This window comes from Rhododendron vialii, chromosome 9a (genome assembly GCF_030253575.1).
Source record: "Rhododendron vialii isolate Sample 1 chromosome 9a, ASM3025357v1".
In the NCBI taxonomy this organism is placed as follows: domain Eukaryota; kingdom Viridiplantae; phylum Streptophyta; class Magnoliopsida; order Ericales; family Ericaceae; genus Rhododendron; species Rhododendron vialii.
Window position 1 is genome coordinate 2,387,853 of NC_080565.1, and position 53,628 is coordinate 2,441,480.

Genomic DNA, 53,628 nt, shown 5'->3' on the forward strand with positions numbered 1-53,628 from the left:
CAAATTATATATAACAGTAACAAATGAAACGGGGGGGGGGGGGGGGGGGGGTGTGGTTGTGGGGAAAGGATTCATATAGGAATTTGGAAATCACTTCAGGGCTGTAGGGCGGCCGATCCAGCCGTCCATTTTGATGCTGATAGTTCGGATTTAAATCCAAGCTTTTATTGATCAGAGCCGTCCATGGCCGAAATGGACCGCAGGATTGCCCGACAGCCGTGTAGGATAGCCCGGCCTACAGGATCCCTAATTCCAGTTAAAATTGCCACTACCCGGATACCACGGCTAAAGTTCGTTCAAAATTGATGTGTTACATAAGCAAGAAAATTTTCAACATTTTTGTGAAGCTAGTAAATTGGGTAACTAAAAGAAAACTGTGAATACTTATTTTGCGTATCCAATATGTTTGGAAAGAGTATCTGCATCTATCTTTATGGCTCGATGTATATTTCTGTGAATGAATTTCTTGCCTTTTGGCATAAGAAACAGAACAAAACCAACAAAACAAATAAATGATCACAACTAGACCCTCACATTAGCACCCTTACATTAATTCCTTTATTTATTTATTTATTATCTGCAACAAGATTTTATTAAAACTCGACAAAGGGTACATCGAGGGCATGGGGCTCTGACTAACTTGGTTCACTTTCTCTGGAACTGTGGTTAGGTTGAGAGTGGTTCCTAGTCTTGACCAATCCTGCACAAAGAAGCATGGCTAAAGAACCACACCGAAGGAGCTCCGGGATGGCCCTCCGGCGTGAGGATGAGAAATCTGTAGAGCAAGAAGGTAAGTACTAGGGTTTGAAGGTAGGAGAAGCATGTCCCTCTTTAAGGCTGCTATCAATGGGTATTTAAAGTGTCTTTCCTTGCTTGCTCTCCAAGTATGCAAATACGCCCTACACGTGTCTGTGACATCACTGAAAGGCCTAATAACCGTTTTTGGGGTGAGCTAGCAAGCCCATGTGCGCTAATCATTATCTACATCGGCAGCACGGATCACTCCATCATAGCCTCAGGCCGTCTCGAGGAGACACGCGGTCTGAGCCATATAGTTCAGCCCACTATAGAGGGTAAGATCAAATACTAACCACAAAGATTGAAGCATAGCAAGTGGAGAGAAAAAAGAAGAAGAAAATGCATCCAGCGAAAAATAGCATTGGTCCAAAAGAGACAACAAAGTAAAGGCACAACCATTCAGAGCCAAGAGGCACTAATGGCTAATGGAAGACCAAATCAGCAATGTGAATCCGAAGCAGAACACTAGCAAGCCCCAATTGCACTTTAAGAAATCCATTGCATTTGTAATGATCCTTTGCTCCTCCTCCTCCTTCTTATCCTTCACCTCCTCCTTCTCCTTCTCCTTCAATTCTATCATTGCAGCACTAGAAGAATCAGGAATTCCTTCATTAAGCAAAACAAGGCTCTCAGTGTAATTAATCACATCAGGCAGTCCATCCGCTTCTTGATCAATCTCCTTAATTTCTTGCCTTTTGAGGTCAAACGAGTACAATTTCTTATCTCTCAACCCACCAAAAAGAATTTCACCCTTCTTTAGAGGCTGCAGAGGGTATAAGAATCTCCCAATAGCATGTAGTCTTATGGTATGCAACTTAGTCCAAAACTCTGCAACACCATAGTCCTCCAACACCCACAAGTCCCATGATACACGGCCCTCTAATACGTGCTTGACAAAATAAGCAAGTTTTTCGCTTACAACGAAAAGCACTCCACACGGGTAGCTGATGGGATGAGGAAGGTCATATCTAGGGCTCGGTATCACTCTGAAAACCTCATACTCCATATTGAATGCAATTATCAAGCTTGAACAAATTGGACTTCTACATTTATTGAGTGCTATCCAATGGACAGCTCCGTTAATGAACACAGGGCGGCAACGATTTGTCACGACACATCCAATGCCATCACCAATCCAGGTCCTCCAAGAGTTTGTGCTCAGAGTGTAAATCTCAACTTTTGGAGAGCCTTCAATTTTGTTGTGAATAAGTCGCACAACCTTGTAATCGTTAGCACGAGGGATGAACGCAAACCCGTGAGCTAGTTCATCAGAGGAACCAGCCTGGAATTTAGGCCTCGGGAGGATCTTGAATTTCTTGATTGAAGGATTCCATAAGAGAAGAACACGAGAATATCCCGACCTCATTTGGTTTCTCATAAGGAGGCAGAGTAGGCCATTACAAGAAGCAATGATCATGTATCGCCATCCCTCGATGGTATTGGGAACTTTGAGTTGCTTCTGCTCGGCAAATGTTTTGCAACAACGTAAAGAATAACCAAATTTGTCACCAAAACCTTTATTGGACTGGAGGAGAAAACAACAATTGTCATTATCGGTAAAACAACCTTGCTGGTTGATAAGATGTCTGTTGATGAAGAAAGGGTCGGCAATTAGGGAGTGCCATGATTTGCAGACGCACATGCATTGCATCAGTGATTCGAAGGGGAGCCTTATGAAGATATCGGTCACAGTTTCGATAGGCAAGCTCTCGAACTCTGACATGTTTTGGTTTAGGTTTTCAAATAGTGGCCGATGTGGTACGTATTGGCTGGCTCCCGGTAAGTATCACTTTATATCCAATTTTTTCCCTGATGACCACTACAATTGCTTCTAGTGCTTCCGCGCCCAAGATGATCTTAGGAACACCCGATTCCCGCTACGTAATATTGGATATTTCCACCACCATCATAAGGGCCGCGGTATCGAAATTTAAAACTTTGAGATACGTACCCTTTGCATAGCTTAACGGATCTTCCAAGAGGGTCTCTCTGTGTGTGTGTGTTGACATAGATACATATACGAGAAGGTTCTGGTGGAGAGTGTTGTGTGCAAGATGCCTTTCCTTCTTGCCACACAATCCCGAGGATGGTGGCTTTATTTTGGTCCACATTTTTTTTCCTTTGGTTGAAAAGGTCTGCCTCACAATGCGTAAGGAAGCTTGTGTCCACCGTCCACGAAGTAAAGAAAGACAAAGTCAGTGCCCACCCCTCAACATTCACCGCTCCCGCCACCGCTCTCAATCTCACCGTCCAAAAGTGTTTTGGATAGTCTGGATTTTAAAATTTTTAAAATCCGGGCTATTGATTGTCGAGACAGACGATGAGATGTTGAACGGTTAAGCGGTGAAACAGAGCGGTGGGCGTAGCACCACTTGTAAAGAAATGTACATAATTTCAGTGTAAAAACATACAAGGTAATTTGTCCACATCAAACGGTACATTCTTAGCCAAATGGTGTGCTACCCAGTTATCGATTTTTTGCACTTGATTGGATTCATACTTGTTGAACCAAGAAGCAATAGCATAGGTACATCCTGAGGCCTAAAATTGTCTCAAAAGGAGTGAAGAACTCGACTTGCAACACTCTCTCCAACATTTCTTCCGCCTGATACAAACTCCGCAATTCAACGTAAACTACTGATCCCTTAGCCTTAAGATTTTCCAGATGCAGGAACCGACTCTGCTTCTTGGTTATTAGAGATAAATCATGCAAATGATGGACTACAATTGCATGTTTCATATCATATGCTTTCATCCAGATCCTACTCATTTCCAACATAACCATTTCGTAGAATGCAACTTGAAAATTTCAGTTCGTATATTCTTCTTTGTGCATGGTCAAACGTGTATTAACCGAGTTTACCAGACGCGTTGGACATAACCAAGAGGGTTCGGTAAGCATTTTACCTGTCTAAATTCCTCACCGTCTTATTTTACATAGCTATGTAGTTTAACTAGTTCTATTTACATTGTTATATACCTATCGTATCCTAAAGCGGTAAATTGGGTTACTAAAGAAAACTGTAGATACTTATTTTGTGTCTCCAATATGTTTTGAAATAGTATCAGTATCTTTGCTTCATAGCTCATTGTACATTTCTGTAAATGAAGTTCTTGCCATTATGCATAAAAAAACAGAACGAAAAACAAATAAATGATCACAAACTAGTCAAATTAGCCTTAACATTATCAAAACGAAACCCTTACATTATGTCCATTTCTGTAAATGAAGTACTTCTTGCCTTTATGCATCAAAAAAAGGGAAAAAATCAACCAAAAAAACAAATGAATGATCGCAAGATTCGTAACCTAATCAAATAAGCCTTAACATTATCAAAACTAGACCCCTACATTAATTCCATTTCTGTAAATGAAGTACTTCTTGCCTTTATGCATCTTTTATGATCCTTATTGCTTTTCGTATATGATACCCAACTTCTCCTTCTCTTTCTTATCCTTCACCTTCACCTCTGCCTTCTCCTTCTCCTTCTCCTCAAAATCTAACATTGCATCACTAGAATCAGGAATTCCTTCATTAAGCAAAACAAGGCTCTCAGTGTAATTAATCACATCAGGCAGTCCATCCACTTCTTGATCAATCTCCTTAATTTCTTGCGTTTTGAGGTCAAACAAGTACAATTTCTTATCTTCCAACCCACCAAAAAGAATTTCACCCTTCTTCAGAGACTGCATTAGAGACTGCAGAGGGTATAAGAAACTCTCAATAGCATGTAGTCTTATGGTATGCAACTTAGTCCAAAACTCTGCAACACCATAGTCCTCCAACACCCACAAGTCCCATGATACAATGCCCTCTATTATACCAGTATCGTGGCTGACAAAATAAGCAAGTTTTCCACTTACAACGGAAAGCCTTACAAACAGGTAGCTGATGGGAGGAGGAAGGTCATAGCCAGGGATCGGTATCTCTCTGAAAACCTCATTGTCTATCTGGAATGCAGTTATCAAATTTGGATCAACTGGATTGCCACATTTTTTGTGTGCTGCCCAATGGACAGCTCGTTGACGAATGCAGTGTGGCAACGATTTGTCATGGCACATCAAACATCATCACCTATCCACGTCCTCCAAGAATTCGTGCTCAGAGTGCAGATCTCAACTTTGGAAGAGCCTTCAACCCTGTCATGAATTAGTCGAACGACCTTATAATAGTTAGCTCAGGGGACGAACGCGAACCCGTGAGCCAGTTTATTTGGTGAACGAGATTGGAAGCGAGGATTCGGGAGGATCTTGAATTTCTTGATTGAAGGATTCCATAAGAGAAGGACACGAGAATATCCGAATCTCACTAGGGAAAGCATAAAGAGGCAGAGTAGGCCATTACAAGAAGCAATGATCATGTAGGGCCATCCCTCGATGACATTGGGAACTTCGAGTTGCTTCTGCTCGGAAAATGTTTTGCAACAACGTTAAGAATAACAAACCTTGTCGCCAGAAACTTTGCGGGAATTGAGGAGAAAACAAGGATTGTCGATACCGGTAGAACAACCTCTTGCTGGTTGACAAGAAGTTGTTTGTTGATGAAGAAAGGGTTGGCAATCAGAGAGCGCCATGATTTGCAGACGCTGATGCAGTGCCCCAGTGATTCGACGGGGAGTCTTATGAGGATATCGGTCACGGTTTCCACCGGCAAGCTCTTGAACTCTGACACGTCTTGGTTGAGGTATTAACTAGTGGCCAATATGCTATGTATTGGCCGGTTCCCAATACGTACTATGGATCACTTACTAAAACAGCGACAAACTCCTGCGATGGATTAATATGACGAGAATTGAATATTACCCTCAATTCCAAGGTGCAAAAGCTCGAATTATTCTTTAATGGTAGAGAGAGAAGTAAAGAGAGAACTAGAGAGAGAGAAGTAAAGAGAGAACTAGAGATAGAGAGAGAGAGTTTCCTAGAACTCTTTTTGATCTTTTTGTATTTCTCTGGTGTGTATACTTGAAGTCCTCTAACCCTAAGAGATGATGATGATTACTTCAACCTCTTGTATCCTATCTTGGGTCACCATGTCATGTCCATATAGATGACCCGATATGGTCCCTTATCCGGCTCCAAATTCCAACACAGGCATTCCTTATTCTCACACAATTCTTATGATGGCTTCGGAATCAGCCCGAATTTGGACTTTTCATGTTCGCACTTCCAGCGGATCAAAAAAAGAATTTTCACATTTTTACCTGGTAGATGTGTTGCATTCTTGGGTTGAACTGGTCAACAATTTTAGATTCTTTGGGAGTTTTTTTTTTCTTTCCCTTTTTATTTTTTAGTGTTGGAGAGTCGTTAATTGACAATGTTTTTTTTGTTTTTAACATTTTTGTTTTTTTCCTTTTGTTTTTATTTTTTATATATGTTTCCATCCTGAAATTGCATTGTTTCCCATTGTAATCACAGTAATCTACCTAATAAAACAGGACGGTGTGAGCCTCCATACAAATACAAACACATCCAACGGCTGAAATTCATTTGATTCAAAAGTTGTGATGCATCCTCCTATATTCCCGGTTAATTGCCCATGATTTTAGCCTAAATTACACAACTGCCATCCCACTTCCTTTTACGTTTCAAATTTTAGATAAAAAAAAAAACCCTCTCTTAGACAGACGCCTATGTCTCTCTCTCACTACCGTTTCCCCTTCCTACCTCCGACGACCCACCACCATCGCCTCTTTCCTCTTCTCTCTCTCTCCCCTTAGCCCCCAAACGCCTCCTCTCTTCTTCTCCTCCTCTCCCCTCCCTCACTCTCTCGATTGTCCCTCTCTTACTCCCACATTGACCCCTAGCCACTCCGACACACCACCACCACCGCACTTATGTGCGTACGAAGTGTTTGATGAAATGCTTACGTTTTCAGCAATTGCAAACATTCCTCTGTTGGTGGCAGATTTGTGAGAGTAGTTATAGCTTTCGGTTACTGCAGCCGCGATGCTGTCCCCATCGATTGAAATCAAACTGTTATAGCTTACGTTTTCGGCAATTGCAAACATTCCTCTTTTGGTGGCAGATTTGTGAGAGCAGTTATAGCTTTCGGGTGCCGCAGCCGCGATGTTGTCCTCATCGATTGAAATCAAACAGTTATGAAGAGTGTACCATTAATTAGTTTAAGATAACATTAATTAGGATTGAGAATGTGGAAAAAAGTCCATTAATTAGGATTGAGAACGTGGAAAAAAGTAAAGACAAATGTGAGAGTTATGAGAGGTATTTTTAATTTGTACCTGTTAAACTTCTTGGCCACCATGTATTTGTTAAAAGGCATGTGTAGAGTCTGTTAGGGTACAGGGGGCTTTTTTTTGTCCCAAAATTGGTTGATTAGGTTGTTAGGGTATATCTATAGCTTCTTCCCTGTGGCGTAGTTTGGCCATTTGTCTGCCTTTTTCATGACGGACCAAAATTGGTTGATTTTCTGTAGTTTGGCCATTTTAACGTTCGTTTGAAAATTGATCATAAGTTTCAAAGCTAAACACACAGTTAAATTTACAAAGAGCTGGGAGGGTCTGATCATGTCACGTGGGAAGAATAAAGAACCAGCAAAATACGTAGGCATTTGTTTCTTTCTTTGTTATACGGGGGTTTTGAACGGACCAATTCGCATCGACAGTAGGATTAATCTCTCTCCCATAAAGTAGTCGAGGTGTGCATCGTTGGTCCGGTGATATTCACCAAAAAATTTGCTTGCACCACACCTAAGAATGAATTTGTGAAAAACCACGCATTCACTTGATGCGTAGTTTGGCCTGCACTTTGATTCACCAGTCATAACATAGTTTGGCCTGCACTTGAAGTGCCACGTGAAGTGGGAAAAAAAATGTGACTGCTTTGTTGGTTTCGGTTGTCAAAACGTAGGCTCTGTTTGAAACTTAGGGTATGTTTGGTTGGATGGAATCAAGGTTGGAATGGAATAGTTATTCCAATGACTTACTTATTCCAATGTTTGGTTCACTATTCACCTTAGTAAAAGAATTGTCATTCCATCCAAAAAACTAAGGAATTGTTATTCCATTTCTTTGTCACACCAAAATTACTAGTGCCACTCCAACATTCACTATTGCCACACCAAAAATTACGATTGCCACTCCAAAAAATGCTATTGCCACTTCAAAAATTACTATTGTCACTCCAAAAATTACTATTGCCACACTATTCCATTGGAGATGAGAATGACCATTCCTAAGTACAATCAAACATGAGAATGGGAATGATTATTCTATTCTCAATTTCTCTAATTCTATTTCATTCTTAATTTCATTCCTATTTACATTCCATTCCATCAAACCAAACGCACCCTTAAGGAAAAGAAAAGAAATTAAGGAAAGGAAAAGAGAGGACACGGGATACTATGATGCACGGACACGGAAATGGACACGAATACGGACACAGACACCTACGTTAATGGGATACTATGATGCACGGACACCGATACGAACACGGACATGGACACGGGGACACGGGAATACTAATCTAAAAAAATAGGGACACAGAAACAGAGAGTTTTCTTCTTCTTCTTTTTTATAGTGTTGAGTGGGGACACAAAAGTAGAGACACTAAAGTGAAATGGCACACGCCACGGTCTTCTATATAGATTTCAATCCTTTCATATACCTCTTTTGTTGTAGGCAACGAGGTGCACAAAAGTGAAATGGAAGAAAAGCGAAGGTCGCATTGGAAGGAAAGAGTATGTCGAATCGCGATGCTTCAGATTCGTAAGTATTTCCTTATTATATATGCAGAGCACTGGCTAGTGAGCTTATATCTGTTCTTCTGTAGTTAAATGCAGAGCACTGGCTGGTGTACTTATATCTGCTCTTATGTTGTTAAATGCAGAGCACTGGCTGGTGTGCTTAGATTTTTTCTGATTTCGTTGATACAGAGCACTAACTGATGTGCTGCTTGGTTTTAACTTTTTTCCTGGTATTTATTTACTGGAATTCCATAAGCAAATTGATAGTTCTTTGTAGCTAGCTTAAATGTATAGCTGGGGGAGTGCCATAAGCACGGGTAATTCTCTTTTGTGCCATTAAGAAAAGGATCACATACTACACGCTAATGTTTGAGCCACTAACTAGCAAGTGCCATAAGCACGGACAATTCCAACCGAGGTTGCGTAGTGCCGTAAGCACGGGCAAGCACTAGTTTATCTATATTATTAAACAGAGCAGACTTTTGTCTACTCATACAAACATGAGCACCCCTCCAACCGTTGGATCGCAAATTCAATAGGTTACGATCGTTGGATTGAAAAACCGATTACGATCATTGTATTTTTCTCCATCGTGCTTCCTCTCTCCACCGTGTTTTCTGTCTTCCTCCAAAGTTACTCTCCCGCTCTCTCCCTCCCTCCCTCTCCCCTTCCTCTCTCTCTCTCCCACTCCTCTCTCCTGTTCGCTCCTGTTGCCACACCACCACCCAACCCAGCGACCACCCTCCAGCCGTTGTCAACGCCATTTCCGAAAACCCCGGCGACCACAAGGACGCTGCCCACGATTGAAACAGGTAAACCATTCATTCTCGCCCTAATAATCTTCCTTATTTTTTGACGTTACTTTGATCCTAATAAAAATCTGTTTACCCTCTTTACTGCATTTAACAAATATCTGTTTACCCTCTTTGCTTTCCAACTGTAATTGGAAAAATTGGCTTAAAAAACATAATGCTTCAGTGGCTTCCACGTGTTCGATGGAATGCTTCAATTAGGTTCTTATTCTTCCCTCAATTGCTTTCCAAGTATTTGATAAAATCTCCAACTGTAATTGAAAAATTTGCCTTAAAAAATATAATGCTTCAGTGGCTTACACGTGTTCCATGGAATGCTTCAATTAGGATCCCAGTATAGTTTAACAGAAGGGATTGAGTTTAACATACTGGCCGTACCTTTATAAGACTGTAATTGTCTGGAATGCCACGAAGATAAATATAGTTAACGATTTTCCTCAGTAGATAAGATGTTGTCATTACTTTTCTACAAAACTGACCATTAGATTGTGAGAGACACTCGACTGCCCCTGGCAGATGGGAAAAGTGTAAAATCCCTTTGTTAATTTTGGTTCTAGCTTCAGAGAGAGAAATGAAGAAACCACAAATGCTGAAACTTAATTCTGACCTCCCCTTTTTTTTTTTTATCTCCATACAATAGCAGAAAGTACCATAAAAATAAAGCACCAGCTACCATAAAAATAAAGCACCAGCCATCAAGGAGCAGAAAGTGAGAACAATCTTGGGTAAGAAGATAAAGTGAAAACAATCTAAGATTGTGTCATGTGAACTGAAACTTAGCAACACAAAAAAATTCACATTGATATTTTTTTGAAATATTCTGGAAGCCCAAGTCGAGCCCAAGAAATAAGCTCAAATATAAATGATATTTTTGGAGGAGTCTTAATATCGAGCTTCTAGATACTAGAAGTTCTTTGTCAAAATATCTAAATTTGTTAGAGCACATGTATAAATCTAAAATTTTCTGTGTAGAAATATTTTGTAAGAAATATCTTCAGACTAGAATCAAATAGAGGTCAGTTTAGTCATTTTTGTACCAAGTCAAAAACATTTGAATTCTATTGTAACACAAGTACCCCTCCCTCCATCATTGTCTTAAACATTTCTTCATCTTCCAAATACTAAAAACCTCCTCTTCTTCCAACACAACAAAAGTACCCCTCCCTCCATCGGTCTTAAACATTTCTTCATCTTCCAAATAGTAAAAACTAGCGTTTAATCCGTTCTATGCACTAGCAAAACTAACCCATTCTAGCGTTGTGCCCGTTCGATACACGGGACAATTAATAAAAGTAGGTTTGAACGGGCACAATGCTATAACGTGTTAGTTTTACCCGTGTATAGAGCTGGTTAAACGCTAGTATATGAAAAAAGATAGTTGCTTCAAGAACTATAGAGTGAGAGGTTGATCTTCAGTACACACACATATATTTTTTATTTTTTTAAATATCTCATGGTCCGGTTCGGTTAATTCATGGTTTTTGAAATGAAAATCCAATCATAATCCGTATCTTAATTTTCGAATCCGTATCCGGACCATTAATCCACGGTTAAAATCCAAAAGGCACGGATCGGTTCGGTCCGGACCGATTTCACGGTTCTCGATTTTTCTTGGACAGCCCTAGAGAAAATAGAACCATTCTAAACAGCAGTTCAACCCAACAGCACTTCTTACCCCTAGTTCAACCCAACAACACTTCTTACCCCTATTTCTGTCTCTCTTTTTTAACGTACAGTTACGGTTTTGCCGTTTTTGGGTCAATATCTTAACTAATCTTCGGACCAGTCTTTCCGTTCACTAGATGGGCTTCCCATTAAAACCTCGATCGTGTACGAAATTTAGAAGAGAGCAAACTCTAAGTCTGCTTGAGTGGTGCAAATAGTGCTTGCTAATTAATTTGGAGAGAGTTCTCTGTTAGTGATAACGTACTCCTAGTATATAAAGAAGGCAATAATTTTATGCGCCATGTGCAGGGTAACAATATCCTGTAGTCCACTGAGTCGGTAAAAATAAATTTCTTGTTCGCGGGAAATGCCTTCAAAGTGTTCGGTGAAATGCCTCACTGAAATACTAGCAGATGAAACAGTGAAGCATGGATGCACAAGGAAAGTCTGAATAGAAGCCCCCCACTCCATGAAGTTACAAGCATCGTACCCCGTCATTGGTTCGTGAAGTGCGTCAAAAGCTATCAAATTCATCGGCATCCTTAGGTACTACATATTCAATTACGATCGAATGCCACACCAAAGTACAAGTTTCTAAAAAGTGAAATACGAATACCGCATTTGGGTTTCGATGTTTCAGTGTCAGTTTCTGGGAAAGTAATGGCATTAAGGAATTTGCAAAATCTCATTCATTGCACAAAATATGTTAGAAGACGAAACATGGCTGTGCGAAAAAACTTGGTGCTTTATCATTGCTCCGAAGAATCCCGTGAAGGGAACTTACCTTCTGAATGGTACGAGCAGACATTTCCAAAGCTAATAGAATTAACCCACTTGCTGAAAAATGTGGATTCAGTTGATGGAAGGCTCATAAACATCGACGACCATTCGATAGTAATTGAGGACTCTCTCCAACAAAGCATGCATACTTTCAAGTCACTAGCCAGGGCGTTTCTTGGCTCTCCAACAGTGCAACAAGCGTTAACAACCCAAACCGCTATACCTCGTCTTTGTTTCACTAAACCATATGAAAGAGGCCCCATGACTATAAGTTCCCTCACCAAAGTGTGCAACTTCTTGAATATATCAGCTCAGCAGAGGAAGTTAATCCGTTTGGCGATATGCCCACAAGTGACCCAGCACCAGATATGGACCGGCACCCTCGAAGAAATACTCACAGGGTTGAAATCGGAAATCAAACTTTTGGGTCATCATACTCCAAACAAAGGGATATATATGGGACAACAAATTGTTCATAGCTGTCTAAAGTTCTTAGATGCTGCTGTTACCTATGACCCCAACTCTACTTCTTGGATGCGCCTTTCACCTTCAAAAGTCAGTGGTTCACCAGTTTCCCATAAATGGGAAAATATTCTTGAGATGTTCAATGACCTAATGAATTGCTTGAGGAAAGAAAAGGAAAAGCTTTTTCATTTCCCAAAGCTCGAGGTGATGAAAGAAGGGCTTCTGCAGATTAAAGATGTGGTAGTAGATAAGAATATCAGATACAGGGAGACTCGACATCAAGAGAGTTTGGTTCAGAAGAAGCTAACAAAGACATTGGGTCACTCATCGCGATGCTTGTTCACGCTTCTAATGTTCTATCTCTACGGCAGCGTTGTAGATGTTGAAGTCGATATATGTGGGGGGATATATGAGAATGGTGGGAAGGATAGGTTTTGCTTGTGTATGGGGAAATTTTTGACGTCGGGTGAAGAGAAAACGGTTCAAAGTGGGGTGAAACAATTGGATAGGGCTCTAGGGCTATTCAAGTATGTGTGGGAAACTGCCGGTATGAAAGGAGATTTGGAGCTTCAAGGCCATTTGTGGTGTGTTGGAGCCGAGGAGACATCAGTTGCGTACAGAGGAAATAGGTTCTTCATTCATGGGATCAGATTCTGACTTAAAGGGGTTATCAGTGGTGAGTTCACCAGTTGTCGCATGAAAGTCCAAATCAAGGCATGTTTGTTGAACTATTTTTACTTGGTGTTTTTAGACTTCACGCAGAATGCAACAGTTGTTGTGTCTTTCCTCTCATTTATGCAAATGTTGCATCTATGTTCATTGGACTTAGGCACAGATTTTGGATGCGTATACGTTTTTAAGTATTGGGTTCATCTAGTTAACATATATATAAGAAATTTTTTTTTACAGAGTCTTTGCATAGAAAAGTGTTTGCGGAGGTGATCTCGCACGTTCAGAATTTTTTGGACGGTTCGGATTTTAAAAGAACTTTTTCAGGGCTCAATATTCACTAAACTTGATTTTTATCATGCTTGAAGAACACGACGAGCTCTACACAATGAACGGTTTCGATTATTCATGTAACCCGAAATAGGCCCAAAAAAATGGAAACAGAACCTGACTGGAGTGACCTGTGTCCTGCTTTCATATTTACCAAATCACTAATATACTACGGTGCGGGTATGCATATGGGTATATGAAGCATTATAAATTGGAAAACATACATAAATCCATTTTTGAGACGCACAAAAATAATAAAAGTGTCTTCTAAATTGCGACGACGAATACAATTTTATTAATTAAAAATAAATTTATGCACCCGGTGATTCATCCCTTTGGCTAAAAAGAGCCACATTATCAAATTCTTTTAATGAAATGGAATAGATATCACCACCGGAGATTTCCTAGTATCTGATGCTCTCTTTTCTTTTTTATCGGAAACAAAATCTTAACATCTGATACTTGGTGCATGTATTGATCAAGTATAAACTCCAAATTGCCTACAGTGATGCATCGATCTTATATTGTTTTGGGATTCGAATGACTGGAAATAATAAATTTTTTTTTTCTTGGTATACGGATGTCCGGGCGAACTCACATGCACCTTGACTAATACGGGCACCATGAGGTTAGCGACCAGGTAAACCCTCCAGTAGTTCCAAAGTTTGAAATATTTGACCTCTTTGGGATTCGAATATGCGATCTTAGGGAGGACAAAGACTTGTTGTTTTCTCATGCTCACTCGGCCAAATAGCTTGGGATTACTGTTACCGGAAAGAATAGTTGTGTGAGGGGCGGCATATGAAATGCTCCAAAGAAGGACAAAAAAACATGAACAACATCCTCAGTTAGTTCTTTTTTTGCCCCTGATGAAATCAGTAGTTTATTACTCCTGAAGCAAATATTATCGTGCTACTGCTACTCAGATCTGTCTTGATGATGTGCTATGCTATACCTGGTGCTAACTGTCCCCCTTCAATTGAAGATGATGGTGGCTGAATGGAAGGTTTTAATCTATAGAGATTTCTTGAAATCTAATCTGTCTATTGAAGCTGCTGGTTTTACTATGTTTGGCTCCTGAACTTTGCTACTGGTTCATAAGTTCTGCTATTTGCTGCTGTTTTTGTTGTGATGTGATGCTGTTGTGAACCTTGCTGCTACGTTGCAACAATACTTTGAAACAGCATCAAGAACTCGACCTGCAACACTCCTTCCAAAATCGATCACTTCTGCCTGATACAAACTCCATGAACAACCTCCCTCGCTGCCAGTGATTCATCATCATAAAACATTTCAGATTGCATTGCTTGTTGAATGACTGCCTAAGATTTTCAAGCTGCAGGAAAGGACTCTGCTTCTTGTTTATTAGGGACAAATCATGCAAATTAATGATGGACAAGAATTGCATATTTCATATGCATTCATCCAGATCCTACTCATCCCCAATAGAACCATTTCGTAGAATGCAACTTGAAAATTTCAGTTTATATATTCTTGTTTGTGCATGGTCAAACGCGGATTAACTAAGTTTACGAGACACGTTGGACTTAACCAAGAGGGTCTGGTAAGCATTTTACCTGTGTGAATTCCTCCACAGGGTCTTATTTACCCAGCTATGTAATTTAACTAGTTTCTATTTACATTGTTATATACCTATCGTATCCAAAAGCGGAAAATTGGGTAACTAAAAGAAGACTGTAGATACTTATTTTGCGTACGTATCCAATATGTTTTGAAAGAGTATCTGTATCTTTGCTTCATAGACATTTCTGTAAATGAAGTTCTTGCCTTTATGCATAAAAACAACATAACAAAAGAACCAAAAAAACAAATAAATGATCACAAAACTAGTCAAATTAGCCTTAACATTATCAAAACTAGACCCTTACATCGATTCCCTTACACTTGAACAAATCCATTGCATATTTTAGGATCCATTTTGCTTTTTAACATAATACCCAACTTCACCTTCACCTTCACCTCCTCTTCCATAGCCTTCTCCAAATCTGAGATTGCATCACTAGAATCATGGATTCCTTCATTAAGCAAAACAAGGCTCTCAGTGTAATTTATCACTTCAAACGGCACTCTGTTTGTCTATTTTTCACTCGTAGTCGATATTTGTGGTGGTGGAGTTTGGTTCCTTGCCGTATTTCAGGACTTTTGTGGAAGCAAACTTAATGAAGTGAATGGAAATGGAAGAAGAATAACAAAATGGACTTTATTACTCCTCAAAGTAGAAGTCAATCGACTATGAAAACACAGTCGAGGAGACGGTTAAGTTACAAGCTACTCCTAGTGCGAGAAATGTAAAGTATAGATAAAAAGTAGAAGCCTTTGGGCGATTGTGTGGGGTTGAAATTGTCTTCTCTTCTTATATTTATAGGCCTCACTTCGACTTGAATTTCAAATCTAGCAGAGTTCCCTCCAATAATTTGAATCAAGCGGTTATCTCTTCTTTCTTCTCCACGTTCTTGACCAGGCGGTTTCTTCATAGTTTGGATGCACGATCCATTACGATCACTTTCCTTAACTGCTTTTGTTAACTGCTCCGTCCATGATCTGCTTGTAACTTGTCTTCAAAACACGTGACTTAATCGTTTCTTCAACCGTCGATTAGTCCATTTGACCCTTTGTTATGTGTCACACGTCTTTCTAACTGGTTCAAATAATGACAACACGTGTCGTCATTTGAGCTAGTCGATCAATATAGACCGAATTATGGTGTAAACACACTCCATCAACTTCAATCTGCTTAATTTCTTGCCTTTCCAGGTCAAACGAGTACAATTCCTTCCTGTTCAACCCGCCAAAAAGAATTTCGCCATTCTTTAGAGACTGCAGATGGTAAAAAAAAAAAAAAACTCTCAGTAGTATGTAGTCTTATGGTATGCAAATTAGTCCAAAACTCTGCACCGCCATAGTCCTCCAACACCCACAAGTCCCATGATGGTCCACCGTCTATTATATACCAGTATACAATATAAGCAAGTTTTTCGCCTACAACGGAAAGATTTCCACACAGGTAGTAGCTGAAGGGCGGTATCTCTTTGAAAACCTCATCGTCCATATGGAATGCAATTATCAAAAATTTGAGTGAATCGGATTGCCACATTTTTTTTTTTGTGCTTTCCAATGGACAGCTCCATTAACAAACGCAGGGTGACAACAATTTGTCCTTGCACATCCAACGCCATCACCTATCCACGTCCTCCAAGAATTTGTGCTCAGAGTGTAGATCTCAACTTTGGTAGAGCCTTCGACACTGTCGTGGATAAGTCGAACGACCTTATAATCGTTAGCTCGGGGGATGAACGCAAACCCATGAGTTAGTTCGTAAGCGAAACGGGATTGTAAGCGAGGCTTCGGGAGGATCTTGAATTTCTTGATTGAAGGATTCCATAAGAGAAGGACACGAGAATATCCCATAAAGAGGCAGATTAGGCCATTACAAGAAGCAATGATCGTGTAGGGCCATCCCTCGATGACATTGGGAAGTTTTAGTTGCTTCTGTTCCGTGAATGTATTGCAATAACGCAAAGAATGACAAACGTTGTCGCCAAAAACTTTACGGGACCTGAGGAGAAAACAACGATTGTCGATGGCGGTAGAAAAACGTTGCTGGTTGATAACAAGTTGGTTGTTGATGAAGAAAGGGTCAGCAATTAGGGAGCGCCATGATTTGCAGACGCACATGCAGTGACTCAGTGATTCGACGGGGGGAGTCTAATGAGTCTATCGGCCACGGTTTCCATGGGCAGGCTCCTGAACTCCGACATGTCTTGGTTGAGGTTTTAACTAGTGGCCGATATGCTACGTATTGGCTGGTTCCTGATACGTATGGATTACGTACTAAAACAACAACAAACTCCTCCGATAAAGTGATTCTATGAGGAGATAAGGATTACTTTAACCTTTTCTATCTTGTCTCCAAGATAAGATTCCTCTCTCTAATATATGGATTACTGTGTCATGCCACATGGGCGACCCGATTTGGTCCCTCCCCGGCCCCAAATTTCAACACACCCACATGTAAAATGCCATACACAAATCCTAGCTTGGATGGCTTTGGAATCCGTGTGAATTTGGTCTTTTCATGTTCGCAATTTTCGCCGATTACAAAAAAATGTTCACATTTTTAGCTTATGTTACCTGGTAGATGTGTGGCATACTTGGGTTGAACTGGTCAACAATTTTAGATTCTTTAGGAGTCGTCTTTTTTTCCTTTTCTTTTTAATCTTTAGGACTATGTTTTTTTTTTTGTTTTTAACATGAAGAAATTAAAAAGACATCTTGTTTGGAGTGCTTACTTATGCCTCCGTCCATGATGTCATCACTACTTATGTTCCTACTCTGAAACTACATTGTTTCACAAATTTTGACACCAATTTCGGCACAAATTTTTTGTAGGATTCATTTTGGAGTCTCACACAAATGATCGGAACTGTTCAATTTGTTTAAAACTTATTTTTAAGGGTTCCTGTAAAGAAGTAAATCATTCGGATATCTGTAAGTGTTTAATTCAGTTGGTTTCTGTCAAATTTTACATGATAAAATTGAATGAATTGATCAAGCCCATACCGAATAGGAACATAAGTAGTGAATACAAATTCTCGTTTGCTCATTTATTTTTGCATATTCGATCTTATAAGTTAAAAGGATCAGGGTTTAGTGTTGTCACCACACCTTGCAACGAGTGGAAAAAATTATTGAGCAGCCGCATCGAATTGCACTTGGCCAAGTGCAATTCGTAGCGGCCAAGTGCAATTCGTAGTGGCTAGGAGTAATTCTATGTGGCCAAGTGTAATTCTTTGTGGCCAAGTGAAATTTTATGCAGCCAGGAGCAATTCTATACGGCCAAGTGTAATGTTTTGCGGCCAAGTGTAATTCTTTGCGGCCAGACTCCTTTATCACTGTACATATATATGACGGGGTCTAAGACAAAGTATATGAAACCCACTATAATGTGCGAAAGAAAATGAGCCCGAGTCGCTGAATAATCACTCCTGTGAGTGGACAATGAGTCACAATATTGCTTCTCTTTTTCGTTTTGAGTGGTTGATCTTTCCCTGTCTTTTTCTTTCAATCTTTTGACAAGAATAAAAGCTTATATTTGAAAAATGGGACCTTCCAAAATGATACTTCTACTATAATATGGCCAGCTTTTGACAATAAGAAAAGGAATTGGATCTTCTCTGATTTTTTATTTAGACCGAAGGGGACAGTTTTTAAACTTGGATCATCCATTACTGCAATAATGGTTTAGATGTGCTTGGAGACTATTACCGGTAGGAGTCTACACAAATCCAAATCATTAATTATGCCAATGTATGGTCGAGATTTGGACCGTCCTATCAAGTCACAAAACTTTAACCGGAGAGGATCTGAGATCCCGTAAGAAAAGGTTTTGAAGTTGTGCTACTATTTGTATAACATTGCGCAGAGAACTTTCAAACACCCACCAAATTTGACCCTCGATCGCCTGGTCCCAGACTGCTGCTGCGGGCAACCCCAATTGCTGGTTTGTACAGACCCCCGCCGTGAATCGCCTCGTCGTTTGTAAGTGAAATGTTTTGCCTCATGTGCAAATTGCTTTCAGTTTCTGTAGTGCTTTATGAAGCCTTAATTCCCAACACACGTTGGATGAGAAACTACATGTATCAAAAGAGATTTTTCGGAACAAAATCCAAATTGGTATTGGTTTCATATCTGGGGGTTTAAATTTTGTCCACTATTTTTTTCACTTCCAAGCAAAAGAAAGCATGATATGTAAGTAGTTCATCTTTCGATAACTGAGGTTCGTCGAAGCAGTAAATTAGTCCTTCACGCGTTTAACATCCGGAAGTATGTTCTTTGAAGGTGTGTATCGAGACTCGTTGGATATCTTCTATTTCTGTTACTAACGAACAACCAATGATTTGTTAGAGATTCTCAAAATAAAAGAGTCGTCGTTTTAGTTTTGTAAAATTTCCTTGTTTCCTTAAAATGCTTGTTTTTCCTCTTTGTGAGCTTTGTCCCACATTGGATAGTAGAGAGATGTTGGAGTGGTATATATTAGGGAACTTTCCTAATATGAATTATTAATAATCCAGTGTGGTGCAGCCCTTTGGTGCTTCGCAACTCTGGGACTTACCCACACGCGCGCGCGGCGTGGGCTGTGGTGCATTGTGGCGCTTTAGCAGCACACTTTGCACTTAGCATGCTACTTGACAAAATCTGGATATACACGCATACAAAAGTTGAATTTCACCCACATCTCCCCTTATATCTGGATATACACACATACAAAAGTCGAATTTCACCCACATCTCCCCCTATATTTTCCAGCATTATGTTTTGCTGCAGAATTCAGTAGTTTTAGGTTCTTATATTCAATCAGTAGGTATTCTGTCCATTTCGTTAGTGCAAACGCAAACGGTAGAACTTCAAGTTCGGGCTTCGATTTATCTTGAAGGCAGATTTGCTGTAACCCTTTGCATACCCACTGGTGGGGGCAAATATTGTCTTTAGGAAAGCGACATAGTCGTGACTCGAAGTGTTATTTCAGCATTTGTGGAGGTTTCGTCAACTGATCCGCATTTGCAGCAGCCGGTTTTTCTCCAACATGATTTACCCAACAAACAAACAAACACCTAGTTGCTGGAAAAAGAAACACAGTTTTAATCCTCTGTCCAAAGAGAAAGCATATCTTAGTCCTGTTTTCGTTTTCCAGTTGTTGACAGCAGTGGGCGGTAAATGTTTTCGATCTGTTTTTTTCTTGGAATTTAAACACATCAGTTTCACTTGTTTCCAGGAAACGAAAAATCGAAAACTGAAAACTACCAAACAGACATAGTGATTTATAGTTTGTAAGTTATCTAATAATACGTTCCACCGTAATCTTCCATGTGCTTGATTTTTTCCGGTGATTCAGGGCTATAGAAGTGCAGGCAAGATTTTCGCGAGTCATTTCCAAGAGCCAATGCCAAACAAAGAACTCAGCCAGTATCTTACCTTGATCGATCTGTTCTCCCCACTCAATCCCACTCCTTCAATTTCTCCAGTAAGGATACTGTACTTCAGGAAGTCCATCAAAAGGTAAACTTATTTCGTAGTATGTATAGTTTTGCTCCAGCAAGATTTTCCCGCGTAATGCATTCATTTTGGTTGTTTTATCCTTCTCAATTAGTGTGGGAGAAGCAAGGAACATAATCACAAAGGATGGTTGATGTTGTTGTCTCCTTTGTAGTGGAAAGACTCGGTGACCTTCTCATCGAACAAGTTGTTCTTTTACGAGGAGTGAGAGATGATGTTAAATGGCTGCAAGAAAAATTGAAGTGGATGTTGTCTTTCCTGAAAGATGCAGAAGAAAAACAAGTTGTTGACCATCGGATGCGCCAATGGATATCCGACATTAGAGATGTTGCTTATGATGCCGAGGATATTATTGACAACTTCATACTCAAAGTCGAAGAAGAGGGAGGGGCTACTCCAAAGAAGAAGATGGGGTTAAAAGATTGCTTCGAGAAGTATTTCTGCATTTGCAGCAAAAAAGCTAGCCTCATTAAACAGGCAAATCTTTATGGTATAGGAAAGGAAATAAACACATTGAAGGACAAGCTCAATGAGATCCAAAGAAATAGGGAAATTTTCAATACTGGAAGTATTGGTGATGCAAGACTAGGATCAGATCGCATGAATGAGACAACAAATTGGCTACGAAGAGAACGCCCATATGAAGATAATGATCACGTTGTAGGCTTCAAGGAGGATGCTGACAAACTGATGTTTGAACTTATCAGGGAAGTGAAAGATCGATATGTGATATCAATCGTGGGCACCGGAGGCTTGGGTAAGACAACTATAGCTCGGAAGCTTTACAACACTCTTAGTTTGACAAATAAATTTGACTGCTATGCTTGGGTTTCTGTGTCCAATGATTACAGCATCCAAGATCTTCTTCGAGCAACAATAAAATCTTTCAAAAAGGAAATCACCACAGAGGAATTCAATCTTGTAGAGAGAAGATGAATAAAGATGATTTGGAGTCTTACGCATGTGATTACTTGAAAGGACGCCGATACTTAGTGGTGCTTGATGATGTATGGGACGTAAATTCTTGGGAAAGCTTGAGGAGAGCCTTTCCCAATGAGAATAACGGAGATAGAGTAATCATGACAACCCGAAACAAAGTTGTTGCTGAGCATTGCGATGAGAGGACATATGTTCATGAGCTCCCATTTTTTAAGGACGAAGAAAGTTGGGAGTTGTTTTGCAGTAAAGCATTTCCTAACTACGACAACGAGATTGGAAACAAAAAAAGTAGTTGCCTTCCAAGCTTGGAGAGTTCGGCAAGAGAGATGCTCAGTAACTGTCGTGGCTTACCCCTGGCAATAGTTGTATTAGGTGGGCTATTGCGAAGAAAAGATCCTGACGAGTGGCCAAAGTTGAAAGAGCACATTTGGTGCCATGTAAGGGATGACTCAATTCATGTTGAACATATAATGGCTTTAAGTTTCAACGATTTGCCATATTTCTTGAAATCGTGCTTTCTTTACTTGGGTTTGTTTCCTGAAGACTTTGGAATTGATGCAGAGAGACTCTGTCGGTTGTGGGTGGCAGAGGGTTTCATTAAACGAGACGAAGAACCTTTTGAAGAGAAAGCAGAGGCATACCTGAAAGAGCTAATCGATAGAAGTTTGATTCAAGTGGTAGAAAGAAACTGGAAGAGAATCACAACATGTCGAGTGCATGATTTACTCCGCGATTTTGCAATCGAAAAGTCAAAGGAGCTAAATTTCCTTCATATCTATGAGGGATCACTCGCTCCCAGCAGTCGAAGACTAGCCTCTCATTGTGGATTTCAAAGGTTCGTTTCGTTGGATCATTCTGATTCCCGACTGCGAACTCTCTTGTTTTTCAATTTAGAAGGTGAATCCATGGAAATAGCACAGTTACAGTCCTTATGCAGGAAATTGAGATTATTGAGAGTGCTAGATCTTAAGGGCCTTCCATTCAATCCTCCTCAAGAGACAGAGAAGACAAGACTCCCTGATGAAATAGGAAAATTAATTCACTTAAGGTACCTGTCGTTACATAGCACCAAACTAAATGAGCTCTCACCATTCATAGGTAACTTGCATGCCTTACAAACCCTGGAACTAAGTCATGGCAGAGATCCCACTCAGTTACCTGATGAGATATGCAAAGCAAAGTAGTTGAGATATTTAGTTGGAAATTTCAAGTGGACAATTCGAGTGGACAATTTGACAAATCTTTGAACTCTCAAAGAGCTTTCGGTTGAGGGGCAGATGGAATTCAACTCAATGGATCTGATCAATCTTCACAAGCTTCATGTATGTTTTCAGGGAGATGGCAGTAGGTTCACACTAGACACTATTGGTGGTTTAAGAAGCCTCCAATGCTTGGATCTACAAGTTTTGCGAGGAGACTCTGATTGGCCGTTTCCCACATTGATATTGCACCCGCTTTCTCAGTGCCAACATCTCGTCCAACTGAGGTTACAAATCTTCAGGCAATGGAAGTTGCCAACAGAGGTGCACGAGTTCCCACCGAATCTCAAGTACCTCTACTTAGATGCAAGCTATCTCAGCGATGATCCTATGCCGATGTTGGAGAGACTTCCGAAATTGAAAATTCTCATTTTTCTGGGTTATTACGGAAAGAATATATTGGCTTGCACTGCTAGAGGATTCCCTCAACTCGAGATCCTACAACTTATGCATGGTAAATCGGCAGAGTTTCGAGTGGAAGAAGGGGGAATGCCTGTGCTTATGGGTTTCTTGTTATTAAAATTCCGCGTAAATTCGATCGCAGATAGACTACGTCCCTAAACCGCACCCCCCTTTGGATATTTTTAAGTGGGCTTACTAAAGTAACACTACATTGTTAGGCCATCCCCAGTGGTATAACCAAAAGACAATTGTTGTTAAAGTTAACAATATTTGTGCAAAAAATGGCTCACAATGGTATAATCAAACTTAGCAACATCCTTAGAAATAATCAAATTTTGGGCTTTGGATAACCAAAACTAACAACCTTTTTCAATAATCAAAATTTGTAAACCCCACACTACATAAGTTAACTAGTTCCAAAATTTATATATACACTTATTTCAACTACTATTTTATTCTTCTCTTCTTCACTTCAACCACAAATTGTTTCTCTTTCTTTTCCTCCAAAAGTAAAGCTCATATTTCTCGATCATCTATAATTTAACTCATCGTTGCTAGATTAAGATATTTTACTCTTCTTTTACGTTTCTATTTTTGGCTGCATTCTTATAAATTTAACTTAAACTTAACTTAAATCTGAAAATTGTCTTTATTTGAATTTTTTTCGCATTTTTTAGTTTTGCATCAAACTTTTATAGGTTATTGATTCGTTTCAACGAGAGGAATCGGGAAAAGTAATTTTTTTTTTACTTTTACCCAAGTATTTTGATAAATAATCACTTTTTAGCAAAAAAAATTGATTTTTTTGACTAAAAAGTTGTTATTCATTTTTTTGTTCCTCTCCCTATGGTTGAGTAAACAAAGAACCTTGCAAAAAAAAAAAAAGAGAAAGAACCTTGTATTTTTTTCCAAATTTAATAACACATCTGAATTTTTTTTTTTGAAAGATTAAGAGAGTGGTGGATTTGTGATATAGGTTATAGGAATAGGAAGAAAAAAAAATCGTTGTTGTTTTGATAGATAACTCTAGGAAGAACACCATATATTCGATATATTTTTGCCCAAAAAAAAACGTAATGGAGGGAAGTGAATGGCGGGAAACAAAAGGGGAGAGAGAGATTGTGTGAAATTGTAGTGGACCCCTTATTTTGGTTATGGACTAAAAGTGACCATTGTGAACCTCAACATTGTTAAGCTTAGCAATCTCTTAAGTGAATAATCAAAAGCTGATGTGTCAACTTTTGATTATCTATTTTTGATTATACCACTGTGGATGGCCTTACATGGGGGTAATAGCAGGTGTTATTCAGGGGTGATTGCAAGTTTGGGCTTTTTTTTTCCGTTTCGCAAAGTATCGTTTGTGTAAACTTGTGAGGTTAATTTTTGTTGGTATCATTTGATAAGCTGGTGAAGCTTATGTATGTCTAATTAAGTTCGTTTTTTTTTTTTATATTGGGTTCAAGTGATATGGTGGACTCTCACGAGTAATTCCCGAAAGCATTAGGCCTTGTGCACGCACGGGCTGATCAATGAATTGTATAAACTTTCAATATTTTTCATCAAAAAAAAATAATAAAACGCAATTTTCTTCTCCAACTAATTGAGTTTCGAAGTTTCAACATGCATATCCTTGCAGAATTGTTAGTTTCCTGTTGTGATGCCTACTGGTCGTGGTCTTTTTAATCGTTGTAATCTTTTTTCAATGATTAATAAAATTCTCTTTTGCCGATTAAAAAACGAAATTTTACTTTAAGGTTTAGTCTGCACACTTGGAAACTCTGCAATTCATAAACTGGGGGAAGTCACAACAACTCATGCAGGATCATCAGTCCAGATAAAATAGAAAAAGATCATATCAAAAATAGTTCAAATTTGTTAAGTTCTACAATAGAAAGAGAAAACTACCGGGAAAGATAAATGGTTCGACGCAATCAACACACAGAGATAGAGAGCGCACGTCTGATTTTTGAGGTGATCCAATTTTTTCGACGAATCAGTGGTAAGTTTGGCAATGATCTCCACCAAATTTAGCAAAAAAATTTAGTAATCTCAACAGAACCCCTCCTTTTTCGGCACATTTTAGCGTATAAATGTCAAATTCTAAGATGGAAATAGTATACAGAGAAATCTGTATGCTCTGTTTGGTTGAAATAAAAATCGAAAAAACGATATTTTCAATGGCTTCTCGAGTCGCCTTCTTTGTCATAGGACTTTCGTTAATTTTTTTCCATGCGGATGCCGATGCCTCAAGCAGTACGATATCGCTCTCTCGCACGCACATTCATACCTGAATATTTCTGTAAATAATTGATCGATCTTGTCGAATTGTACGTTATATTTTTTCGTTGTCCGCAGAGGCTAAGTTTAGCTACTCGGACGAAACCGGCCCTGCGTTGTGGGGAGGCATGAGCGGCGACTACGATACGTGCAAGACCGGGAAATCGCAGTCTCCGATAGACATTGTGACGGACAAGGCTGTTCTTAATAAGAAGCTGAAACCGCTGAAGAGAGAGTATACTCCTACAAACGCTACTTTGATCAACCACGGCTACAGTCTTGAGGTACACAAGCATGCTTTTGCCCTAGATAGCTTCCATTTGGTTTAGAAAAAATTACCCGGCAACCAAGTTGCTTGGTAACGCTGAGTAACGGCTAAAAAGTTGTTGGGTAATGGCTGAAAAGTTGACGAGAAACGCTGAGAACGTTTGTAAAGATTTCTTGTTTTGTTCTGTTTTCAAAGAAACAAGAAGATATTAAAATCCAAAAGTACGAACGCACAGAAACTTGTCCACATATCCGGATTCGCCCGATGCTCGTGGATCCTTCGTTGTTTTATGAGATACACGTGCATTTGATGGTTGAATCTCGATCTATGTACATAAGATTATGTATTTCGACATGTGCAAATAAATCTATCAAAATCGTTGGGTGGTTTTGTAAGTTTTTAAGACAATGATTTAAAAAAAAAAAGGGGTAACTGCGTAACTTTAAGGGCAAAAATCAAGTCCAGTAAATTTTCTTTGTTTATTTCTAATGACATTTTAGAAGGCCAAAATTACATATTTTGTTCTCCAGTTACGTATATGCATTCCATCTATCAATTTGTGGGTTTACATTGACAACGTTTTAGCCTTGTAGCTAAATGAGGAATTCTTATTTTGCAGATGAAATTTACAAATGCTGGACCATTGATCCTGGATGGTAAAAACTACACCTTGTCTCAAATGCACTGGCATGCTCCCTCAGAACACACAATCAACGGTGCCTCGTATACTCTCTCTCTCTCTCTCTCTCTCTCTCTCTCTCTCTCTCGTGTGCGCAAGTGCGTACAGTACGTCTAACCGGGAGCGGATTTAGAAAATCAAGTCAAAGTGGCAGATAGTAATTTTAACTTTGAACACCTATGTTAACAATTAGGCATAATATTATGAATAGTCAGTCTATGATAAATAAATTCGTTAGATGAGATTGTTTTTTGGGATGAAAAGCTCTATCAGACTATCACCATATAAATTATTTTGAGAGGCTAAAAAAGTAATAAATTAACGTCATTGGTTAAGGGGATTATCTCTTTACTTCCAAGATATATAATGCTTACATATGGATTTTTATTGTTTCCGATGAGCTTTCCTTCTTTTTATCACACAGAGGAAAAAAAAAAAAAAAAACGAAAACAAGAGGTATTTTAGAATACATCATCTATGAGGAGAGAGAGAAAGGGAGGTACCATGACTCGAACTCCTGACCCGGGGAGCACCACTAAGGCGCCACCATCACGGAACTCAGAGCATTTGGTGCTTTGCAGAGCTTCGGTTTTTTATTTTATAGTCTTAACTTTCAGGTCAACTTCAGTGAACAACATAACAATAACAGCTGTCAGCTCCTCTCTCTCTCTCTCTCTCTCTCTCTCTCAGATGAGAATAGATTATGCGGTTTCAAAGGTGACTTAGCGTGTGAGATACACCTCACTTGATTCGGACGGAATGTGGTGCATCTGCATATTTTCACAAATAACAAGGTCGTTATGTGCCCATTTTTGACTCATAGGGGATGTATCTACACATGACCCGAACCACAAGGGATCAAAGTGGACTTTGCCCTAGATTTTACTCCATCCGTCCCCATTTTTTAGTGCATCGTTCCATCCTAACCGGATTTTAAATTTGTTATATTTGTCAATTGATAATACTTTTTATATACAATATAAATCTTGTTTGATAGTTTTCGATTTGTAATATTAAACATTTTTTTAAAAATCACCTAAACATTCTAGATTATATGATATAATTAATTGAAAATTGGCACGGACTCTAGAAAAAGACTAAAAAAATTAGGATGGAGGGAGTATAACTAAGTAGTGTTTAGAAGACTATCGTCAAAATAGATTGTGAATTGGTTTTTAACTTTTACCATGTTGCCCTTAGTTATTTATTGAGGTAATTATAATGTATATGAATAAAAAGATGAGGTGTAATCCGTTCTTTACGTCCATATACAGGGGGAAATGATAATGAAAAAACTCAAATTCTCAAATTGTCTCTTCGTTGTGTAATTTTAAGAATGCATTCCCACCCATACTCCCAAACAAGGTCACAATCCCAAAATGCAAAATTTAGAACTCAAAAAACAGGCTCCCAAACGGGCTCATAGACGTCTATAAGGATGTCATCATTCCGTGTTTCTTCTTTCAGTCTTTGCAATAATTTTAAAGATCAATAAAAAATAATTGCCGTTCAAAAGAAAAATTTATGTGCAGGTACGATGCAGAGCTTCATCTTGTCCATCAGGCTAGCGATGGCAGCCTCGCAGTTATAGCCATCCTCTACAAAACTGGTGGTGCTGATCCAATTCTTGCCAAGGTCATCTCCTTAATTTGATCTACTAGGCTCTGTTTGTTTGGACATAAAATATTTTATCCTTTTTCTTTGTTTGACTAGAAAAGGAGGAAAATATTTTCAAGGTAAAACATTTTGCACCAGCGGGGTGTGAAATTATTTTCCTCTAATTTTGGCCGTAAGTCATTTTTGCACATTTCAACCCCAATGGTCCGACATTTTCCGAAACCACGTGTTCTCTTCCTTTCTTCTCCCAAATCATATTAGATCCAAAAGGAGGGAGAGAGAGAGAGAGAGAGAGAGAGAGAGAGAGAGAGAGAGAGAGAGAGAGAGAGAGAGAGAGAGAGAGAGAGAGAGAGAGAGGGCTTACTTGATTAAAATATTTCTAAACCAATAATCTGCCATTGTATTGGAAAGTATATTAATTTTTCATGTGCCAACCAAATAATAGAAAATAAAAGTTTAAAATTTTATTTTTTAAAAAATATTTTACATGAGAAACATCTTACATTGTAAAATATTTTACTATATATTTGAAACAAACTGATTCCTAATTTCACTATATATTGATTAATCGTCCCTTTTTTAACAATGGAGTTATTTTGCGCTTCGTATATTTCAGGTACAAAGCAAATTAGATGAGCTAGCCAAGGAGAAATGTGGCGATGATGAAGAATCTCAGATCGCCGTCGGGACCTTTGATGCGTGGAAGCTGAGGCGAAACACGCGCAAGTATTACCGATACGTCGGTTCTCTCACCACGCCTCCGTGCTCCGAGAATGTCATCTTTCACGTCTTCCCTAAGGTACATACGTCGCGCACAAGGACACATTTTTGTAAACGATACGTACATGCAAAGAGCTTGATTATGGGTTAATTATAAAATGCAGGCGAGGTCGATATCGAAGGCGCAAGTTGAGGCTTTGAAAGCTCCCCTGCAGTCGACATCCAAGAGCAACAACAGGCCAGTGCAACCCTTGAACGGGCGAACGGTTGAGCTGTTCGACGAGCTCGGCTAGAAAGCAATGCGATTTATACGTCTTCGAGCGAAGTCGTGACCGTAAAAATGAGCTATACAAGCAGAAATTAACATAATTGTTCAATTTATTTTCGTTGTATGTAATGTGGTGATCAATTTATCATTCTGGAAATACTCTGAAATTCCTCTCCTTTACTATACAAAAATGTAAAAGAGAATGAGGTGATATTGCAAACGATTTCATCAAAGTTAAGAGTGATGATTGAACTATAATTATTTACTTGTGGCCGCAAATAATTACAAGGGTTAAAGGCAAATATTCTAGTCCAATTGAGAAATGGTGTCAAAATTATTTTATTTTTTCCTGACCACATCAAAATAACGGTTGAATTAATTTTCCTTACTATGAGATTAAATTCTTTCCGCTGGCAATGAAAAGGTGGATTTTCCACCACCGGCCATTGTGGACTCCACATTGCGTTTATTGTTATAATCCAAACTGTTCATCTCGTAGTAAGGTGCTCACACTTTTTGCACATATTACACAATTGTTGTGTGGGTTTATTAACTCCTAACAATTGAACATTAATGTTTTTGTGATTTTTCAGAAGAAAAAAAAAAAGGAGAGAGAAGAATACCAAGAATATATATAGGAGAGCGTTTCGCGAACACAAAAAAAGACACTCCATCTCAACCATTGAAGCCAATGGTTGAGATTAGAAGTACACAAAATTACTCCTGACCGCGAAGAATTACTCTTGGCCGCCAATAATTATTCTTGGACGCGCATAATTATTCTTGGCCGTGCAGAATTGCGAGACAATGAGTCATTCTTTGCGGCCAAGAGTAATTCTATGCGGCCAAAGGTAATTCTGCGCGACCAGAAGTACTTCTTTGTGGTCAAGAGTAATTCTTTGCGGCCACAAATGTTCTTACACATTTGACTAATAAAGCAGTTGGGTTGAGCACGTAACTTAAGCATGGGCATTCCTATTACGTTCCAAAGTGCGTTTAGGCACAGGCATCCGCTAGTCTTTCGATAAAACTTTGAGAACCATTACTATATATTAGCACGACAAGGCGACACTCTACTTTTATTATAGTTCTCCTCGTTGCGACCACAATGTTCAACAAGGTCATTGCGAGTGTATAATGGACTGCAAAAAGATCAAATCATTTGGTGGCGAGCAAGAAATTAACTCATGATCAGGAAAATATACTCTTAAGAATGAGTGACAGTTTTGTAGACAAAGGTAACAATCGGCATCACAAGATCAGAACTGACAGAAGACTAAATATTGCAAGTAGAATAGTATGCCCACGATACCCAAAAAAGCAATCGGAGCCGCTATTTTGATAATCCAAGTAAAATACTTTGTTTACGGTCATTTCCAAAAAATAAGCTCAATCAGGTATCGGTAAAGGCGTTTACAAAACATCCAACTTTGCTTTAAAATTAAAGCCCTGAATTATGGGACAAAGTTTGACGTTTCGTAGACACCGTACCCGATACCGGATTGAGCTTATTTTTTTCAGGTACTGTAAATAAAGTATTTTAAACAAAATGAGTGGCACCGGTCATTTTTTGGGGACCCAAAATGGGCCAACAAAGGGTTTGAAGGCGCTGGTACAGACATATAATCTGTACCAATAGCTGCACTTTGTGTAAAAGATCATACGAAGTTATGAGACCTCTACTTTACTAGAACTCAATAGCATAATAATGTGTAACCGATTAATAAAAAAGGCAAACCCAGTACACAAGACTCCCGTCATTGCGGGGTTTGGGGAAGGGTTGATGTGTTACTGATTAATGAAGCCATAGAAAAAGAAGAACAAAAACTGGAAGTCCAAATACTGCTGGCTGCTGTTTAAGTTCCTAAAGGATCAGCTCCTCTGTCCTTCATCTCAGTAGTCTTTGCAGCCAACAGTAATTGAACTTAAGGATCAGCTCCTCTGTCTGTACCAGAGCGTTCAAACCCAGGATTTTAGCTCCTTGACAATACGTTTGCAAGTGGACGTTTTGATTTTCAAGTTTCTAAGAGCAGCCATGTTAATTAACCCTGTGAAGAGTGAAAGGAGGCAATCAACCCCATTTTATTACACTCCCCTTTTCACAACTAAATCCCTTTTTTTTATCCTCTCTTGTGATGTGAATTTACAAAATTAACATTTCATTTGTCTACCATTTCCACACTTTAAAGGACAACATAGTATAGTCGCATCACAATCACAAAAATACTAAAAGGGAGTGCGGTTATATAAAAAAGAAAAAGAAAAAGGGTACGGTGTGAAAAACACTACCCGATAACAAAACCTGATTAATTATGGACATAAGAACCAAAATTCAGTGTTGAGAACAGAAGAAACCGATACAGACTAGCAAACACATTAAGGTGGTTGGGTGACAACACTAGTATTGATCAGAGAAACAGCAAATTGGTGATCCCGTGCAGAGGTGCGAATGTAACGAAAAGCCTTTCGTCCACCCATACCAGTTTCAATCTTAAATAGATACATAGGTAGAGCTAAACTATCACTAATTTAGCTGCAGGAGGTAGCTGCTTCGCACTTTCTCTAGCCGCTTCCACTTTTTCTGGAAACATAAAATCAACAGGACAATGATGGAGGTGAGGATCAATGGTTATGCTTTTGAGGCTCAAGGCAGCATTCTCTAGCAAGTATATCGCAAGCTCAAGCTCAGCCGGATGCCCAGAAAAACCAAAGAGTTCCACCATCTCAAGGCACATGTACCAACAACTCTGTTTGCCGCGGTTGTGTCTTGAATGCAGAGGAAAGTTCGGATCAGCAGCTTTAAAATACTTCATATCTGCCTTACTTGGCTTTCTTCCCGAAACCCTTTTCCACCTATCACACATATATTCGGGGCAGTCATACCATCCTCTTTCAGCGTACTGCAACGCATGGTTAGTCACCGCGAGCCTAAATAAATTATTCATCGTTCCTCTATCCTCTAATTCCTATGTAATACTTTACAGATTTCATACAATGCTACTACCTACACAGATTTGTGCATAGATTCTGGGCACAGATTATGGTATATGTCCCACCACGGGTCCATATTGTATTTTTTCTAGTGCCGCTGTTTTTTTTTTATTATTATTTCTCCTATGATACATAAGTTTTAGTATATTCATTTGGAATATGGCTCTCTAGAAATTAAAAGATTTAATTTTGATACACTGACGCCACTTCCCCTGTTCATAATTCCACAACTATTCTACGGAAGTCATAGACGCTTTTAAATTGCACTAGAGGCCAGGGCACACGTGAGTGCAAGTTGGATATTCACAACATTTTTGTAAAAATGCTTCCCATTTATTGTTTGATCAAATTTTCACAAATGTTGTGAAGATTTGACTTGCACACACATCGCATTTGCCCGAGCCTCTAGTAGGGCTTTAAAGGAGACCAATTTGTTCTGTCAAATTTGGTTCCCCACTCACAGTCGAGGCATGAGAAGAGAGTGATTGGTGAGTCAAATCGTGCATATATAAGCATATATAGATGTGGATATAAAAGAGTACAAAACAATTTTTTTGTTTTTGTAATCCCGTGCATCGAACGGGCGTGATGGTAGATATATTCGTGCATGTATCCGTCCGGCCAATTATCAAATGGCAACAAAACTACATCTTCAAAAATAACCCACAAAACTACATCTTCAGGTTACATGATCATGCCAAAAAAATGAACGAAGAAAAATAGAAAACGATAAATCCAAAAGTAGGTAAATGAATGAGTACAGAAAAGAGCTATGGGTTGTAGATGAAGGTACAAACCTATTCAAAGTTGTTGATATTTGGCAGACTTCTTCACAAAAATGGTCCCTCTGGCTCCCTCTTTCTCATGTGAGGTGTTATTTGGCAGTTTTTTTCTATGAAACTAACCGGTAAAGTTGAACTGTTAAATGGACGGAGCAGTTGAAGGAAAAAGGGGTGTTTTGAGGACATCTGGACATGTAGTGGGTGGTAACTATTTTTGGGAGTTTTTTTTTTGTGTGTTAACTGTTTTTGGGAGTTTTTTTTGTGTGTTAAAATGTCTAATATATCTTCACAATTAACTATTTTGTTTTGTGTGTTTTTTCTCTTTAGAGGGTATTTTAGGAAAGGAAAATACTTCTACATGATAGGGGAGACACCAAACTGGTGCTCCTCCTTTATATATTAGAATAGCTATTACTACTACTAAATACGAATCCAAAAAACGATGAGTAAGACCTAGAGTGGCCTTTTCCTGCTGTATGTTTGGCATAACACGGATGCGAAACGTAAGACAAGATTTACTTTTGGGCAGGGCTATAAAAGGCTTTGCTCCTACTTTAATTGGGCCCCTTGAAAACTATGTTACCCGGACTCTTCTAATCTAAAAGTATAAAGTACCTGTGTTGGACACTTGCGACACTCCAACACGGGATGGGATTCACGTCCTGTGTATGTGGTTGGACACTGACATTCACCTAGAAAACATATTTTGCAAGTTGAACTTACATTGAACTATGCATAGAGCTCTTATAGAACTCAAGGAATTCCCTAACCCACATCATAAACACCGTTTATCCGAGAAAAGAAACGAAATACATAATATGGATATTTTGCTGTGCACCCGTGTCCTTGAGATGTGAACTAGATGAATCCGATGACAAGCACCCTAACCCGACACTTGTACCCGAGTCCATGTAGCACAGCTTGCCAGTAGATCGAGGGATCAGTCCCCCAAATTATGCGATCTGTCAAGTATCGAAATCACCAATATAGGCAAATCACCACCCTAAGTATGAGGTTCAAAACAGATTCAGTTGGTTTATTCTCAGCACAAATAGGAAATGACCAGCAGAACCATGGTTAGCCAGAACTCCAACCCAAATGAAACTAGATATAAAACACAGTTCTTTTAGGCTCACTGGTCATCTCCACAAATTCAATATGCAGTCAATGGTTTCATGTGGCCAGGAACTATCGAACGAAAGCCATATTTGCTTCAATGGCCTTTAAGCCTTACAACACAGGAAAAGAGCAAAAAAAGGGAAACTCTCAATCATTTTCTTCTCATAATATCATATTCATCTCATATTTAAACATATCCTCCAATAATTGTACACTACATGTTCTGCAAAATTTCTTCTTTGAGTATGTATGTTCACTAAAGTTCTGCACTTTAGAAAAGAATAAAAACAAATTATGATGTGGTACTTCACCGCTATTTGTCTCTCTTAGTCTGTTGGTAAAACTATAAACACCAACATAACCGGGAAAACTGTTGACAGGAAGATGCGAAGTTCCATTGCTGGTCCCAAATCCAAAAGAACCAGATTCCTGTCTCTCAGAGTGTGTCAAACGCCACGTTTGTTGGAGGGTCCTCATTACCTGAATTACCAACGCAAAAAGTCTCCAAAACTCAGCATCACCATAATTTGATGCAACACTCGAGAATAAGCGGGGCCGATTTTGCAGTACTTCCTCCATAACCTCTCCCTCCAAAACGATAGTTGCTATCGCCACCTCTAACTAGAAAAGTAAGTGTTTGAGCTTGACCCTTCTTGTTTGAACAAACCCTCTACTTCAAATGGTGAGCGGGCTCCACTAGTCACAATATTTCTTCCATACCCTCCCCCGCCCAAACCATAGTTATTGTCGCCACCTCCATAACCAATATTTCTACCATGACTAGCTGCATTACTTCCACCCTCAGGTGAAATTGGAGAAGATCCCCAATTGACCCAATTGTTGGAAAAGGTTCCCCCCACAGTTCCACTTCCGGAAACCCCATAGGGACTTGAAGGAGTTGAGCTTGTTCCGTGATTAATACCTCCGTTTTCCCACAAATTCCGAGTCCCTGAGCTAAAAAACGAAGTGTTCCGTCCATTCCAACCATCATACCCAACAGGAATGCTAGACCTATTTGAATTACCGATAAGATAAGGGTCCAATCCCGGTCCATAGCTCAAAGTACTATTGAAACTTGCTGTAACCCCGAAATTTGGGCTCAACCTTGGTTCAAAGTTCAAACCCATTCCATAACCAGAACCAAATGGAGCAAACCCACTTCGACCACCAGTGATTGGACTGAATCTGCTATCCATTCTAAGACCATAACGTCCAACTGTACTTGGAGAGTACCCTTGACTGTAGCCATTTAGGAAGTTATTCCTAGCCAACCCATAGTTATATCCACCAAGTGGACTTTGGGTAGGGCCTGGTGACATCTCTTTGGGGACCGCTCGCTTGACCTCAACCAGTTTACCATTCAGCTCATGGAACGTTTTAAGTAAAACTTTGTCCACTGCGTCCTCAGAATCATAGGTGATGAATCCAAAGCCTCTTGGTCTCCGAGTGTTGTGATCATACATCACTGCGACATCCGTGATGGTCCCAAACTGATCAAAATACATCTTGAAGTCACTCTCTGTGACTGTGGAAGCTAAGCCTCCAACAAATATCTTCCTTGTGCGCCCTGGACCAGGAGAACCCTGAATGCTACCACTGCTTCTACTCATTGTGCTCTGGTCATCCCTTGGAACAGCCTTCTTTGCCTCCACCTGAAAATTAAGAACCCATGGTTATTACCAGACTCAACAAGACATCGTGAATGTGAACACCTAGACATTGCCTATATCATAATGGTATGAAAAAGAGCAACAGAAACAGGAATAAAGAGCGATAAATACTTTTAGCTCAAATTTGGGATTGAAGGACAATTGGCCACATCAACAAAATCAAAGAACTTTGAGAAATTAGACTCCCATCTATGAAGATATATCCTAATTCCCCTTATTATCAAGCAAAATGATACTACGTGACTAGCTTAGATATGCTAATGCAATAAGCCTAAACATTGTTGACTCATTATTGGGTTGACCAGAAACAACTTATATTAAGCTCAAAGTGAGATTCAGTTGAGTTGACTCCGTATCAAACTACCTAAAGTTTGCGAAATTACATAATGTATGCAGGCCTCAGGTATGAGGATAACACAGCAAAGAGACAATTGAGCAATAAATTGACTGATGAATCGGCAAATTACCATTCGGCCATCAATGATGTGTTTCTCCTGAAGTACTCTCTGTGCCGCTGCAGGGTCAGCAAAGACAACGAAACCAAAACCACGAGCGCGACCTGTGCTTCGGTCCCTCACACTTACTGCTTCTAAAACTTCCCCATAACAACTAAAATACTCCTTCAAACATTCTCCATCTGTGTCCCGAGAAATTCCTCCAATGAACACTTTTCCAAGATCCGATTGCATTTTCCTACAACAAAAGATTTATTTCATTGATACAACTGCTAAGTTCTACCTAATATTGAGCACGGCCACTAACCAAACCAAACCGAACCTTGTGACCCAATCAATTGGGGTTGGCTACATGATCTTTGTGAACAAGGAACAATTTTCTAGCTAATTCGATGTATACTATTAAATGAAGCAGGAAAACTGATCACAATATAAACAACGCAACTCCAATACAGATGAAGATAAAAACAATCAAACAACAATTATACCTTATTCTAAATTAAATTACAGGTAACCCGGACAAGAGTCACGATCGTCTCATACTGCCTTGCTATCCTGGGATTCACCCCAAAACATCCATGCTACCTAGATCAATTGACATAGAATTCAGCACCCCTGGAAAAACCAGACTGTGAAATCAATCCCACAAACTTTTTACCAAGTTCAAACACAAATAGCTAAAAGATCATTACCCAGATCGAGATATTGGCAAATCTGCCCCAATCGTTAAAACCCATATGTGATATCTTGAAAAAAAAAAAGATCCAAGAGAAATATGGCAATTGTGGGTGGACATAAATACGAATAGACCAAAAAGATGGAAATGGAAATGGAAGGATGTGTCATCGGTGACAAAAAGAAAGATGGTGTAGTAATTAGTTTCTATCTGTAGGTTTTCTTTTTTCGAAACAATATTCAAAACAAATTTTGCTAGCAGATTATAAAAAATCGTACTTAGAAAAGGAAGTGGAAAGAGGAAATGGGGAACATGTTCCATATGATAAAGGGAAGAATCGGTTGTTCTCCAATCCGTGCCTTCTATACTCATTGGAAAATTCCTACTATGGAGTTTATGGCTTTTGTATGTGCATGTTGTGATTGGTTGATTGTGTTGACTTTAAGTTTTCATCCTACTATTCAAATAGGACCCTCACTGCTTTAGATTTTATTTTTTGCTCGACCTCAATGCTTTAGATTGGGGTGTTTTGTTTTGTTTGAAATTGTAGTAGCTTTTGGTGGTAAAGCATGGAGATGAATCATTGGCCAAAAGTGCACCAAATTGCTCATGGATTGTGTCCTGCGTAACCAATTTAGAAAAAGACCACACATTTCATACTGAGATTATGGCATATTATATAGAGGGGCAATACATGGTGCGAAATTGCAGAACATGTTTTCACACAACTCTTCCAGAAAAAAAGGTTCACTCAATCATGTATGAGATCAACAAAATGCCATGATACAACATATCATCCTCGATGCTGGTGGAAAGTGAAAGCATCAAGGTGATCGAATTAATCTACCCAACTCTGTCGATCAAGCCAGCTTAAGATTAGCAATACTTTATCCATGCTTCTCTAATGCAGTGACGTGTTGATTAAGTTTCTTATCACGGTCACTATTGCAAAAGGAATAGAAGAAGATAAAGAGAGGTGTTTATTTCTTTACTTGTTTTCCTTCAATACGACAGTCCAATAGTCTTCGACCCAAAACATTTCCGTTATTATGGACATACATTTCCGAGCACCCCCTAGCAACTTCACTGATTCTGTCTTCAAACAAGACTCACAACATTCTTTGGTGTTTTACCCAAGCACTGGATCTGTGCACACCCACTTATAACTAAAAACTATTCAAATGCACAATCCTATGGAAATTTACTTCAAATTATCAGGATTAGGGTCCAACAGTGACTTGGAACGTCAAAAAAACATGTCATTCTTTCCCCTTTTGCCATTGAGATTAACTTATTCACTGATCCCCTGTAAAACCCTCGGTTACAGACAACTACTTAATGGGTGTAGCGCCAGTCAGACTCGGTAAACTCAACCAACCTGCTTCTTCCTCCCACCTTCACTCTCCCTCACCAAATAACCTCCATCTCCCTTTCCGGTTTCCCCTGGTGGACTCTCTACGGAACTCATCCTTACCGACAGGTGACCAGCAAAGAGGAACCTCTCCCTTTACCCGGCCTTCAGACCCCATATTCCTCCGCTTGTCATCCTCCCGTACACCACCACCGATCACTGCCACATCTATCCATCCTTCATCCCTCACCACTGCTCATGGTATCTTTTGCCAAACCCACCCACAAAAATCAAAATACTTATCTGGATAAGATACCCAACTATGCGTGTGATCTGTATACATAGTTAAATAGGTAAATCAGATAGAAAGGAGAGAGATTAAAATCGGTTGTTGCCGGTCTAGATTGGGCTTTAATGGTGGTGGTATAATGGGTTTATGTGGTAGTGGGTGGTCTTGTTGTGGTGTTTGCATGGCAATGAGGGGGAAATGATCAAGGTAGCATGGGGAGAACTCTGACTGCTGTAGGGGATATATTAGATCTGGGACTGGCTAGAGGGAGAGGAAAGAAAGGGCGTTGAATGTGGCCCTGTAATGGTGGTCTGGCAATGACACTGACTACTGTGGAAGGAAATGAGAAAGCGGTATAATGGGTTTATGTGGTAGTGGGTGGTCTTGTTGTGGTGTTTGCATGGCAATGAGGGGGAAATGATCAAGGTAGCATGGGGAGAACTCTGAATGCTGCAGGGGATATATTAGATCTGGGATTGGCTAGAGGGAGAGGAAAGAAAGGGCGTTGAATGTGGCCCTGTAATGGTGTTCTGGCAATGACGCTGACTACCGTGGAAGGAAATGAGAAAGCGGTGAAGAGAGAAAAAAGGGAAAGGGTGGAGAGAGGGAACCTCAGGGGAAAATGTCAGGAATCTTAAGTTTAGGTGTTTTGGCAACTTTGCTTCAGTTTTCCTGAATCATTTGCTTCAAGGATCAGCCGTGAAAAAGTTAATCTTTCCAACTACATAATTAAGTATGCCTTTTACTTGCAGTAAATGAGTATATCTTCTGTATTAGAACCACAAGGAGAACAAACCCGTAATTTATGAACCGACGTATCCCTTTAAATATCTTAAACGATGTCTCAGTTGTATGTCTAAGTGATGAGCACTAACATACTCCATCAAACAAGTGATAACACCTTATACTGTGGTCTCTACTCAGGAAAAGCCAAACGTAAATAAGTTATCAAACTATTCCTTCCAAATGAATATGAACTACAAAAGTACCTAGGAATGATGTTATTTTCCCATTCTCAGTTTCAGGAAACTTCAATGCCCCACACTTTTTATCAACAAGGAGAAATTTAATCGAAATAAGAAAGAAGTTAAACAAGAGAGTTTAACGAAGGGGAAATGCTTTTTGGCTCCAGGACCCTTACGGAACAAGAGATACAGTAAATATCTCCAACATGCATCGACGTGGGTGACCACAGCAAACTTGATGTGTATAAGATACTGGAAGAAATGGGACTGATACATAGACTACTTAAAAGTGACAATTTCTAAGCAATTAGAGCGAAAACAAGAAATACATAGTAGTACCGTGTTCCTACAGCTTCCACAAAAGTTAGAGGTGATTGGTGAAGACAAGACTCCCCAAGGTGACAGTGCCTCCCTTTCCAAGAATCCATTGCTTATATCTTTGTTAATACATCAAGCAGCATTTCCCTCTCCCTCTCTTTCTCAAGTATTCAGTTCTCAACTTGTCGCTCTACAGTACCTACAAATCAGTTACTCAAAACTTTCCGAAATACCACAAAAATGGCATTTGGCCAAGAAAGTAGCCGATAAATCCGAAAATTCAAACCAAAAAATTAGATTACAACATATAAGTACACGGGCAATAACCTATTAATCCTCAAATCTCCGGAGTTTGGTGGTAAAGCTATCAATCTCTCTCAATAAAACATTCTTCGAGCCAATGTTTTAAAAACACAAGCCGGACCATCCAGCTCAACTGGATAATTCGCCAACCGGATTCCGGTCAGGAGAAACCACTTGAACTGTTTGCGCTAAAGAACCTGATTATTTCGCTAAAAAACTGCCAAACCAGTGACTGATCCAGTGACCGTCGGAAGACTCAAAACGATTCCAACCAGATTGCTAGCAGTGCAGATGCAACTTATAAGAGCAAATACATACAATTTGTATTTCCGGTTTTAAGGTACTTACAGTGTCAGGGTTCAATTCCAGCAATCCTTTACCCGGTTGGTTTAATAGATTGCTCCACAGTTTTGTTTCTCAATATATTATTTTCAAAACCTTTCTCTCTCTCGCTTCCCGGGGCGGCTCCAGGGTTTAAGTGCATCTCACCTTCTTTCCTTTATCACTTTGGAGCCATGTGAGGTGAAAGTATCATGTATTAAATGAGAGAAAGAAGCGAGGAATCCTCTTATTTAGTCCAACTCTCCCACTCTAGTCGTTGCCTTTCTTTCTATTGCTTCGAAAGTAGTTGCTTCATTTTAGCCACTCAAATTTTCAGTAATCACTTTTATTTCTCAACGAGGGGCATCGTCTTCTAGAAATCGTAGCTATTCTTAGCATGATTCTGGGAAACCTCGTTGCTAAGCATAAAACGTCCACAGGTCAAATCAGATATGTAATTATCGGCATAATTGTTAGAGACTTAAATGATGGATATGCTTGACAAAAAGATTAGTTTCACTCTCTAAATAATCCGTGAAACCAAAGCTGTTAAGTCCTAATCCCCAGAAATCTCAACGAATTTCGTTGTTCTGAACAAACTAAAAATTCCAAATCACAAACCTCTCCACATACCAAATTCTGTTTTCTTCAGGTGGGAAAAATTCCAACAACGTTCAAAACTAATACAATGCATCCATAATTGCTATACGCATACAGATATACATCTATTACCTATTACTATCTATCTATTACCTGTTACTATCATAAAGGGTAAGTGAGTTTGAGGCTGACCCACATTTTTATTTCCTAATAAACTACCCCTTTTAAGTGCCAAAATAAAACTGTTTTCTTCTCCCCTCTTTTCTACTTCCAGAAATAAGAAAAGAAAGTGCTATGATTTCTCGTCAAATCTCATCATTTTTGTGGTGAGAAACAACATAAGTGTTGCATTTACACACATTCCTCGTCATTTCTCACCCGTTTATCCGAACAAATTGTGAATATCTCTTCTCTATTCTTTTCTTTTCTCACCAAATCCCTCAATCCAAAGGAGCTATCAATCTCGATGGACGATTTTTCTCTGTTCGGCTTTTGCACAACACCCGGACGTCTAGTATACAAAAATAGACAGAGAGCGCGGTGGGATTACCTGAAAATTCATAGGGGAGATTGGGTTGATGAAATGCAGACTCCAATTGGAGAAATGGGTTGTAATGATCGCTGCTTGTAACAGCGATAATAAGAGAGGATTCTGTATACAGAAATAAATAGAGAAAAGGAAGGAGACGATTCTCCATAAAAAAGACAAATGGTGGACATAAATGGATTGCTGAAACTGAGGGATCGATTCAACAACCCTGGTTGTGATTAGCTCAGACAACACCCGTTCCTTCTCCCATGTTGGGATCCCGAAATTTAATACCCACCACTTCTACCATTATGTTAATTTATCCGTATACGCGTTTGTTACTCTATTTTGTGAAGTTTTGTTCTTCTGCCCCTCAAATCCTCATTTACCAAAAAAGAAAAAAAAGAAAAAAAATTGGAGTATGTAAACTCATGTTAGATGCGGCTCTTGTCTTAACTAGGAGTGGGTATCGTGTCGTGTCATCTCGCGTTCGTGACAGAATTTTCTAAATTCTAATCCGACTTATTTAGCTTAACGTGTCGAGTTATATTAGTATTCTGTGTCAGAAATAGCTGACCTTAACCCGTTAACTTCGTGTCGGGTTCTCCTATCGTGTCGAAAATTTTCACCCTTACTCTTAGCCCATCTCGTTGTACCCCTTGACTTTCAAAGAAAAGATTTGGGATTCGAGTCCATAGAGAGACATCGAACCCCCTAGATGTTAACTAGATAATTTTCCACTAACACCCCACTGATGTATACAATATGATGTAGGACAAAAATGAGGAATTTTTGTATTTTATTTTTATTGTTTTAGAATAAGATTTTGATTAGAAATATTTTCGTTTAGATTAGAATTATTAACTTTCCGTATTCAGTTTGATTTTGATTTCTATCTTTATTAGGATTCTTGGTCTACAAAAATTAGGATTTTATTTTAATTAATTAGAAAATGTATTTTATTTAATGCCGCTTGTTTTGGCATGATTTATTATTTCTTTTACTGTAGGATTTCTAAGTTTAGGATCTTATAAAAATGACTGTAATATATTCAATTATTAAACTTTTAAGCTTTTTATCAATAATATTCAGAGATTCTCTCTTTCTTTCTTGTGCGCAAGATTTGCTCGTTGCGACGAGTTGTTTATCTCGTTTGAACTAGCACGCTAACTAGACTCTCATGTATTTCGTTGCGTCAAAATATCCAGTCTAACTCTATTGTGGTATTCAAATGGAAGACGTTAAGATACTTATTTTCTAATCCTAGCCCATCGATACGCACCTCCACATATTGGATCGAGCCATTTGGTTCGACCGCTTATTTTCATTTCCCTACACAAAATCATCCACAAATATTACATTCCACAATAGGAGTTTCAATAGAGGGGGCCGGTTCAATTCTTCAATTTTTAACTCATAAACAGACAATCCAAGAAAAAGAAATATTATTTGCAATTTTGCATACCAATGGCTTAGTTGCTTATTCTTTGTTGGTTTTCTTTACAAATTAAGCAACTCAACCCCGCAAAAAATCTAATTGAACCAAACGGTACCTAAAAACGTAGGTGCTCTCAAAGGGCACTTCTGTGAAAGCTCTAAAATACCAACAGGTCATAAAAGGCCAATTATTGGGTACTCCCGGAGTATCATGTGTCATTGTCATGTGATATTTTACACAAATAAAAAGATTGTCACCTCACAATGGGAGTCACTCGTTGTATCTCAAGCACTCATAAAAGTGAATGACAATATTCTTACTAAATAATTTGTCACTGCATAAATGGTTGGGAGTACCGAGTAGGTAGCGCCACGTGGTACTCTGGAAACAGCGAATAAGTACTCGGCATAAAAGGCTACCAATAGAACTCATCCTAAAAAACGGTAAACGTTGAATCTCAAAGATTCCATGCTCAAAATAGTATAAGTTACAAGGCTTTCCTATTCCTCAACCTCTCCCTCTCCTCTCCTCTCCTCTCCTCTCCCTCTCTCTTTCTCTCTCTTCCTCTCAAAAGACCGAAGAGCAGAGGGAAAAGAGGAAAATACAACCATTATGTCATGTCTCAGACAAACACCATTGTTGTTTCTCTTTCTCTTTGTCGTTTCGGCATTGTTTTCCTTCTCTCAAGGATCTTCTAATCACGACCATCTCCAGCATTCCAATGCTTCAGGTAACGTATGTAACAATGTACGCCACACATGCACGTTGGAACATTTCTTACCTGAAACACGAATTCATCGACATAAGAAACACGAATGAGAATATGGTGCACAGTATGCCTAAATTCTGCAACGATACGAATAAACTTGACTTTATTGTAAAAGCTTTTGCCTCTTCCTAATGACAAACATATAATATCAGTAACTTCCAATTATTCAAGCATAAAACATTCCAGGAGCATATTGACCGAGTCTTTTCATATTTTCTTGCCCAAATGGCCAAATGTTATTCTATGGTAATTTTACTACATGTGATTATCTTCAAAGAAATTGCCTCCGGGAATTGCATTGGTTTGCTCCATTCATCATTAGAAACGAAGGTATGCCATGTCTCATAACGTGCATTTCAAAACGCACTTCCCTAATTGACTTGGTATTTCTTGGTATCACTAGTTTTGGGAAAGGAAGGGAAAGAAGAATGTAAGATTTGAATGAAGAATACTGCTTTTACTTTATTCGCTGTGTTTCCATTACGGGCCTTTTTGTGAATGTTTTGTCCATAGAGTTCGATGGCGAAGGAGAAATCAGAAGGGTTTTGGAAGAAACTTCAAATAAGTCTACGACGCTGATATTGGCTGCCAATAGGACCCATAGAAGAGACCCCCTCAATGGGTTCAACTACTACACAGGCGGATGGAGTTTAAATGATCATTACTTCTCGGTTAGCCCCTTCAAACTTCTATCACTTTTCTAATGGAGGTTCTGTTATTTCTTGAATATTTGAACAATTGCAAATTTTCTTTGAGAGGCACCTTCTGTTCTCTCTTCTTCTCAATGTATCCCTTCGAGCTTAATAAAAATCTTCGTTTGCCGAGCAAAAAAAAAAAAAACAATTGCAAATTTTTCCAGTTATATGCCTTTATATATATACTTGCACTTTCATTGGGTTTTGTTGCTTCTTCTTCTTTTTGGCTTGTGAAAAAAGCATGTCATTCAATTGTTAGATATTGTGTGTGTGTGTGTGTGTGTGTTTGTGTGTGTGTGTGTGTATGTATGTATGTATATATATATATATATATATATATATATATATATATATATATATATATTTCTGGTGCTTTTGGTGAAGTGCAATGTCCTATACTCGTATGCAATGGGGTTTTAGTTAATTTTGTTTCGTTTGTTTTGTTTTGTTTCGAGAGGCCATGATGATTCTTGATCGATGATTATTACTAGTTTGTTACATGTTCATCTTTCATGAAATGTTGGTTTCAATGGTTATTCATGGAACGTAGGGCAATATCTCTGGTGGCTCAGACTTCTGTTGATGGATTTTCAGCTTCTAAAATTTAAGCTACTTGGTCTTGTATATAAATAGGGACCATGGAATATATCAAATATGGAAGAATTTGAATGAAAATTGACGTTTCACTTGGATTTTCTCTCAATGGCTTGATTTGGTTCTTGTCCATGTCCCAATGTTTTCACAAGTTATGTTGGATTACTTAAATGGCTTTTGATGAATAATATTAGAAAAGTACCTCTTCATATGGTAAGATAAGAACTGTTTTATTTCTTCAATTTTTTTTTATCAATGTAATGTAATATAGTTTGTCACCAGTTCATTTGTCTTAAATGTACTTTAAATGGATTTTGAGTTTCTGAAATACCAAGCTAGTTGGATAGTTGAATAGTTCTTTGCTATTCAAAATTTTCAACCGAAATTTCAGTTTGATTGAGACTTGTTCTTAGTTAAGGTATTGATTTGGTTCTTGATCCCGTCTCATTGTAGTCACAACCTATGTTTTCATCAAATTTACAACTTTCCCAGTTTTCCAGGTTTTCTCTTTCTTTTCAAGAATTTTGCTTCTGACAAATACTTTTTTCCAATTGCAGTCTGTAGCTTTTTCTGCAGTTCCCTTGTTTGGCATTGCTGCAATTTGGCTCATTGTTTTTGGGCTATACTTGTGTTGTACTTGCCTTCTTCGCTGTTGTTGCTGTTGTGGCCGCCAGAAAAAGCCTTACGGCTATTCCAGAACTGCCTATGCTATCTCCCTTTCTCTCCTAGTACTTTTCACAGTTGCAGCAATGTAATTCTCCCTATCCCCCCAACCCTCCTCCCTCTCAATGAATTTATATTTTTCCTTTTGAGTGCCTTTACCAGAAGGAGAGAGGAAAAGGAAACATAAGGAATGCTAAGTGAAATTTCAGAAAATTTCCTTTAAAAAGGTGAAAAGAAACTCGTACTGATGTCTGCAATGTTTGTTTTTGCAATTACAGAGCCGGAAGTGTATTTCTCTACACTGGCCAGGAGAAGTTTCAGGAGAGCCAAGTTACTGTACTGAGCTATGTTTTGAAACAAGCAGATACAGTTGTTCAAAACCTCAGGAATGTCTTCAATTATCTCATGGGGGCTAAGAAGATTGGCGAGGGGCAAGCATATTTTTCCGCAGATTTACAGGCCCAAATCAGCGATATGCAAAGAAACATCAATGATTTCGCTGACAATCTTCGGAATGTTACCGGAAAGAGTTCAGGAGATATAAGAAAATATGTTGAACCCTTGTAGTTACTTGCTCTCATATCATGTTTTCCTGATTCAAACTGCGGCATTGCGATTTCATTAAAAGTTCTCATCTTATCCCATAAACTGCAGGGGAGTCATCCTAATTTATGTCGCTGCTGCAATGCTCCTTTTGGCTTTTCTTGGATTTTGTATGTCAACTCTATGATTATTAGTCATTATGTGTCCAACTAGGCATATCTGGGTTTAGTTTCTAATACTATTGTTTAATACTGGTTGCAGTGTTATCCATTCTCGGATTGCAGGGTCTCTTGTACTTGTAAGTGGGAGATGATTTCGGATAATTGGCATTAGTTCTGGTATTTTCTCAACAAATTCTTACATCGTCGATAATTGCAGCCTTGTGGTCATCGCTTGGATTGCTGTTGTGGTAACATTCACTTTGAGTGGCATATTTCTCCTTGTTCACAAGTAAGTCATGTGAAAATGCACTCATTCTGTACTTTTTGACCTCACTATTGAAGTAAAACTTCACCCTTAACTTCTATGGATCATAATTACAGTTGTCTCTACTTTTGTTGCCATAGTTTAGGGTCTGTAATTGTTTCTTGCCCATTCTCCAAATTACAGAATTAACTTACTTATCGTTCTAACACCGACAATCTAATGAGTTTAATATACTTCACTGTATATACTTTGATGAACCTCAGATCCTAAAGCTGGTGTCAATAACCTAGAAAAAGATCAAAGAACACGGGATTCCTTTGTTCAGTCTTTTAGAGGAAACTAGAACCATAACTTCGAATAGCTCATCCTATTGCGTTTTACGCTGAGGCTTTCACAGGCAAATTCAGGATTATGCTTCGCTACTAGTTTTCAGATTTCAAGCATAGTATCTTCTTCTTTTGGCTAAACGCTTAAGTGTTGATAAGAGAAACCACATCTAGATAGAGTTGGAACATTAGTTACAAGACCAGCTAAGCCAAATGAAACAACCACAACAGAGATTGGCACGACGAAACAAAAAGGCAAAAGCTTGCTATGTCTAAAAAGCCAACCTTCTATTTAAAGAGCTCTTTTCCGATGGGAGAAATCGAAAAAGAAAAAAAACAAAACAAAATCATACCTATTTTGAAAAAAGTTCGTTGATTCTACATTTGAGTAGTATATTTATATTCTTCGGATCTAGTCAAGAAGAACGAAAAGTGAAACTCTTTTTTTTCTTGAAGCTGAAAAGTGTGGCGAAAAGATTCCATAGAAAATGGCTCTTTGGATGTACCATCCCAAACACAGAATAAATGGCCAACATAGAAACAGATTCAATCAGACCAAAACAGACCAAGGACGCAACCCTGTGATACACATTTCTACTAATTTTTTGTTTCATCTGGTTTACATACCAGTGCAGTTGCAGACACGTGTGTTGCAATGGATGAATGGCTTCAGAACCCAACAACCGATTCAGCTCTCGAAAACATAATCCCAAGAGCAAACCCCGAATCTGCCGAAGCAATATTGAAAGGAACCCGGGGTGTCACATTTGCACTTGTCAATGCCACTAACACTGCGATAGTCAATATATACAACATCAATATGCCTCCCGAGGCAGGACCCCTCTACTCCAATCAATCTGGTCCGCTGATGCCTCTTCTTTGCAACCCATTTGATTCCAATCTTACTAATCAGCAGTGTGCACCTGGTGAAGTGGAGTTCAGAAATGCGACAGAGGTATGTCGAGATAAGTACAATGCGTGTTCTACAGGAAAATTTACACTACAATTACCATGAATAAAAAGATGAAATTAGAGATCAAACTCTGACAAGCGTGACATCGATCAGTGATAACTTTAAAAAAAAAAAAAAATTTGGCAACCAAATAAACCTGGCCAATAGGGAATTTACATGAATATACCATGCTAAGATTGGAAAGTTTAAAATCCGATCAAAAGAGTAACAAACCGAACAAACCCCTAGGTTCATGAAATTTCCCTATTGAAGTTGCTCCATTTGATGCATTAATGTATGTATAAGGGCATGAATCTAGATGTTTATGTGTTTGGAAGTTTACTCCAAGGACGGAAGACACTAACGATCTGTTTGTATGTACAATATTTTTCTTGGAAAATCCACTTCAAGTAAAATGTTTTACATATTGTTTCAGTAATCTTGTTTTTCAGTGTTTGGCAAGAACCTTAGGATAAACTTAAGGCACAAAAGATATGAATATTTAGTGCAACAATTAAAGAAATTAGAGAGGTTTCTGCACTTAGACAGGTTCAGGGGTAAGATTCTGAAGGCATTAGTATGAAGGGACACCGTTTGTGCCAAGTCAGTGAAACAGAGAAACCACTAAAATTGGCAAACGAACAAGCAGGACTTAAATCCACAAGGCAATTTACTTCAACTTCTTGTAACGAAATCTACTTGGAAAAGATTTTACTTTAATTTGTGCTACCAAACACTGAAAATTGGCCTACGGGCAAAGGAGAACTTGGGTTCAACAAGGTGATGCAAAAGAGAGAAATATTTCAAACTCATTTGCTTAATCCAGGACATTGGTTCAAGGTTTACGGGATAATATTAGTATGATTGGAATACAAACATTTTTCTGGTCTTATTCATATCCTACTAGATTCATAGAGTACACACATAACCACCCCTCGCCAACGTACTGAGTAAACTTTGCGCAGGTGTGGAAGAACTATATCTGCAATGTTTCAGCATCCGGGATTTGCACCACACCAGGACGTGTCACCCCTAACGTCTATGATCAGCTCACTGCCTCTCTAAACGTCAGCTACGGTTTGTACCAATACGGTCCTTTCCTGGTAGATTTCGTGGACTCAACTTATTTGAAGGAAACATTTTCCGGCATCAGTAAAAACTGTTGTCCCAGTATGAAGAAATCCACTAAATGGATGTACACAGGGTTCACCGTAGTCTCTGTTTCAGTAATGCTGTCACTGATCTTATGGATGGTCTTTGCAAGAGAGCGTAGGCAGCGGAAGTACACCAAGAAACATATGGCAGGGCCAAATGGCATGAAAGGGTACTACAGGTAGCCTGATGCATGATATCTAACCGGAACTTGCATCTTTTTGCGTATATAACACGCCTGCAATCCCAGCACGATAAAATTCTGTGTTCGTCAATTAAGGCATGATGTTGGAAGGTACTTCTATAATGGATTCTTATGGCATATTAAGTGAATATTTTACCTCTATCATGGATTCTGCCTAGCCTTAATTCTAGTTTGTTTTAATTGCATAATTTATAGTTGAAGGCAAGGGTGGCTCAAAATTCATGTCAGGGTAGTCCCTCAAAGAACTACAAGAAAACAGATTAAAGGATATAAGGCCAACAATAAGGTACAAACCAGGGTTACTTCCATGCAATGTTCTAAAAGTCGGCCGCCTAGTCCCACCTAGGTGCTAGACTGCAACGGTGGCTCCCGAAATTCATGTCAGGGGAGTCTCTCAAAGAACTACAAGAAAACAGATTAAAGGATATAAGGCCAACAATAAGGTACAAACCAGGGTTACATACTTACATGCAATGTTCCAAAAGTCGGCCACCTAATCCCGCCTAGGCGTTGGTCCAACACCTAAATTAGGTAGCCGACTAGTCGGCGCCTAGTCCACTCCTAGGCGGCCCTTTTTTCCCGAATAGCACTTAGCGATTTTTAGAACATTGCTTACATGTCAAGGCATACAAACCAACAGGATAAAGCTCAATTTTTTTTCTTGAATTGCCGATAAAGCTTAATCCTTTACCGTCCGAATAGAGCCTAGCGATTTTTAGAACATTGCTTACATGTCAAGGGCATACAAACCTACAATAGAAAGCTCAATCTTTTTCTCGAACTGTCGATAAAGCTTAATCCTTTTCTGCCCGAATAGAGCCTAGCGATTTTTAGAACATTTTGCTTACATGTCAAGGCGTAAATGGATCTAATTAGATGAATATCTGGCGAGACAAAGTATTGCCGAGTAACAAAAAACCCAATTGTACCTTAGATTGTTTCCACAAATTCAAGGCTGCAAAATCAAGATGCGACACTCTGAGCTTCAGATGAGGCTCTCTGTTTATCAAAATGGGTTTCGCTAGTTACCATAAATAAAAAAAAAGAAAAAAAAAAAAAAGGGGTTTCGGCGTATGTATGAGTCCACCAGCTCCGATCACCGGAGAGGGAAGGGTGAGAGACAACTGGGTTTCGACGTGTGTCAGCAAAAAAATTTTCTGTTTTTTCTTTCAAGTTTAAATCCAGTATGCCCAGCATGAGTAGTCCTATGGTACACACCCCTTATTAGGGGTATACCGTACGCATCATGATTTTAAACCCTTGAATTTCAAAATAAATAATCCGGACCACCCATTTATTAAATCAATTTATAAAATAAAAAAAGGGCTCAGCAGGTAACAGGTTGTTCTCTCCTCCTTGACTTTTTCTCCCTCTCTCTCATGTGTAAAATACTTCAAATTATATAACATAACCATAATTGTTATGACAACACAAAAAATTGACACTTTCTTACCACAATGTGTAGTACCAAAAGAAATCGATCAAAAGATACTAGATACACGACCAAAATATATCATAGCACAATCAATAATTATTATACCCAAGCAAGATACATTTCTAAAATATCACAAATTAAATATTGTATAACTTAACATCCTAACAGTTCTGATCGATCATTTTAAAAATACACTCACTAACGACATTTAGACTGTACAGTCAATTTATAGTATTTGGTATGAAACCTAATCCCCTGTTGTAGTTTAATGTAATGTAGCCATGCGACTGTGACACAATAATGACGATCAAATCCGTTAAATTTTTTATGTTTGTTGATTAAGTCACCTACGTAAATTTTTGTCTCAATCAGGTTTAGAAAGCTCCATCATCGGCACGTAAATTGAATAATAGAATGATATTTTTCATCCAATTAAGTGTCTAGCTATAAGCAATCAACTTAATTCTTGGTACGAATGACCTAATTAATATTATGTAAAAGATTGACGATTTTGATAAAATAAAAAATAAAATAAAATAAATACCTTACGTGGAGCTCAGATGGTGCATTATTATATTTTAATGTTTTATTGAAATTGAACGACGAGATTTGTTGAAGTATGAAACTTTAAGAACTAACTATGTAATTTATCCTAAAAAATAACAACATTCTTTTATTAAAAAAAAGGAACGAAGGGTGTAAGATATGAACTCCAGATCTTTTAGATAAATGTCTAAACTCCAACACTTTATCACTATGATACACAATTGAGAATTTGTAATTCTAAAGGCTATTAGTTATATAATATTTTCTTGTATGTAGGTGCTTTATTTTCAGGTTAAAAATTTGACAAGACAGAAACCTCAAATGTCTCCGTCCTAGTGCTGGGCCTACACTTGTAGATCATATTATAGCCTATGTCATTGGTGTAAATCAATATGTCGATTATAATAATTTTTTTTGAAAGAAAGTACAATGACAATAAACTTACAAAATTATTTAGATTTTACTTCCACGACCTAGTTCCAAGGACCACAATTAAATTTTGATTGGTATGCATAGGGTGAAAGTTTGACACCGATCCATGTGTCAAGTATATAGTGCCAATTGTTAAGTGCACCGCCCTGAATATTAATAAGATTGGGTATTAATGTAATTAATTTCACTAATTACAAAAGGGGAGTAATTTTCACACTCTATTTTTTGATATTCACACTTATTTTTTTGTATTCCATTTTAGTGTCGAAAGTGTATGCATTTGAAACAATAGGATAATTATTTTTTTAGTGACCTCTCATTTTTCCATGAAGGAATTTTGATTCTTTGAATTAAATTTTGTAGAGAAAGAATTTGATTTAGACAATATTTTGAGAGGAAATTGTAGTTGTATTCAAAAATTTGGGTATAGTACTTACTTTTTGGTGAATTTCTTGGATGAAATTTTTGTGCGAAAACTTTATTTTTAGTTTAAATTATTGAGGTATTGTGTAGAGACGAATAAGAATTTGAAAAAATAGTATGGATGGAATCGAAAATTAAGATAATATGGTGAAAATTTAAAAATTTTAAAAAATAATGTGACGGGAATTGAAAATAATTAGTGGTATTGTATTTTGCCAATTATAACTATCGTTTACTGAACATTCCGATTGAATTTTTTCATACGACACGTTGTGGGTATGAAAACGCCAATTTATGGTGTTGTCATATAAATTTGGTTATATTACTAAATTTGTGGTATGATATTTTGTTGATTATAACTATCGTTAATTAAACATTCTGATTGAATTTTTTTATAAGACACGTTGTGGGTATGAAAACATCAATTTATGGTGTTGTCATAACAAATTTGGTTATATTATTGAATTTACGGTATGGTATTTTGTTAATAATAACTATCGTTAACTGAGCATTTCAATTAAATTTTTTTTATACGACACGTTATGAAAATGAAAATGCCAATTTATAGTGTTGTCATAACAACTTTGGTTATATTACTGAATTTGTGGTATGATTGTTGATTATAACTATCGTTAATTGAACATTCTGATTGAATTTTTTTATACGACACGTTGTGGGTATGAAAACGTCAATTTATGGTGTTGTCATAACAAATTTGGTTATATTACTAAATTTGTGGTATTTTAGACATATGTTATTACGGAATATTTTAATTAATTTCATTTAGTACGACACATTGTGGTAAGAAAACGTCAATTTATGGTATTGTCATAATAATTATGGTTTGTTATATAATTTGTGGTATTTAAATGTGTTTTCTCTTGATACGACACCTTGTGTTAAGAAAATGACAATTTTAGGTGTTGTCATAATAATTGTGAATATTTTATAAAATTTGTGGCATTTTATAAATATTTTTGGCTTGAGTATAACAATTGTTGATTCTGGTACAACATATTTTGATTTTGTTACGGAATATCATACGAGTCAAAAAAAATTTGGTATGATTCATTGTGGTAAGATAATGCCAATTTATGGTATTGTTATAACATTTGTGGGTAACATTATTTAATTTTTGATATTGTATGCATATATTTGGTTAGGGTATAAGTATTATGAATTTTGGTACGAATAATTATGGTTACATAATAACAATATTTTTAATTATGGATAACCTGCTAATGACCTGTTCAACAGGTAAATTTTAATGTACAAGTCGTAACTAGAATCATAAATATGCATTAAAAAATCAAAAATCGGCATAATGAGAATCACAAATTGTCATAATTTAGACATACGGTATACCCTGTGTACCATAGCTTCCTCCGCCCAGCATACTTTCTTTCGTTTTTTTTCCAACGTATATGTTCTCCGATCAAATCAAAGCAGGAATTCGATTAACTTTATATTATTCATAATTATTTCAAATGACAATTTCTACAATGTGAACGAATCAGATCATCAAATTGGTTCCAAAATGAGTTTGAAAATGTCGGGAAAACAGCGGAGAAGCCTTCTTCGCAGGTAAGGTGTGAAGTTAAGCCAATACGGAGCTCGTGTTTTTTAAACCCGCGTTTGTTATTCTTGTATAGCGTTCCTCCCGGACACGATTCGGGTGCAAGGTTTTTCCGAGTTTTAATCCAGTAGGGCCAGCTCACTTTTTTCATTTCTTTTTCTAAATATATGTTTCCCGATCAAATAAAATTTGATATTCGATTGATTTTCTGCTTTTCATAGTAATTATAATTGAGAATCTCTGAAATTTGGACGAAGCGGATTATCAAATTATCAAAGTGATTTCAAAATAAGCTTGAAAATGTCAGAAAATGGTGGAGAAGTCTTTTCCTTAACACTTCTCATTCGGAAGATGCGAAGT

General features: G+C 38.3%; 6 protein-coding genes and 1 long non-coding RNA gene across 13 annotated transcripts; 4 read left to right on the forward strand and 3 right to left on the reverse strand.

The window, feature by feature from the left end:
- Positions 1–1,213: 1,213 nt before the first annotated feature.
- LOC131301645 (F-box/kelch-repeat protein At3g23880-like) lies at positions 1,214–2,521 on the reverse strand. Its single transcript, XM_058328021.1, has one exon. The coding sequence runs from the start codon at positions 2,519–2,521 to the stop codon at positions 1,214–1,216; it is 1,308 nt and encodes a 435-aa protein (XP_058184004.1).
- Positions 2,522–3,570: 1,049 nt separating this feature from the next.
- Positions 3,571–13,118, forward strand: LOC131301934 (uncharacterized). Of its 2 annotated transcripts, none has more exons than XM_058328448.1 (2): positions 3,571–3,692; positions 11,287–13,118. In XM_058328448.1, the coding sequence occupies exon 2, from the start codon at positions 11,638–11,640 to the stop codon at positions 12,877–12,879; it is 1,242 nt and encodes a 413-aa protein (XP_058184431.1). In that variant the 5' UTR covers positions 3,571–3,692; positions 11,287–11,637; the 3' UTR covers positions 12,880–13,118. The 2 variants fall into 2 exon arrangements, with proteins under 2 accessions (XP_058184431.1, XP_058184430.1); XM_058328447.1 differs by lacking the exon at positions 3,571–3,692 and adding an exon at positions 9,174–9,312.
- LOC131301935 (uncharacterized) lies at positions 6,224–10,307 on the reverse strand. Its single transcript, XR_009191478.1, has 3 exons — positions 9,963–10,307; positions 8,105–9,516; positions 6,224–7,678 (listed from the first exon to the last, which is right to left on the reverse strand). It is a non-coding gene; the product is annotated as an uncharacterized LOC131301935 (long non-coding RNA).
- A 5,510-nt stretch (positions 13,119–18,628) lies between the features above and the next one.
- Positions 18,629–23,106, forward strand: LOC131301936 (putative disease resistance RPP13-like protein 3). 2 transcript variants are annotated; one of them, XM_058328449.1, is made up of 3 exons: positions 18,629–18,780; positions 20,135–20,298; positions 20,390–23,106. In XM_058328449.1, the coding sequence occupies exon 3, from the start codon at positions 21,228–21,230 to the stop codon at positions 22,416–22,418; it is 1,191 nt and encodes a 396-aa protein (XP_058184432.1). In that variant the 5' UTR covers positions 18,629–18,780; positions 20,135–20,298; positions 20,390–21,227; the 3' UTR covers positions 22,419–23,106. The 2 variants fall into 2 exon arrangements, with proteins under 2 accessions (XP_058184432.1, XP_058184433.1); XM_058328450.1 differs by lacking the exon at positions 18,629–18,780 and having other exon boundaries at positions 19,828–20,298.
- Positions 23,107–24,972: 1,866 nt separating this feature from the next.
- On the forward strand, positions 24,973–29,020 carry LOC131301938 (alpha carbonic anhydrase 1, chloroplastic-like). Its single transcript, XM_058328452.1, has 6 exons — positions 24,973–25,148; positions 25,251–25,456; positions 26,060–26,163; positions 27,652–27,754; positions 28,353–28,535; positions 28,621–29,020. The coding sequence occupies exons 1-6, from the start codon at positions 24,986–24,988 to the stop codon at positions 28,747–28,749; spliced, it is 888 nt and encodes a 295-aa protein (XP_058184435.1). The 5' UTR covers positions 24,973–24,985; the 3' UTR covers positions 28,750–29,020.
- A 4,737-nt stretch (positions 29,021–33,757) lies between these two features.
- Positions 33,758–41,409, reverse strand: LOC131301939 (heterogeneous nuclear ribonucleoprotein 1-like). 4 transcript variants are annotated; one of them, XM_058328453.1, is made up of 5 exons: positions 41,115–41,409; positions 39,362–39,530; positions 36,230–36,356; positions 35,754–35,979; positions 33,758–35,268 (listed from the first exon to the last, which is right to left on the reverse strand). In XM_058328453.1, exons 4-5 carry the CDS (start codon positions 35,973–35,975, stop codon positions 34,234–34,236), a joined length of 1,257 nt encoding a protein of 418 aa, XP_058184436.1. In that variant the 5' UTR covers positions 35,976–35,979; positions 36,230–36,356; positions 39,362–39,530; positions 41,115–41,409; the 3' UTR covers positions 33,758–34,233. The 4 variants fall into 4 exon arrangements, with proteins under 4 accessions (XP_058184436.1, XP_058184440.1, XP_058184437.1 ...); XM_058328457.1 differs by having other exon boundaries at positions 36,230–36,326; positions 39,373–39,539; XM_058328454.1 differs by having other exon boundaries at positions 39,373–39,539.
- Positions 41,410–43,001: 1,592 nt separating this feature from the next.
- On the forward strand, positions 43,002–49,260 carry LOC131301940 (uncharacterized). Of its 2 annotated transcripts, none has more exons than XM_058328459.1 (9): positions 43,002–43,261; positions 43,814–43,971; positions 45,147–45,340; positions 45,531–45,815; positions 45,907–45,965; positions 46,057–46,093; positions 46,174–46,245; positions 47,178–47,469; positions 49,163–49,260. In XM_058328459.1, exons 1-9 carry the CDS (start codon positions 43,144–43,146, stop codon positions 49,175–49,177), a joined length of 1,230 nt encoding a protein of 409 aa, XP_058184442.1. In that variant the 5' UTR covers positions 43,002–43,143; the 3' UTR covers positions 49,178–49,260. The 2 variants fall into 2 exon arrangements, with proteins under 2 accessions (XP_058184442.1, XP_058184441.1); XM_058328458.1 differs by lacking the exon at positions 49,163–49,260 and adding an exon at positions 48,465–49,023 and having other exon boundaries at positions 43,004–43,261; positions 47,178–47,502.
- The last annotated feature ends 4,368 nt before the right edge of the window (positions 49,261–53,628 follow it).

What these genes read in the sequence shown, in the direction of transcription:
- LOC131301645 (XM_058328021.1), bottom strand. Translation starts at nt 2,521, where the DNA reads ATGTCAGAGTTCGAGAGCTTGCCTATCGAAACTGTGACCGATATCTTC.
- LOC131301934 (XM_058328448.1), top strand. Translation starts at nt 11,638, where the DNA reads ATGGCATTAAGGAATTTGCAAAATCTCATTCATTGCACAAAATATGTT.
- LOC131301936 (XM_058328449.1), top strand. Translation starts at nt 21,228, where the DNA reads ATGAATAAAGATGATTTGGAGTCTTACGCATGTGATTACTTGAAAGGA.
- LOC131301938 (XM_058328452.1), top strand. Translation starts at nt 24,986, where the DNA reads ATGTCAAATTCTAAGATGGAAATAGTATACAGAGAAATCTGTATGCTC. An exon ending in GGATGCCGATGCCTCAAGCA is followed by an intron (nt 25,149 to 25,250) that starts GTACGATATCGC and finishes CGTTGTCCGCAG; the next exon opens with AGGCTAAGTTTAGCTACTCG. An exon ending in ACCACGGCTACAGTCTTGAG is followed by an intron (nt 25,457 to 26,059) that starts GTACACAAGCAT and finishes CTTATTTTGCAG; the next exon opens with ATGAAATTTACAAATGCTGG.
- LOC131301939 (XM_058328453.1), bottom strand. Translation starts at nt 35,975, where the DNA reads ATGCAATCGGATCTTGGAAAAGTGTTCATTGGAGGAATTTCTCGGGAC. An exon ending in ACATCATTGATGGCCGAATG is followed by an intron (nt 35,269 to 35,753) that starts GTAATTTGCCGA and finishes CTTAATTTTCAG; the next exon opens with GTGGAGGCAAAGAAGGCTGT.
- LOC131301940 (XM_058328458.1), top strand. Translation starts at nt 43,144, where the DNA reads ATGTCATGTCTCAGACAAACACCATTGTTGTTTCTCTTTCTCTTTGTC. An exon ending in TAAATGATCATTACTTCTCG is followed by an intron (nt 43,972 to 45,146) that starts GTTAGCCCCTTC and finishes TTCCAATTGCAG; the next exon opens with TCTGTAGCTTTTTCTGCAGT. An exon ending in AGTTCAGAAATGCGACAGAG is followed by an intron (nt 47,503 to 48,464) that starts GTATGTCGAGAT and finishes AACTTTGCGCAG; the next exon opens with GTGTGGAAGAACTATATCTG.